Raw genomic sequence first — 72,089 nt, 5'->3', positions numbered from 1 at the left:
TGATATATTGCTCGTCCTACCACCAAGGTGATGTGAGTCTCCTGCCTGGTCCCTGTCCATAGGGGGCAATGTCATATATCTCCAGGCCCATCAATGACTTGATGTGACTCTGCTCTCTTACCTGATCATTGCCCAAAAAAGAAATTGGGACATATCCATGAATCCAGATCTTAGGTGATATGAATCTTCTCTCCTCCCTGGGCCATGCCTAAAAAAGAGAGAGTGATGTGTTGCTTAGTCCAGCACACAGGTTGTGTGATACTTCTTTCTGACCTCTGCCCAAACAAGTAACTGTGACATAACTCAGGTTTTGTTACCTAAACGATGTGACTCTTCTTTTTCCTGGGACCTGTCCACAGTGAAGATTGTGGCAAATTGCTTGGCCCAGCACCTATGTGATGTGACTCTACTCTCATGCTTGGGACCTGTCCACTGGGTGATTGCAACATACAGCGAGGCCCAGCTTCTAGATTATGTGACTCTCTTCTTTTTCCTGAGTTCTACCCACAGGGGTATTGTGAGATATCTCTGGGCCCCTCACCTAAGTGACATGGCTCTCTTGCCTGTACCCTCCCCTCAGCAGGTATTGTGACACCTTGCTGGACCCAGCACCGAAGTGATGTGACTCTCCTCTACTACTTGGGCTTTGCCCAAAAAATGATTGTATAGCTGGGCTCAACAAATAAGTGAAGTTACTATCATCTCTTGCCTCAGCCCTGAGAGGCTTACAGTATACATTGTATATTGTGACATATTTCTGGGTCCAACACCTAGGTGATGTGACTCTCCTGCATGGATCATGTCCACAAAACTATTATGACATGTATTTTTATTCATTACCTTGGTGATGTAAATTTTCTTTCTGCCTGGGCCCTGCCAAAATAGAAAATTGTGATATATCATTGGATCCAGTACCTAGGTGATGTGACTTTCTTTTTTTGCCTGGGCCCTGCATAATTTGGGTATTGTAACATATCACTGGACCCAAACCCTAGTGGATGGAAGGCTTCAGTCTCGACCCTGTCCACAGGAGACCTTGTGACATATCTCTGCATCCATCACATAGGAGATATGACTCTCCTCTTCTGCCTGCATCATGCCCCCAGGAAAGATTTTAACATATCACTAGATTAAGCAATGTAGTGATGTGTTTTTACTGCTTGATTCTCTCATACAGGGGGCATTGTGACATGTCTCTGGTAACACCTACTATCTGATGTTACTCTTCCCTTTTACCTTGGTTTTGCTTATGTAAAAGATTGTGACATATCTCTTGGCCCAGAACCTAGGTAATGTGACTCTGCGCTTCTGCCTGGGCCATGTCCACAGAAATGAGAGTAATGGCTTATCACTAGGTGCAACACACAAATGATGTAATTCTTCTGCCTGATCTCTGCCTAAAGAGGTTATTGTGAGATGTCTCTGGGTCTATCAGCATGGGGATTATGACATATCACTGCCCAGTACTTATGTGATGTGACAGTCTTCTCTTTAATGGACCTGCCTACTAGGGTGATTGTGTCATAGAGCTGAGCCCAGCTTCTAGGTTATGGGACGTTCTTTTTTTGTGAATACCCAAAAACGGAATTGTCCCATATCTCTGATATTCTCACCAAAGTGACTCTCTTTCCTGGGCCCTCTTCTCGGGGGTATTTTGACATATTGTTATACCCAGAACTTATGTGATGTGACTCTTTTTTACTGCTTGAGCTTTGCCAAAGAAGTGATTGAGATGTATTGCTGGGCCTAGCACCTAAGTGATGTGACTCTCCTCTCCTTCCAAAGCTCTGCAGACATTGTGATATATTGCTGAGTCCTATACCTACAAGGTGAAATTTTCTGCACAAGCACTGCCCACAGAGGAATAATGACATACCTTTTTATTCATCACCTAGATGATATGACTCTTCTCTTCTGCCTGGGCCCTGCCAAAAAAAAAAAAAGAAGAAGAAGAAGAAAGAAAAGAAAAAAATAAGGTTATTGTAACATATCACTGGATTGAGCACCTAGGTAATGTAACTCTTCTGTTTTGCCTGGGCCCTGCATATGTTGAATATTGTGACTTAATACTGATCCCAACTTATACTGGATGAGAGACTCCTGCCTGAGCTATGCCCACCAGAGGCTTTGTGACATATTGCACTCACCACCTAAGAGATTTGACTCTCCTCCTCTGCTTTCATGTTGTTTGTAGGAAAGATTGCTACATATTGTGGAACCCAGAAACCAGGTGTTGTGTCTTTCACACCTGGGTATTACCCAAAGGTCACAGTGTGACATAACACTGAGCCCTGAATCCAAGTGATGTGTTGCTGTTGTCTGTGCCCTGCTTTCAGTGGGGAATTGTAACATATTCCTGGCTGAGAACGCAGGTGATACATCTCTTTTGCCTGGCCCCTTCTTTCAGAAAAGATTGGCACATATCCCTGGCTCAGCACATAGGTGATGTGACTCTTCTGTTTGCTCCCTACACACAGGTAGTATTTTGACATATATATTGGCCAGTGCACAGGTGTGATAATGACTCTAATATTTTGAACCAGCCAAGGGGACAAATACTGTCTGTCATAGCTAGGTGTAGAAAAATGGGTAAGATCCTGGGTTTCCTTTCTGTACAAAGGTTATAAAAGGTTACCACTCTCTCACATATTGTATAAAGTCCTTGGGTGGTAGAGAGAGTGTCATCACAAGGTCCAGCATGCAGATGAGATTGTGTTTCTTGTGTGCTCACCCTGACAACCATTATGATTGTCACCCTCACACATGGACAAAGCCCACTGGTGAGGCACTTAATCTCACACATGGATGCAGCCTGCAGTTAAAATTGTGACATTTATTTGTGAATTTCTGTTCGGAGTTGTGATGGTGACTCATTTCTAAACCCAGCTCTGGCAGGTGAAAACTCTCCTATCTGGACACAACCAATTAGAAAGATGTTGACTGTCACACCTGGACTTAAAGCTACAGACACTGTCATGGGTCCATACCAGCACAAAGGATTTAGAGGAAATTGTGACTCCCATGCATACCATATAAAGCCCTTGGGTGATACAGAACATGTCTTAACATGGCCCTAAACAAATGTAAGATTGTGACACTCTTACACACACACAGCAAACAGTAAAGATGATCATCCTGTCACAGCCCACTGTTGAAGTTCTGAATCTCATGCCTGGAGACAGTCAAAAGTTGGAAAATTGACTCTCATAAGTGGATCTTGTCCACAGATTGATTGGTTTCTCTCAGACAAAAATCTAGCATACCTCTGAGACTGTGATTCTAATAAGGGAACACAGTACACAGAAAAAATTGAGGCTCTCATAAGTGGATTCAGTCCATTGTAGAGATTGTGGCTCATGTATATAGAAGCAACATACAGGAGGCATTGACTCTCATACCTAGAATTTGGACATGTGTGGAATTTTTAATCTCATTCTTGGACCTTCTTGCAGGTGTGAAATGTGCCTCTTCCCAGCACCCAAGTGATTTGACTCTCTTTGTTTGGGCCCAGCCCACAGAAGGGATTGTGACATATCACTGAACCCAGAAGCAAGGTGATGTGACTCTCCTGCATGGGTCCTGCCCACAGAGTTATTGGGATGTGACTTTTTGTTCATCCCCTAGGTGTTTCAGATTTCCTCTTCTGCTTGGGTCATCCCAATAAAAAGAATTGTGACACATCACTGGAGCCAGCAGTAGGTAATGTGCATTTGCTGATTGGACCTAGACACAGAAGACATTGTGACATATCGTTAGGCCCAGCAACCAGGTGAAGGGACTCTGCTGCCTTAGTCCTGCTTTCAGGAGGGGATGATAACATATTGCTGGCTAAAAACACAGGTACTGTGCCTCTCTTGCCTAGTCCTTACTCTCAGAACAAATTATGACATAATTCCAGCCCAGCAACAACATGATGTGACTGTCTTGCCTGGCCACTGCCCTCAGAGAAGGTTGTAAATATCTCTGGCACAGCACCCAGGTGATGTGATTCTCCTGTTCATTCCCTCCTTACCCAATTGTGGGATTGTCACATATGTCTTCATTCAGTTTACAGGTGTCATAATGACTCTCATAACTTGAGCCAGCCAATATGAAAGATACTGTCTCTCTTAGCTAGGCTTAGGAAAATTGGTCAAACCCTAGGTCTCATTTTTGTATGAAGGTCATAGAGAATTACCACTGTCTCACATTTAATAGAAAGCCCCTGGGTGGTACAGAGAGTGTCAACACAGAGCCCAAGACAAAGGTGAGGTTGTATTTCTCATTATTTTCTCAATTGAACAAAGCTCATTATTGAGATCCTGAATCTTACAGGTGGACACAGTCTACATTTGAGATTGCGGCTATCATATGTAAACATGTAAGCACAGTTGGGATGGTGTCTCATTTTAAGCTCAGCTCATAGGAAGGTGAAGATTCTTCATTCTGGACTCAGCTAATTGGAGAGATGTTGATTCTCATACTTGGGCTTAAGGCCACAGGAATGATCATGATTCATACCAGCACAAATGTCTCAGAGCAGATTGAGAATCTCATGCATCAAGTATAAAGCCCTAGGGCAATACACAGGCAAGATTGTGACACTCACCAAGTCGACAGAAAAAGATTGTCATCTTCCCACATGAACACAGCCCATTTTTAAGGCTCTGGATTTCACCACCAAAAGCAGTCAAACGTTGGAAAATTGATTCTCATAGGTGAATCTGGTCCACAGGTAGGTTGATGACTCTAAGACCAATATTTGGCACACCTGTGAGGCTGTAACTCACTCAGATAAAACAGTGCACTGGAAGGATTGTGCCTCTTATGCACTGATCCAGTTTATTGTTGAGATGAACTCATGTACTAAGACCCAACATACATGAGGTGTTAACTCACGTACTCAGAAACAGGATATGTGCCGGATTGTAGATATCATTCTCTGACCTTCCAACAGGTGTAAATGTGATATATCCCTCTGGCCAGCAACTGAGTGATTTGACTTGATAGCCGGGGCCCAGCCCAAACACAGGATTGTGAGTTATCCCTGGACCCAGCACCTAGGTGATGTGGCTTTATTATCCTGCCTTGGCGCTGCCCACAGGGGACATTTTTGGGACTCACTTCGGCCTGGTTCCTGCTTACAGGGGTGATTGTGGCCTGTGACTAACCCAGCACCTAGCTGATGTGACTCCTTTTCTGTTCATCTTCTTCTCTGAGGGCAACAGATTGTGACACATCACTGCACCCAGAAACCAGGTGATGTGTCTCTCTTTCATGTTCCTGAACCAAAAGCTGAGTCCAGAGAATGCTGTGATTTACTGCTGGGCTCAGCATCCAGGTGAGGCGACTTTGCTGCCCATTTCCTGCTTTCAGGAGGAGATTGTAATGTATCTCTGGCCCAGGTGAGATTGTGACACTCTTATGCACACAAAGCTCATAGTAAAGATTTTCATTATCGCACATGAATTCAGCTTACTGCTTAGATTCTGAATGTCACATTAGGAGGAAGTTAAAAGTCGGATAATTACTTCGAAGTAATTCACAGGTGGGTTGGTGAATATCAGACTAAGATTCAACTCACCTGTAAAGCTATTATTCCACAAATAAGACACAGTGCACAGAAGGGACGGAAGTTCTCATGCACAGATTCAGTCCATTGTTGATACTGTGAATTTTGTACTCAGACCCAACATACAGCAGGTGTTTGCTCTCATACCCAGAAGAAGGATATGTGTGGGAGTTTTAATCTTATCCTTGAACTTACCTGCAGCTCTGATTGTGACATACACTTCTTCCAAGCACCTGAGTGAGGATGTCACAATAAAGACATATACCCTAGGTGTTAGGTCCAGGAATGTCACATGAAATTGTGACATATTTCTGCACCTAACACCTAGGGTATGTGTTTTTTATTCTTCTGCCTTGGCATTGCCCACATTGCATCTAGTTACATATTTCTAGGACTAAAACCCAGGTGATGTGTATCTCCTGCCCAGATTCTAACAAGCGGAATTGTGACATATTTCTGGACCCATCATCTATTTGATGTTACTCCCCTCTCTTACTTCATATTTGCCAACAGGTGACATTGTGACATACCTCTGGCCCCAACACCTAGGTAATGTGAGTCTCCTTTTCTCCCTGGGCTCAGATCACAGAAGGGAGAGTAAATTATCCCAGGACACAGCCCAGAGGAGATGTGATTCTTCTGCCTGATTCCTGTCCATAAGGACAAGAGATAAATACATTGTGATGTATCTCTGTGACCATCAGCCAGATTATGTGACTCTCCTTTATTGCAGAGACCTGTCCACAGTATGAGTTGTGGCATATCACTTGGCACATCATCTACGTTATGTGACCCTCCTTTCATGCCTGGGCCCTGCTCACTGAGGTTGTTGTAACATATGGCTGGCCCCAGCCCCTAGGTTATTTTTCTCTTCTTTTCTTCCTGAGCCTTACCCACAGGAGGCATTTTGACATATTTCTGAAACCCTCCCCAGGTGATGTGACACTGCTGCCTGGGCCCTTTTTTCAGGGTGTATTGTGCCATATTTTTGGGTCCAGCAGCAAGGATTACCTCTACTGCTTGGGCTGTGTCCAAGAAGAGATTGTAATGTATTGCTGGGCACAGCACCTAGGTGATGTGACTGTCCTCTCCTTTCTGGGCTCTGCATACATTCTGTATTGCAAAATATGCAGCACCTTTGTGGTGTGACTCTCCTCTCATGTTTGAGCTCTTCCCACTAGAGTGATTGTGACATATATATCAGCACATCTGTTACTTTATGTAACTTCCCTCTTCGTTCTGATCTTTACCCACACAGAGAATTGTGATGTATTTCTAGGCCTCTCACCTAAATAAAGTTACCCTTTTACCTGGGCCCTCCTCTCAGGGGTTATTGCAAGGTATTGCTGGACTTAAAGCCTAGGCTATGTGACTCTTCTAGACTGCTTAGCTTTTGCTCAATAAAAAATTGTAATGTTTCAATGGATTCAAGATCTAAATGGTGTGACTATCATCTCTTGCCTGAGCCCTGAATACATCGTGTATTGTGACATATGGCTGGGTCCAACACCTAGGTGATGTGACTCTCTTGCATGGGCCCTGCCAACAGAAGGCATTATAACAAATCTCTGTTTGCATCAATTATTTGATGTGACTGTTATTTTACCTGGACTTTGCCCATAGAAGAGATAGTGACATATCTCTGGGCCAAATAGCTAGGTGTTGTGACTCTCTGCTTTTGCCTGTGCCAGGCCCCCAGAAGGAATAATGAATTATCACTAGGCCCAGCACACATGCAATGTCATTCTTCTGGCTGATTATTGCCCACAAAGGCCACTGCGACATATCTCTGGGCCCATGACCTAGGTGATGTGATACTCATTTTCTTTCTGGGACCTGCCCACAGTGAAAATTGTGAAATATTGCTTGCTGTAGCACCTACATTATATTACTCTCTACTCTTGCCTGAGCCCTGCCCACTGGTGTGATTGTGACAGATAAGTGGGCACTGGCCCTATGTTATGTGATGCTTATCTTTTTTTCTAGCTCTACTTACCAGGGACATTGTTACATATTTCTTGTTCCCTCACCAAAGTGTTGTGACACCTCTGCCTAGGCCTTTCTCTCAGGAAGTATTGTGGCAAATTGTTGTACCTGGCACCTAAGTAATGTGACTCTTGTCTACTTCTTGGGCTCTGCTCAAGGAGGCATTGTGATGTATCCCTGGGCACAGGACCTAGGGGATGTTACTTTCCTCTCCTGCCTGGGCCCGGCCTACATTGCATATTGTAATATATGGCTGCACCCAACAAGTAGGTGATGCGACTCTTCCCCATGAGCCGTGAAGACAGGGGTATTATAAGATACTGTTTGTTTATCACCTAGGAGATATGACACACATTTTTATTGCCTGAGACCTGCCAAATAAGAAGATTGTGACATATCACTTGACCCATCATCTAGGTGATGTGAGTCTCTTTTTTTTTTTTTTTTTTGTCTGGTCCCCACATGTTTTGGGTATTGTGACATATTGCTGGGCCCAATACCTAGAAAATGGAAGGCTCCTGGCTGGGGCCTGTCCACAGAAGACCTGGTGACATATTTCTGCATTCATCACCTAAGCGACATGGCTCTCTTCTTCTGCCTGCACCCTGCCTACAGGGAAAATTGTGACATATTGCTGGCCTCAGCAAACAGATGATGAGTCTCTCCTAATTGGGCCTTGCCCACAGAAAGCATTTTGACACATCGCTGAGCCCAATTACCAAGGTGATGTGGTTCTGCAGCCTGCATCCTGCATCCAGCTTTCAGGAGGGGATTGTGATTGTAACATATTCCTGGCTAAGTACCCAGGTGATATTATTCTTCTGCCTGGTCACTTCTGTCAGGGAAGATTGTGACATATTCCTGGCCCAAAACATAGGTGATGTGACTCTCCTGTTTGCTCCCTACCCACAGGTAGGGACATATATCTTGGTCGAGCTAACAGTTGCAATGATGACTCTATTACCACACACCAGCCAACAGAAAAGATACTATCTGTTTTAGCTGGGGTTAGAGAAACGGGTAAGATCCCATGTCTCCTCTTTGTATGAAGGTTATAGAAAATCACTACTTTCTTACACATTGTATAAAGCCCTAGCAAGGAACAAAATGCTACCACAGAGCCCAGCATTCAAATGAGATTGTGTTTCTTATATTCTCACCCTACCATCCATTAGGATTTTCACTCTTACACATGGACAGAGCCCACAGGTGAGGTCCTGAATCACACAGGTTGATACAGTCCACAGCTGGAATTGTTTCTCTCATATGCTACAGTTGGGATGGTGACTCATTTCTAAACCTAGTTCATAGGTAGGTGAGGACACTTCTATTTGGACTGAGCCAACTGAAGAGAAGGTGAATCTGAGACAAGAGATTAGGGTAAAAATTATAACCATGGGTCCATACCAGAACTTTGAGACCAGCAGGGAGGTCTCAGAGCATATTGAGACTCTCATGCATAAAGCCCTCAGGGACTACAAAGTGTTTCCTGACAAGGCACAGCACAGGTGATATTTTGACACTTGTATGCACATCCAGTTGACAATAAAGATTGTCATACTGCCACATGAACATGGCCAACTTTTGAGATTCTGAATGTCACATTTAGATGCAGTTGAAACTTGAAAAAGTGACTCTTATATGTGGATCCAGTCCACAGGTGGGCTGGTGACTCTCAGACTCTCCAGCACACCTGTGAGGCTGTGACTCTACTAAGGAGGCATAGTGCACAGAAGAAAGTGAGGTTCCCACCCACAGACCTAGTCCACCATTAAGACTCATGACTTAGGCCCAACATAAAGGAGATATTGATTCCCATACTTAGAATTAGGTCATATGCAAGAATTTTAACTTTGTACCTGTATCTTTCTGCATGTGAGATTGTGTGACATATGCCTCTGTCCAGCAACTAAGTGATTTGACACTTCTGCCTTGGCCCAACCCACAGATGGAATTTTGACATATTGCTAAACCCAGCACCTTCACGATGGGACTCTAGTCCACTGCCTTGGCACTTCCTACAGACAGCATTGTGACATATCACTGTCACTAGGCCTTATATTCAGTTAATGTGAGTCTACTCTTCTGTTTTGTCACTGTGCACAGAAGGCATTGTGACATTGGGCTCCACACCCAAGTTATGTGATTCTCCTGCCTGTACTCTTCCCACAAGGCCCATTGTCATATATTGCTGGGTCCAGAACCCAGGTGATGTAACTCTCTTGACTTGGCCCTGCCTACAGGAGGCATTGTGACATCTCTGCACCAATTAGCCAGGTGATGTGACTCACTTCTGCCTGATCTCTGCCCACAGGTAATATTGTGACCTATCACTGGGCCCAGCATTGAGTTGTTGTGACTTTTCTATTCTTTTTAGGTTCTGCCTGCAGGAAAGGTTGTGATGTGTCTCTGGACCCAATAGTAAGGTGATGTTACATTTTTGCCTTGCTCCTGACCTCAGAAAGCTTTGTGACATATTGCTGGGCTCAGCACCTAGATGATGTGAGTCTCTTGCCTGGACCCTGCCCACAGGGGGCATTGTGACATATCTCTAAGTTCATGAACTATTTGATGTGATTCTTCTCGCTTACTTGGACTTTGCCATTAGAAGAGATTGTGACGTGTCTCTGATTCTAGCACCTAGGTGTTGTGACTCTCCTCGTTTGCCAGTGCTATGCCCACAGAAGGTAGAGTGAATTATCCCTAGGCCCATCACACAGGTGATGTGATTCTACTGCCTGGTCATTGCGCACAGGGGTCACTGCAATGTATCTCTGGGCCCATTACCTAGATGGTGTAATTCTCCTTATTTCTCTGCTTCTGTCCCCAGTTGGGATTGTGACATATTCCTTCACCCAACATTTAAGTGTTGTGATTCTCCTCTCATGTCTGGACTCTGACCACTGTTGTAATTTTGACATAGGGCTGGGCTCATCTGTCTAGGTTATGTGACAGGTTATGTGACTCTCTTCTTTCTTCCTAAGCCCTACCTACAGGGAGCATGGGTACATAGCTCTGGGCCCCTCACCGAAATGATGCAATCCTCATTCTTGGGCCCTTCACTCAGTGAGTACTGTGACATATTGATGGACTCAGTACCTAGGTGAGGTAACTCTCTTCTACTTCTTGGGCTCTGACCAAGGAGGTATTGTGATGTATCGCCGAGCCCAGCACATAGGTAATGTTACTCTTTTCTCCTGCCTGAGCTCAGCATAAATTGTGTATTGCGACATATGGCCTATCTTAACAACCATGTGATGCAACTCTTCTGCATGAGCCCTGCCCATAGGGGTATTATGCCATACCTTTTTGTTTATCACCTGGGTGATGTGACACATTTATTTTTCTGCCTGGGCTCTGCTAAAGAGGGTTATTATAACATATCATTTGGCCCAGCACCTATGTGATGTGACTCTCCTTTCTCCCAGGCCCCAAATATTTGGTGTATTGTGAAATAACACTGGGTCCAACACCTAGAAAATAAGAGGCTCCTGCCTGGGCCCTGCCCTCAGGGGGCCTTGTAACATATATCTGCATACACTACCTAGGAAACGTGACTCTTCTTTTCTGCCTGCACCCTCCTAACAGAAAAGATTATGACACATCACTGGACCCTGCGACAAGGTGGTGAGGCTCTTTTGACTGAGTCTTGAATATGTAGATCATTGTGACATATTGCTGCGCCCTCACAGAAGATTGTGACATACATCTGGCCCCAAAGCCAGGTAATGTTACTCTCCTGCTTACTCCCAATCCAGAAGAGTGATTGTGACATATATCTTGGCCCAGCTCACAGATGTGATGATGCCTCTCATACCTTGAACTAGCCAATGAGAGAGATACTGTCTCTTATAGCAAGGCTCAGGGAAAAAGGTAAGATCCTGGGTGTCCTCTTTGTACAAAGGTCACAGAGGTTCACCACTCTCTTGCATGTTGTATAAAGCCCTCAAGTGGTACAGAGAGTGTCATCACAGGTCCACGGACACAAGAGATACTATGTTTCTGGTATGCACACCCTGCCAATCCTTAAAATAGTCATCCTCACACACAGACACAACCCACTGGTGAGATCCTGAATCTCACACATAGACACAGTCTACAGATGGAATTGTGTCAGTCATATGTGAACATCTGGACACATATGTGATAGTGACCCATTTCTAAACCCAGCTCATAGGCAAATGAGTACTCTTCTATTTACACACCGCCAACTGGGGAGGTGTTGACTCTCATATCTGAGCTTAGAGTGACACGTACAATCATGGGCTCATATCAGCATGAAGGTCTTAATGCAGATTGCAATTCTCATGCATATCATATTGTATTAGTTCATTTTCACACTGCTATAAAGAACTGCCCAAGACCAGGTAATTTAGGTAGAAAAGGGATTTAATTGACTCACAGTTCCACATAGCTGGGGAGACCTCAGGAAATTTATAATCATGGCAGAAGGAGAATCAGGAACCTTCTTCACAAGGTGGCAGGAGGGAGAAAGTGAATAAAGAAGGAACTTCCAACACTTATAAAACCATCAGATCTCTGAGAACTCACTCACTATCACAAAAACAGTATGGGGGAAACTGTCCCATGATCCAATGACCTTCCTGCCTTGACACATGGAGATTACAATTGTAGATGAGATTTGGGTAAGGACATAGAGCCAAACCATGTATCTCATAAATTCTTTGGGTGGTACAGAGAGTGTACTAACAGAGCCCAGCTCAAAGGTGAGATTGTAACACTAGTAAGCAGACACAGTCAAGGGTAAAGATTGTTGTTCTCTCACATGAGCATTGCCCACTGTTGAGGATTTGAATCTTATATCTAGAGGCAGTCAAAAGTCGCAATGTTGACTCTCATACATGGATTTTTGTTATGCATGGATTTGTTGACCCTCAAACCATAATTTAGCACACGTGTCAGGCTGTGACTTATCTAAGGGGACACAATGCCCAGAAAACTTTGAGAAGCTGCTGCACAGATCCAGTTCACAGTTGAGATTCTGACTCATGTACTTCACACAACATACAAGACATGTTGACTCTCATACCTAGAACCAGAACATGTGAGGGATTGATAATCTCATCCGTGGATTTTTTGAAGGTGTGATTGTGACATACGCCTCTGCCAAACACCTGATTTGACTCTCCTGCCTTGGCTTGGTTCACAAATAGAATGGTGATATATTGCTGGACCCAGCACCTAGGTGAGATGAGTCTATTCTCAAGCCTTGGTACCTCTTACAGGAGGCATTGTGACATAACGCTGGGACTTGCACTCAGGTGATATAAGTTTTCACTCCTACCTTGGTGCTGCACAGAAGGGACATTGTGACACATCGCTCATTCTAACACTTAGGCGATGTGACTCTTCGGCCTGGGCCCAGCCTAAAAAGGGGGTTGTGATATCTCCCTGCACTCCTCACCCAGGTAATGTACTCTCATCTCTTGCCTGGAGGGATGGTGACATATCCCTGGGCTCAGCACCTAGCTAATGTGACACTTCTCTTCTTCCTAGGTTCTGCCCACAGGGGAGATTGTTACATATATCCTGGGCCCAGCTCCAAGGTGTTACTCATTTGCCTTGGCCCTGTCTTCAGAAGGTATTTTGACCTATTGCTGGGCCCCGGACAAAGTTGATGTGACTTTCTTGCCTTGACTCTGTCAAAAAGGGGGCATCTGTGTGTCCATAAATATTTGATGTATCTTTATTTTCTTACCAGGGTCTTGCTTATAGAAGAGATTGTTGCATATCTCTGTTCCCAGCATCTAAGTGATGTAACTCTCCTCGCCTGCCTGGGCCATGTCCGCAGATGAAATAGTGACTTATCCCTGGGCCCAGAACACAGGCAATCTGATTTATTTCTCCTCATCTCTTTCTACAGGGGGCATTGTGAAGTATCTCTTAGCCCATCAACTATTTGATGTTTATCTCTTCTCTTACCTGGGCTTTGCCCATAGGGGATGTTGTAACATATCTCATGGCCCAGCATGTAGGAGATGACACTCTCTTCTGATTGTTACATATTGCTTTGCTCACCACCTACTTGATGTGACTCTCCTCTCATGCATCGTCCCTGCCCCTTGGGGGTGATTGTGACATATAGCTGGCTGTAGCCCCTAGGTTACGTAACTTTCCTCTTCTTCCTGAGCCCTACCCACAGAAGGCATTGTGCTGTATCTCTGGGGCTCTCACCTAGGTGATGTGGCGCTCCTGCTTTGGTCTTCCTCTCAGAAGGTATTGTGATGTATTGCTGGACCTAGAACCTAGGTGATGTGGCTCTCCTCTACTGTTTGGGCTCTGACCAAAAAGAGATTGTGATGTTTCACTGGGCCCAGCACCTAAGTGTTGTGGCTCTCTGCTCTCTCCTAGGCACTGCATACATTGTGTATGGTGACACATGGCTGGATCCAAAACCAAAATAATGCAACTGTTTTGCATTGGCAACGTCCACAGGTGTATTACCACATATCTTTTTTTTTTTTTTTTTTTTTAGCTCTGAAATTGAGCTCTGAAATAATCTGGATCTTTGATCTTTGTTCCCATCTCTCCTATTAAGTTTAAACTTTATTCCAAAAGCCATTACAATAGTCATAATTACTGAATGCCACAAAGTGATCATTTTTTTCTCCTCTCCCTCCTTTTCTCTTTCTTTTCCATCTCCTCCTTTCCTCTTCCTCCTCCCCCTCCTCTCCTCCTCCTCATCATTGTCTCCTCTTTCTCCCCTCCACTTCCTCCTCTCTTCCTCCTCCTTTTCTCCTCTCTTCTTCCTCCTCCTTTTCTCCTCTTTCTTCCTCCTCTCCTTTTCTTCCCTTCATCTTCCTTCTCTCCTCCTCCTTCTCCTCTCCTCCTGTCTCCTCCTCCTTTTTCCCCCTCCTCCTCTTCTTCTCCTGCTCCTTCTCCTCTGTCTCCTCTCTTCCTTCTCATTTCCCTCTGATCCTCCTTCTCCTCATCCTCCTCTCCTCCTCCTGTCCTCCTTTGTCTCTCCTGCTTCTCCTTCTCTCTCCCTCCTCCCTTTTTCTCCTCCTCTCCCTTTTTCCTCCTCCTCTCCTCATCCTTTTCTTTTCCTCCTCCTCTTCTCCTCCTCCTCCTCTCCTCCTCCCAACTTTCATTTTATCCTCATTGCTACTAGTCCCGTTGTCCTCCTCTCCTGCTTATTTTCTCCTCTTCCTCTATTCTTACTATCTTCTCATTTTCTCCTCCTCTCCTCTTCTTCTTGTTTCCTCCTCCCTTTTTCTGTCTACTTTTTCCTCTCTTCCTTCTCTTTTCCTCCTCCTCTTTCTCCACTCCTTCACTCCTACTTCTCCTCTTACTGAGCCACTGGCCATGTCAAGCAGCACCCAGCACGTGTAGTGGCTGTCTCTGCAGCGCTGTGCTAGAAAAACCTGATATGCATCTATATTAGGTTTTGGAGGGTAGGAATACGTCCCAACCCAGGCGTCTGAGTTTATTTATATATTTATTTATTCTATGAGAAAGGGTCTTGCTCCATCACCCAGGCTGGAGTGCAGTGGCACAAGCTTATGACTCACTATAGTGTCAAGAGATCCTCTCACCTCAGCCTCCTGAGTAGCTGGAATTGCAGCCGTGGCCCACACCTGACTAAATGTCTTTTTTAGTGGCGGAGGTCTCACCACGTTGCCCAGACTGGTCTGAAACTTCTGGACACGAGTGCTTCTCCTGCCTTGGCCTCCCGGAATACTGGGGTGAATTTATTTATTATAGCACCGCCGGGAGTTGGATGGTATAAGCCTCGTAAGCCAGAAACATCTTCCCGACGCTGCTCCCCACCTTCTGCCCTCTCTTTTCTGGCATCCTTCCCCTATGGAATGAGGAACTTTCCTTCTATGGCCTTTCCAGTCCCTCTCTGGCGGGGAAGCCTGGAAACTAGGGTTCCTGCTTTCCTCAGCAGCCGCAAAGCATCAGGGATGCTGGCCAGGAGGCGGCCTCCTGGGGTGCTCTAGCCGGGGTGTTTGGTGGAAGCGCCTGCCGCGCCCTGCTCTGCGGATTTGAAATTCCTGGGCAGAGGACACTGGAGTCAAGGGGGCAGCAGGAAGCCCTGAGCCCTGGCCCTTTCCTAGCTGGCGGTTTTGGTGTGGCCGACTACCACCTAAGGCGCCCAGGAAAGAAGGGGGCCGGGGCCTTGCCATGGGGGCGCCTATCTTTCCTGGTCCTTCCGATGGCGGGGCGTGTGTTTTACAGGGATCCGTCAGTGTGGAGTGCACCTTCCTCGCGCGAGTGGGGGGCTCGGTGCCGGGTGCCATCGTTGAGTCCAGGAAAAGGGCGGGGGAGCCTACTCCCGCTGGAAAAATCTGTGGCTATTTCCGGGGCTTCCTTTTTTCCTTCCACACCAGCCTGCAGCCTAGTGTCGCTTCCTCTGCCCCCAGCACTAGTCTCTGCCTGGACCCCCTCCCCCAATCCCAGTCGCGTCTCTTAGGAAACTGCGACCCTAATGTTTGCTAAGGAGCAGGGGAGGTCCTTCCTGTCGCCGACGCCCTCCATGGGAAGCGGCGCGTTTTCTGGGCCGAGGGCACATCGAGGATGTCACCCCCTCCGGGCCAAGGGTGAGGACGGGACGCGGCGGCCGATCCCACTACCTGGCGGGGCCGCTTCCTTTCCAGGCAGGGCGGAGACCTGCAGAGCTCGGGGACCCGGCCCGGCGCAGAAACGCGCTGGCCAGTGGGCCGCTTGGCAGGCGCCCTGGGCACCTGGCGACCCTCGTCAGCGCTGCATCCATGAGAGGTTATAAATGAAGAGGAAAGATTTTCTTTCTTTCTTTTTTCTTTTTTTTTCTTTTTTTCTTTTTTTTTTTTTTTTTTCCTGCTCAGTGGATTTGTCCTCCTTCTCTTCTTACTGGTTAGGAGATAGAACATGAGCCCAGATCCCGGGCAGCAGTTCACACTCCATTACAAAACTCTACACAGCTTCCCAGCTAGCAGCAGCGCACATTTGGGGAACATTGGAGGGACTGCCTTTTTCTTTTGTGGGTGGTGATGTTAGTGTTTGTGGAGAGAGAAAGAAGGGTGAATTAAAAATATAACGATTTGGTAGGTTGAAAAACATGTCTGGGATTTTCATTACTAGAAAATTGAACCCTCGTTCTTGTTTAAGAGTTTAGATTCACGCTTACCCCTTTCAAAGTCAGTGGAAACTGCCTGTTAGATGAGAATGCTGAAAATAGTGAGACACTTCTGTCTGGAGGAAACAAAATGATTTCCGCAAAGGCAAGATTGCCAGTGCATCCCTATATATTTGAGGGTTTTTTCCTTTTTTAGATATGTAGTGGTCTCTGTACCTGTGCACAATTATTCTGAAGTATATTTAATAGAAGTGGAAGGTGGGGGAAAGGGAATTGCAAAGAGAAGAATGTGATTTTGTTTTCATTTTTTCACACCCGTGAAAAGCATTCTCTAGTTTTGATGCTTTTTCAAGTAGGCAGGTAGAGTTTCTAAGCCATATTTTAATCAGAGAGTCTGTTAGAGGCCAAAGGCTCGGCTAAAACCTCTTTGGAAACACACACAAAAAACAGTTCTGTGCTACCTTCAAGAGTCCACAGAACTTTTGCAGAAATGGATATGAATTCCTTCAGAAGGGTCTTGTGCTCCATTTCAGGTGAATGAAGTTGCACTGTTTATCATTTTTAGAAATACTGCTAAACTGCTTGCATGTTAGCATATCTTGTTTTTAAAGGACTTGTTGGATGTTTGATAATTTTTAGAAATGCTACTAATGCTTATGGATATATGGAATATCACTCTCTGGGGTTGTCTAGATACCACTTTATTTCTCATCAGAAATTTAGACTCTAAGCCCTGAGCATGGCAGACACGTGTTTGTTATGTGATGTAAACATGCATCTCACTAAGCTGGCACAGGTAATTCATTCATACCTAACTTGTTACAACATCCAAGTGACTGCTTGATTTTCCTACAACTAAATGTTCCCATCTGGGGGAACATTTTTTATTTTAAGTCTCTTCAGGCTGACTCCTGAGGTCTTATTTGCATCTGAAACAGGCACAGCATGTTGAAGGAAAAAAAATACACCTTACCTTATTAGTCCTGCATTAGATCAATAGCTGTTTATTAAGTACCTGGTGTATGCCAGGCACTGCACAACATAGGTGTCCTGGTAATAAATGGCTGGTAATAAATGTGGTTGTCAGAAGAACACAGTGGCTCAGGTCTGTAATCCTGGCACTTTGGGAGGCTGAGGCGGGAGAATAAACTGAGATCATGAGTTTGAGACCAGCCTGACCAACATGGTGAAACCCCATCTCTACTAAAAATACAAAATTAACCAAACGTAGTGTCACATGCCTGTAATAGCACCTATTTTGGGAGACTGAGGCAGAAGAATTACTTGACCCCAGGAGGTGGAGGTTGCAGTGAGCTGAGATTGCGCCATTGCACTCACCCACTCACTCACTCAATCAATCAATGTAGTTGCCCCACATCAGGGGTCCTCAACACCAGGGCACAGACTGATACCAGTCTGTGGCCTATTACAAACCAGGCTGCACAGCAGGAGGTGAATGGTGGGTGAGTGAAGCTTCATCAGTATTCACAGCCACTCCCCATCACTTGCATTACAGATCAGCAGCAGCATTAGATTATCATAGGAGTGCAAACACTATTGTGAACTGAGCATGTGAGAGATGTAGATTGCAAACTATTTATGAGACTCTGATGCCTTAGGGTCTGTCACTGCCCCTCATCACTTCCAAATGGGAACATTTAGTTGCAGCAAAATAATCCCAGGGCTCTCACTGATTCTACATTATGGTGAGTTGTTTAATTATTTCATTATATATTACAATGCAATCATAATAGCAACGTGCACAGTAAGTGTAATGTGCTTGAATCATCCCAAAAGGAAACCATCCCGCCACATGTGTGGAAAAGTTGTCTTCTGCAAAACCAGACCCTGGTGCCAAAAAGATTGGAAACCACTGTCCTACATTATACAGTGCCTGGCATACACCAGGTAGCCAAAAAATTTCTTAGTGGGGTTAATTAGATAGAACTTTTAAAAGCTGTATTTGTCTTTTGATAGCTTGCTTTGTGTTTTTCTCTTTTTCCCTTTTCTCAGAGACAATGGGGTAGGATTATATATCGGATATTTCTGGTGGTTTAATAACTTTAAAATATTCCTTATTTATTTTGGTGTACCTTCCTGGACCAAGTTATTTTCACTCTGCTTTTTCAAAAGCATTCAGCAAAGATTTCACATTTCCACTCAGAGCAAAACTATTAGGGTTGGGTGGGTATATTGACTCCTGTTATAGCTGCTTTATGATCTACCCAAGGGCTGACAATAAATTAAGCTCAGAATCCACAATTCCTAACTACCGCTTAGCTCCATGGGACAGCTGCTTTATAGAGTCAGCTTGATCTCAAAACAATGAGGCTTTAAATGTATACTGCTTATTTACCTCCGTGTATGTGTGTTGTTATTTTTAATAAAGAAGGCCATATTTTTTTCAAAATAAATTCGGTTGATTTTGAAAGTATAAGGGAATTTAAAATGAAACTTTAGCCTTTGGTGGCACTGCCATTGATGAATATGACAGGCATCTTGTCAGTAGCTTTTCTACCTCATGGGATTGTCGAAAGGATAAAATAACTGTTTCAGAAACTCAAAATCTACATATGGAATAAAGTGGCATATTTTGAGATCAGGAAGCTTTGTGGGTGTCCACTGTGGATTTCCTTTACAGAATGATAAAATTTTTAGTGTCTTGCTTTGGGAAAGGGTGCTACTGGCATTTAGTGTACAGACACTAGAAATGCTGCTCCACATATTACAATGCATAGGACAGCCCCAAATGTCAGGAGAGCTGAAGTCAACAAAGCCTGCTTGAGAGGTATAGTAGTGGCCTTTATTGTATCCACAAGCATACTGAGTGCATTCCCTGTATTGCATGTGCTATATTTAGAAATCTGAAGTTCCAGAAAGTAGGTAAGCTTTTATCTGCCTCTAAGATGCCATGGTTGGCAGGGTCAAAGTTTTACAAGAAGCTTGGGATTGAGGAAAACATTAAGTGGTGTTCAGTGTATTTGAAAACTTTAGAGTAAATAAGAGTTCTAGAACTCATCTTCTTCTACAACAAATGAGATGCATTGGCTCTGTAAAGCTGTTTTGGTAGGTGGCTCAGTTTTCCCAGTCACCTCCTCAGTTATTTAGGAAATCTACTCTGATGCTGTCATCTGCCAGTCTTCCTCATGATTTAAGTTATGTGGACTACATCTTTTTAAAAAATTCTTTGAATTATCTCTTACTTGCTTGACAGTTAATGTTTTTGCATTCATAGTCTCCCTTATTTTAACTTCTCAAGTTTTTGCAAAATTCTTACATAACTATCTGCCCTTTTCATAGAGCAGTGTTGCTGAGCCAGGTCTTCTGTCCATACATGTCCTCTTGAGAGGGTGGATGTCAGCCAGCTGCCCTGGCTAAGAGGGATAGGGATAATACAGGGATGCAATAAAGGAGACAGTGATAATTTTTATGTTCTGAGAACCCAGGCCTCAGACCAGAACTGTCTAGTAGAATGAAAGGAGTGATCTTTTAGCTAACCAGTGCCAGTGGTCTGAACTTTGTCCTGCCCTCCACTTTCCACCCTATTACACAAGCAGGAGATATGCAAGGGAGAAGGCAGGAAGATGAGGAGACTGAATTCCAGTTAAGAAAGGGCTGCCTGCAGAAAGGAGACAGTTGCCCCCAAAGTGGTGTGGGCCCCCACTTACCTCAGAGACATGGGCAACACTTGAGAATAGTTGTTTTAAAATTTTTTTTTTTTTTTTTTTTTTGAGACAGAGTCCCACTCTGTCGCCCAGGCTGGAGTGCAGTGGTGTGATCTCGGCTCACTGCAAACTCCGCCTCCTGGGTTCACGCCATTCTCCTGCCTCAGCCTACCAAGGAGCTGGGACTACTGGCACCTGCCACATGCCCGGCTAATTTTTTCTATTTTTAGTAGAGACGGGGTTTCACCATGTTAGCCAGGATGGTCTCAATCTCCAGACCTTGTGATCCTCCCGCCTCAGCCTCCCAAAGTGCTGGGATTACAGGCATAAGCCATCGTGCCCAGCCTAAAATTCTTAAATCAGCGGACAGACTGTAAGCATCCCATTGGTATCAGTGGCCAGGTACCCAATGCCTGTTCTCTGCAGCAACCTTTGCAGTCCCATACATGGGAGTGAGTTCTGTTCCTGCTGAATGCCCTGTGCATTCTGGTGCTTTTCTGACCTCCCCTCTAACCTATAAACTGGCAACTCCAGCTCTATATTTTCACCTACGACTTATCTGAAGCTGTAATCTTTTGTCATCCTGATCACAGTACAATTCCCTCATCCTGCAAGTACTTGTAAAAATGAAAGTAATCTCCATCCTTTCTGGAAGGTGATTACCATGCACACAACCTACTAGGCCAGGAACATTACTGCTGGCTGTCCTGATGCATGTCTCTCTCACCCTCATGTCCATCAGTCACCAGGCTCTCCTCAAAACCATGCTTCAATCACTGACATGGGCTGTTTAATCACTCCTGACCTGAGTACTTCATTGAGTCATAAACACCTCTTAATTTTCTGCCACCGGTTTCTCCCTACTGCTGTTAACCTTCCACCTTGCTGCCAGAGGCATTATCCTCAAAACCTAAAGCTGCTCTCATTGCTTGCCTGCCTAATGACATCTCTTGGCACCATGTTGTCTACAAAAAGGAAAATCCAAACCCCTTAACTTGTTTTACAAAGACTCTCATCTGCTTCCACACCAAACTGCTAGTCTTGGCTCTTGTCTCTATCTTCCACATCACTGCCACACTGAATAATTATTTACTGCCTCTGCTGTTGCATGGGTTCTTTTCGTTGTGTCTCCATCTTCTTCCCCCAGCAAAGAACATTTACTTTTCTGCTGAGACCCATCTCAAATACTACCTTTTCTAGAAATAATTAGGCCTTCTGTTTCTAATGACTTTTACTCCCATGTGTCAAGTCTGTCTTCTGTAATTTATCTGTTAACATGTTTCTCCCACCTCAGGAATATTTTTTCCATCTCTTGTACCTAGCACAATTGCATAGTTGGTGCTCACTGACTACTGCATGTTGATTTCTTTTTCTTTCTTTCTTTCTTTCTTTCTTTTTTTTAAGATGGAGTTTTGCTCTGTCACCCAGGCTGGAGTGCAGTGGTGCAATCTCGGCACACTGCAACCTCCGCTTCCCGGATTCAGGCAATTCTCCTACCTCAGCCTCCCGAGTAGCTGGGATTACAGACACCCACCACCACATCTGGCTACTTTTTGTATTTTTAGTAAAGACAGGGTTTCACTATGTTGGTCAGGCTGGTCTCGAACTTCTGACCTCAGGTGATTGGCCTGCCTTGGCCTCCCAAAGTCCTGGGATTACAGGTGTAAGCCACCATGCCTGAACTTGCCTGTTGATTTCTAATATAAACATGAGATTTTTTAAGATTTTGGAGATGAGCCACATGTAAATTGAAAACTAAGGACTTTCACTCCACATTCAGTAAAGGAAGTGGACATAAACTAACAACTTTGTCACATCTGTCATGTAGTCGTTTGCAGCTACATGAAAAAGATTTAGGTGCTTTGGTGGGAAAGAATGTTGAATTATATTTTATTTTATTCTAAAATAAAAGTTGGCTCAGCTTAAAGAGAAAAGCATGCTTCTTAATGCCTGGTTGCACTAAAAGCTGTCACACTGTGGCCTTTAATAATTCTAAACATTATTAATGGATTTTGGTTTGAACTTTAAATTCAATGGGAAAAATAAATGCACAGATAAAAGACCCAGAACATTTCAGAGCTCCAGTGTGTGAATTCATTTTCTCTACTTATTTAGAGTTTTGTTTCACTTGTGGTATGAGTTAATAGAAGTGTTGGTTTATATATAATTTAACTTTCCTTTATTCCATTATTTCTTGGTTTTAAAATTGAATGTAAAACCAGAAACCTGCAGGGTATAAATCTTGCTTGATATGTGTATGTGCAATGTACCTACTTGATAATAATTGATTATGTATCATACTCATAAAAAGAACCATTTTTACTGTTTTACGGGAAGTTATTTTACCCTGGTACTTTATTGTTAAAAACAACAACAAAGCACTTCTATAAATACACACAATCAAAATTTTAACTTTCCTTTAATAGAGGTACATACATTTTTAGAAATAAAAGAGATACCCAGAAGATAAGGTGGGTGTCCTGAAACACAAGGTGAACCCTTTGAATGGGTTTTCTTTTCAAAGAGTAATTTTTTTTTTTTTTAATTGATCATTCTTGGCTGTTTCTCGCAGAGGGGGATTTGGCAGGGTCATAGGACAATAGTGGAGGGAAGGTCAGCAGATAAACAAGTGAACAAAGGTCTCTGGTTTTCCTAGGCAGAGGACCCTGCGGCCTTCCACATTGTTTGTGTCCCTGGGTACTTGAGATTAGGGAGTGGTGATGACTCTTAACGAGCATGCTGCCTTCAAGCATCTGTTTAACAAAGCACATCTTGCACCGCCCTTAATCCATTTAACCCTGAGTGGACACAGCACATGTTTCAGAGAGCACAGGGTTGGGGGCAAGGTCATAGATCAACAGCATCCCAAGGCAGAAGAATCTTTCTTAGTGCAGAACAAAATGGAGTCTCCTATGTCTACTTCTTTCTACACAGACACAGCAACAATCTGATTTCTCTATCTTTTCCCCACATTTCCCCCTTTTCTATTCCACAAAACCGCCATCGTCATCATGGCCCCTTCTCAATGAACTGTTGGGTACACCTCCCAGACGGGGTGGCGGCCGGGCAAAGGGGCTCCTCATTTCCCAGAAGGGGTGGCCAGGCAGAGGCGCCCCCCACCTCCCAGATGGGGTGGCGGCCGGGCGGAGGAGCCCCCCACCTCCCTCACGGACGGGGTGGCTGGCCGGGTGGGGGCTGGCCCCACCTCCCTCCGGGACGGGGCGGCTGGCCGGGCAGGGGCTGCCCCCCACCTCCCTCCCGGATGGGGCGGCTGGCCGGGCGGGGGCTGCCCCCACCTCCCTCCCGGATGGGGCGGCTGCCGGGCGGAGATGCTCCTCACTTCCCAGACGGGGTGGCTGCTGGGCGGAGGGGCTCCTCACTTCTCAGACGGGGCAGCTGCCGGGCGGAGGGGCTCCTCACTTCTCAGACGGGGCGGCTGCCGGGCGGAGGGGCTCTTCACTTCTCAGACGGGGTGGCTGCCGGGCGGAGGGTCTCCTCACTTCTCAGAGGGGGCGGCTGCCAGGCGGAGGGGCTCCTCACTTCTCAGACAGGGCGGCCGGGCAGAGAAGCTCCTCACCTCCCAGAAGGGGTCGCGGCTGGGCAGAGGCGCTCCTCACATCCCAGACAGGGCGGCGGGGCAGAGGCGCTCCCCACATCTCAGACGATGGGCGGCTGGGAAGAGACACTCCTCACTTCCTAGACGGGATGGCGGCTGGGAAGAGGCGCTCCTCACTTCCCAGACTGGGCAGCCAGGCAGATGGGCTCCTCACATCCCAGACGATGGGCGGCCAAGCAGAGATGCTCCTCACTTCCCAGATGGGGTGGTGGCCGGGCAGAGGCTGCAATCTCGGCACTTTGGGAGGCCAAGGCAGGCAGCTGGGAGGTGGAGGTTGTAGCTAGCTGAGATCACGTCACTGCACTCCAGCCTGGGCAACATTGAGCACTGAGTGAACGAGACTCCGTCTGCAATCCCGACACCTCGGGAGGCCGAGGCTGGCAGATCACTCGCGGTTAGGAGCTGGAGGCCAGCCCGGCCAACACAGCGAAACCCCGTCTCCACCAAAAAAATATGAACACCAGTCAGGCGTGGCGGTGCGCGCCTGCAATCGCAGGCACTCGGCAGTCTGAGGCAGGAGAACGAGGCAGGGAGGTTGCAGTGAGCCGAGATGGCAGCAGTACAGTCCAGCTTCGGCTCGGCATCAGAGGGAGACCGTGGAAAGAGAGGGAGAGGGAGAGGGAGACCGAGAGGGAGAGGGAGAGGGAGAGGGCTCAAAGAGTAAATTTTTAACAAAGAAAAAGCATTGTGGGTGACTTAGTGTCTTTTATACAACATGAAATCCTAATTGATTAAGGATACATTACTAACTGTAAATGTCAATTAATAAGTGCTGCATGCTAACTAGAATTTAGATTCATACCTGACAGATACATTTAGACATAATATTCTAACTTAGTTTTATTTCTGAGGAGGCTTCTATATTTTCCTTTATGATACAGAAAATAGATTTTTTAGGCCATTTTATCTTTTACTTTAGAGCCTTTAATTGTTGGTTCAGCGGATTGTTTTACAATGGTTTAACATCTCAAACAGGTTTTCTGTGATTTGGTCAGTTAAATCTGTATGTATTTGGTTAAAACACTCAAAAGTTTTAAACCAAAAGTAACTTCAAGGAGGCTTAACTTGTGTTTCTCTGAATTTGATTTGTATTTAAATTATAAAAATAAGTTTTATAAGAGCCATTTTGTGTTAAAAGCTTATTAAAGTTTTACAATTTAATTTTTCTAAGTACAGTTCTGTATTAGATTTAGCCTCTTTTTTTTTTTTTTTTTTTGAGACAGAGTCTCCCTCTGTCACCCAGGGTGGAGTGCAGTGGCACAATCTCGGCTCACGGCAGGCTCTGCCTCCCGGGTTCACACCATTCTCCTACCTCAGCCTCCCGAGTATCTGGGACTACAGGTGCCCGTCACCATGCCCAGCTAATTTTTTGTATTTTCAGTAGAGACGGAGTTTCACCATGTTAGCCAGGATGGTCTCAATCTCCTGACCTTGTGATCCCACCCGTCTCGGCCTCCCAAAGTGCTGGGATTACAGGCGTGAGCCACCACGCCTGGCCTAGCCTCTTTTTAAGAGACAGTTTTTCACTATCAAATTTACCATTCCCATGACTTTTTTTTTACATTTACAGATTTTATTTATTCCATAAATATCTGATTATCTGCTTGTGAAGGTTCTGTCTTTACCACCAAACTTACTTGCATTGCAAAGATAGACAGTTGCTAATATCATAGAGGACATATCACAGTGAAAGAGACTCATCCAGCCAGGAAAAGCTCACTTATATCAGTGTTAACTGCTCAAAGTATGACAAGAACTTATGAAGTAAAGTTTGGCCTTTGTGTATGGAAGAGGAATGGAGGATGTCGGGATGCAGGTCAAGGAAGGCATCCTGTGGAAGTGACATTTGAGCTAATATCTGAAGAATGGGTGACAGGAAGAAAAAGAATGCTTCAGAGAACAGCAGGTACAGAAGCTGAGGTTGAAAAGGTGGATGTGTCCAGGGAAGTGGGAGAAGTACAGTGTGTTTGGAAGAAGAAAAGACACTGAATGAGGGGAATGACAGGAATGATGAAGTAGGCAGGGGTTAGAGTAGGCTTGTAGGAGCTCTGGAAAGCTGTAAAAAGTGTTGGCCCCAAAAGTAGTGTGGTGAGATTTGAATGTTACGGACTATTTTTACCCATAGTAGTAAATAGACCTGGTAGAAGGAAATAATTATTGGCCTTCTGTTTGGAATAATATCAGTTAGAAGGCTAGTTTATGAAAAATTTGAAAAGCATTGGTGGCCTGAAGCATAGTGACAGTAGAGATGGGAGCTCAGATGGATTTGATAGAGGTTTAAGAGGTAGGAGAGGCTTGATGATGGGATGGTGTGGGGAAGGGATAGATAACTTCCTGATCTTGGATTTTATAGCTGGGTGGATAGTGGTGTCTTACTAAGATTGGAATGCTAGATTAGGCAATGTATATGAACTGGGCATGTTCTCTACCCTTTAAAGAGTTAATATGTTTTCTATGTTTTTAGCTATTTCTCCACTGTAATGTGTTATAGTTGGTTAAAAATTAAGTACCTGGCATGGATGAAGCATGAAAATACTATGTAACTGATAAACCAATGTTATGTTCTTACCTACAAAAATAATTAAATGGCTTTATCTTATTATTTTCCTGCTTTCCTTTTAATTTACTGATACTAAACTGCAAAGAACAGATTTCTTGTAGATGACCTGACCTTTTGAATGATTTTCAGATGAGATGTACACCTAAATGTTAAGAGTGTTGAAGTTTGTGTTTGATGTAGTGATGCCTTATCTGTTTGACTTGGAAGCATAGGATTCATGAGAAGAGACTTTGAGTAGGAAGCAAGCTAGGACTTTCACAATGGTTTAAGCCCATCAGAGCAGTCCTGATGCTAATTAGGAGCATCAGAACTCCTTTCATGGACTTATTTTTCATGTAATTTCTTAATTGAAACCCCATAAAGAACATAAGTGGTCTTGTGATACCTTAATGTCTTAGAGATATATCAATATTTTGCTTCACCTGTAATCTGTGAAAATAAAGTTTATTTAGTAAACAGAAGTTGTTGTTTATCTATTGTATGCTAAGATCTTCACTAGATCTGAGAGTGCCCAAGACAAAGATTTATTTTACCCCTTTCACAAAGAGTGAAACTTATTTCCACAGAGTATTTGTCTGGCCAGCATTTAAATACTTCTGGTGATGACAGACCTGCTACCTACCCCTAGGCAGTCCTTGGGCTTTTACTATATTAATTCACTTTTTTATGGCAAACAAAGTATTTTTGAAACAAAATAGACAGGGATGTGTTTTCTGCTGAGTTGGTACATGCTAGAAGCTGGAGTGCAGGCAAGTTGTTCTGTGCTTTATGCAACTCAGGGAGACAGTGTGCAATCTGACCCCCAGAGAGTTCCATCAGGGCATGCTTCGACTACTTAGTGAGTGGCCATCTCCTACATTAAGATTTCTGCTCCTGAGAAAAAAATATCAGTCTCACTTGGATGCACAGCCATCCTCTTCTGTGTGAGTTGGGCCACCATATTCTAAGACAATCTTATGTGAAAGTCTTATAGGGACTCTAATTTTGGGTAATGCTTGTCTCTGATGTCATCCACATGACTCATCAAAATCTCAGGTGAGCCCCACTGTGCTCGAGAGATGATCCTCTCTTATGGTATCAATCCTGACAGATGTAACCTGAACATCTCTTTGGGCCCCAGGTAACACTGGTTTCCCCATTTTGGGGAGAACATGATTTTTCATCTCTTGCTTGGGAGCATAGATATTTTTGCATCACCACAAATAAATATCATTAGGACAGACACCACACTTTATTCCATTTCCGTATAGGATAAGATAAACTGAATAGAAAGGAATAAAACTTTAAAAAGCCCTCCCCACTCCTCAGTTATTAAAATTAAAATTGTTGCTGGGTGCGGTGGCTCACGCCTGTAATCCCAGCACTTTGGGAGGCAGAAGCAGGTGGGTCACCTGAAGTCAGGAGTTCCTGACCAGCCTGGCCAACTTGGTGAAACTCCATCTCTACTAAAAATACAAAAAAATTAGCTGGGCATGGTGGTGCATGCCGGTAATCCCAGCTACTCGGGAGGTTGAGGCAGGAGAATCGCTTGAACCCAGGAGGCGGAGGTTGTAGTGATTTGAGATTGTGCCATTGTACTTCAGCCTGGTCTATAAGAGCGAAACTCCGTCTCAAAAATAAATAAATAAATAAATAAACAAATAAATAAATAAGATTGATACAGTTTGGTGAAGAGATGCTAGGAAGAATACTTCTAAAACTAAGCTTAAGGATGTGTTTTGAAAGTGTAAATCTTAAGGTACTCTACAAATAACTCAAGAGTTTTTGTCTCACTGTGACCCAAGGCATATGCGTGCATTCAGAAGTCTAATTACAAGTTAGCTATAAATATATCTTACCAGATAATTACTGTGTTGTTAATATCAAAAATTGGAATCTAAATTATGTTCAGAACCAATTTGTGGTGACAATTATATACAAGCCAACTTTTAGCTAAGCCATTAACAGCTACATATTTTGGAGAATGCTGGATAGTGGTGACCACAGATGCTGTCTGTTGGGTGACGTATTTTTCCTTAAATATTTGTGTATTTGCACTGTTATAGTGTTGCTCCCTCAAGTCCCTGGTGTGTTAAGCTTTCTATGCTTCGGAGTATGGGCATGTCTTACAGATGGCTGTCTTCTGGATATGTTACACCATCTATTGTGGTAAGATTAAGTGAATGAAAATTGAATGTATTTTCTGTTAAGTCCCTGAGGAAATTAATGAAATACGTTAATAAAGAAATACATGTTTGAAATTTGAGTTTACTTCAGAGAAATTAAAAATTGTATCAGGTAAGCCAGGCCAGGCGATGTGTCTTAAGGGTGTCTGTAATATGCCCAAAGCCAGTGTCATCATGTAAAGAGTGAGAGATCAGGATATATGCCGTAAAGTTACTTTTTTTTTTTTTTTTCCAAAAAAGTGAATGCTCTGCCTTAAAATGAGAGTGTGTGTGCATGTTTGGTCTTCTTGTGACAATAGGTGCTGAAAACAGGGTAGTCACTAATGTCAGCTTCTCATTGATTTTGCTTCTCTTCTTAATCAGCTCTAAATGTAGATGTGGTGAACATGGTGGTCTGTGTGTTCTGAAGCTTGCTTTGTGCCTTTGTTACTCTGATCTGCACTGGAGGGTGGATAGTGTGTGGTCATGTGTTTGTTTTGTGTTATGCTAAGAAAAAAGGAGAAGTATCAGTGTATTGGGGAAGCAAAGTGGTTAACGCTGGTCAAATTCTTATGTTTAGAGATTATTATTTATTATATTTAAAGTAAATGGAATTTTGTAGGGCTCATTTGCCCAATTTGTCTCTAGGAAGTCTGATAGTAGCTAGGGCTGTCTCTTGTGTCTCTTCAGAAAACTAAATAAACAGAAATCAATCCTAAACACCAGAAACTACAACATGCTTATATTACAAGTGAATCTGTCCAGAGTACTTTTAAATAAGTTTAACCTACAGCATTCAAGTTGCAGACAAACTTTGGTGAAAAGCATTTCTTAGCCAGGTTTGCCTGTATTTGCATTAAATCAGATAAACCAGAAGTATTTCTTTCTCTCTTCTACCTGTGCTAGACCTATTAATCCATACAAATCCAGTTTGACAAGTCAACAATCAAAAGTTTTACTTCACTTTCACCCTTTCTTGGTTGTTACTGTACATGTGCTTTACAAAGAAAAGGGAAGATGGAGCCACCATTTTGAACAGGCATAGTCCCCAGGCAGCCCCTTTTCCTACTGGCATAGCGTGGGGGTTGTAAGACAATACATTCAAGCTTATGTACAAGGCATTTGAGGTTGAGGCATGGAAAAATACTGAGGCACTGTGTGTATGTTGTTTGTGCATAAGACTGTAATTCCTTAACCCTGAAAACAGGACAAGGAACAGAATGTGTGATAAAGAGTGCTGAACACAGCCTCCTAAGAAAGTGGTTTGAGTGCTTTTAGATGTTATAAACAAGGCCATATGTGCCTCATGACCCGAATCCAAATAGCCACCTGGTGGATGTTTCTTGTTTGTCTAAATTGTAGTTCAACAAGCCTTCTCAATAAATACTTGGCGGATGAATCTTAAAGCAACACTCCATTGGAGGAGCTGCTCCCTTCCCCGTTCAGCTGTAATTGTCTGAATATTTATTTCTCGGCATTCACTGCAGAACAAGCTGCAAGTGGTGACTCGGACGTGATCAAGAGGTGACTCGGACGTGATCAAGAGGTGACTCCGACGTGATTGCCTTGAAGTTATGCATGAAGTAGGATGACTCACCAATCTTCGGGGAATACCGGTAAGGGACAGTCCCGACCCATTTTCAGGAGGACAGGACCGACGTCTATAATACCAGGGGTCGGGTTACCACGGATCAGGAGTTGTCCAAAGAGCAGAAAGTATTTTTTAAAACGGTGCAACATTTACTTAAGGTTATTCAGTGCACCATAGAGTCTGAAGCTTTGCATAAGCTTATGTTTTTAATTCGGCAGGAATGCCCTTGGTTCCCTGATCAAGGAACATTAGACTTAGAGTTATGGGAGCAGGCAGATTGCTGCCTGAAAAGAGGATTTCAGCAGGACCATTTTACTAATGTTACCGTTTTGATCACCTGGAGTCTGGCATGTTCTGTGTTGTACCCTCTTTATATGCCAGATCGTGGTGAGTCAGATTGCCCATTTTCTTCACCTGAAGGGAATTCGGAAAATTTAAAGGAAAAGGGAACACAGAAAGCAGAACAACAGGGAGGAGTTCCTCCCCCAACTTCACTCCCTTCAGTAGGGCATAAAGAAGACACTTTTCTAGTGATGATGAGGATGGACTGGAGCCTTTTCCTCTCCCAATAGAAAAGCCATTGCCCTCTTCTCCTCCACCCTTCACACGACCTGCATCTGTTGGCCCCATTCAGGCAATAGCACCTCCCATCCCCTTTGAGTAGATTGGAGGCCGTCCAAGGGACTATTCTTGGATAAGACCTCCAGGCAGTGAACATTTATATGACTGGATGGCCGTGTCCCCTCAAAAAACTTCCCTACTAGAAGGATGCCTCCAGGAGGGACTGAGGAAGGAAGATCCTGAGGCGCTTTTTAGTGCATTCCCTGTCATTGTTCAAAATAATAGGAGACGGCATGAGCGCTTGCCTTTTATTGTCTTTAAGGAGTTAAAAAGAAGTATCTGCAAAAATGGTGTACATTCACCCTTTACGCAGGGGATGGTTGAGGCTCTGGGAAATGGTTATGAGATGGCTGTGCATGACTGGAAAACTCTGGGAAAAGTTTTGGCTTCAGCTGCTGAATATACTGTGTGGTGGAGAGAGTACAGTGATCTAGCCATGCAGCAATCCTTGCAAAATTTGGATAATATCCTGATACAGCTTGATATGTATGCTATTGGAGACAGGGCCTTTTGCTTCAGCTCAGGCTTAGGCTCAGGTGGACAGCCATCTATTTCCTCAATGCTCACAGCTAGCGATACAGGCATGGAAGAGGATACTCATGGGACAATTCCAGGGTTCCTTTGTGATGGTTAAACAGGGTGCCACAGAAACATATGTTGAATTTATCAACCGATTGCAGGCTGCAATTGAAAGACAGGTACCTCATCCTGAAGTCGCCAAACTTCTTATGTTGCAATTGGCTTTTGAAAATGCAATAAGGACTGTCAGGCAGCAATAACCCCAGTCTGAGCCACTGCCACTGAAATCGGTGTGTTTATTAAAACGTGCCAGAATGTAGGCACTACAACTTACCTGGCTCAGACTTTTGCTGCAATGATGACTGGGGCCACATGTTATAATTGTGGCCAAACTGGGCATATGGCCAAAGAATGCCAACAGAAGGGAGTCCCAAAGAAATCAAAGACCCCTAAAATACCCTCTCAAGAATGCCTGTGATTCAGCAAAGGTAAGCACTGAGCTAATCAGTGAAAATCAAAATTTGATAAGGATGAAACCCATTATCGGGAAACGGGAAGAGGGGCAAGACCTCCAGTGCCCAGAAAAATCCATGGAGGAACACCAATTCCCAGACTTGGGGAATGACTTTCCCCTCTGAGTCAGGACCAGAAATAGCATCCATAACCTCTCTTCAGCCACCTCTGGCAGCGCAGGGCTGGACCTCACAGTCATATCAGATATGGTGCTTAAAGAGCAAGATGGGGTCCAGCTGATTTCTACTGGAATCTATGGCCCATTACCAAGAGGAACATTTGGATTGACTATCAGAAGTACACTTCAAGGAATTCAAATTTTCCCTGGAGTCATAGATTCAGACTATTTAGCAGAAATTAAAGTTATGGCACAGGTGTCAGGGGTCCACACCATCTCTAAAGGGACTTGCCTTGCTCAGATTATTCTTACTCCTTACCTTCAAGGTAATGTTCAACAGACCTGTGGGGCCTCAGGATTCGGCCACTCAGGCATGAAGGTTTTTTGGAGTAGTCCAGTGTCGTGTCATAGACCATACTTAGAAGTAACAATTAATGGAGTTATGTTTATGAGAATTATTGACATGGGGGCTGATCAAACTATAATAGCTAAAAGACAGTGGCCTTCAGATTGGGCCTCTCCTGCCTGATGTTCTGTCATGGGTGTTGGAGGGTATCAACAGCCATTAAAAAGTAGGCATATTCTTCCACTTTTGGGCCCAGAAGGCAAGGTCACCCATGTTCAGCCCTTTATCTTAAGAGATTCTATTTTCTCTGTGGGAATGAGATGGCCTAGAACAGTGGGGCTTAAACCTCTCTGTCCTGCCCCCTTTTTGGTAGGGGCCACTGCTCCTTTGAAAATTATCAAAACCAAGTGGAAAACTACTAGCCTGCTATGGGTGGAGAAGTGGCCCATTAAGAAGGAAAAATTGCAACACATCCAATGTCTCGTACAAGAACAACTAGACACTGGCCACATTGAGCCTACTACTAGTCCCTGGAACACTCCTATTTTACCATTCTAAAAAGGTCAGGAAAGTGGAGGTTATTGCATCACCTCTGTACTATTAATGCTGTAATGTTTCCTATGGGGCCTTTGCAACCAGGATTACCTTCTCCGGTTATGATCCCCAAAGACTGGCCTCTTATTTTAATTGACCTAAAGGATTTTTTTTTTTAACCATACCCTTGCATCCCGAAGATAGAGAAAATTTTGCTTTTATTGTTTCCACTTACAATACTCTGCAACCAGTTTAATGTTACCAATGGACACATCAATCCTTCCCCTAGGCAAAAATTTTCCACTATATGGATGATATTTTGGTAGCTGCTCAGCATCAGTCATTACTGCATCAACTTCATGCAATGGTAGTACAGCATATGTCACAATATGGTCTCATTATTGCACAAGAAAAAGTCCAGCTGATGGCTCTGTGGCTCTATATACTCTGTGGCTCTTATCTACTACCCTCAGGCCACAACTTACAGAATTAATTCTTCCACAGCACTTAACCCTTAATACATGATATTGAGTCCTAGGAAAGATTAGTTGGATATGATCCCATTTAGGCATTCCTACAAATTAATCTTTTTGACACCCTGAAAGGTGACTCTGCTTTAAATTCACTGCAAGACCTCTCTTGGCTAGCACAGGCTAAGCTTAATGCTGTGGAGCAAGCCTTGACCCAAAGGTGTATATTGGGTTTAGATCCTGACAGACCTATAGATCTTTTGATCTTTAATACCCCCCAAAGTCCTACAGGAATGCTTGGGCAAGTTGGAACAAATGTTTCTCCTTTGGGGCGGCTTTACCTGTCTTGTAACCCCCTCCCTAAACACATACAAAAGACCACAGATTTAATAGCTTCTCACAAAGGGATGCCGACATTGCATCTAATTGTCATGATATGACCCTGCTACTCTTTTCTTACCTTTAAGCAAGGAACAAGTTCATACTCTCTTAGCCTGTGATCTTGATTGGCAAGTTGCAATGATCAACTTTATTGGTAATATTAGTTTCCATTTACCAGCCTCTAAGCTCCTGAACTTTTTACAAACTGTGCCTGTTAAATTTGCATGTATTGTTGTCTCTGAGCCCTTGCTTCACGCCACTACTGTCTTACAGATGGTTCAAGGAAAATGGGAAAGTCAGCTAGTGTGGCAAGATGCCATGCAAAATTGGCAGCACAAAATCCAGGAACATTTCAAAACTACTCAATAGGCTGAGTTAGGTGCCCTAATATTGGTGTTACAAACTTTTCCTCACCAAGACATGAATATAATTAGTGATTCCACTTATGCGGTGTATAGTATTACTCATTTAGATCTCACACATCTAAAAGGCATTACTAATGAACCCCTAATAACGCTGTTTCTCACAACACAGGAGCTCCTTTGTCCCCATCATCACCCTTTTTATATCACACATATTCGCTCTCATTCTGGGCTACCTGGTCCCTTGTCAGCAGGGAACACTCGAGCTGATGCTCTGGTACAAACACAGATGAGGTTTGCAGACTTTCCTGCATTTTTGTGAGCTCAAGCTGATCATTCCTTTTTTCATCAGAATGCTCGCAGTCTTTTGTTTTTGTTTTTGTTTTGAGATGTTTGAGATGTTTGAGATGTTTTGAGATGTTGGAGTCTTGTTGCCCAGGCTGGAGTGCAATGATGCGATCTCGGCTCACTGCAACCTCCACCTCCCAGGTTCAAGCGATTCCCGTCTCAGCCTCCTGAGTAGCTGCGATTACAGGCTCATGCCATCATGCCCAGCTAATTTTTGTATTTTTAATAGAGACAGGGTTTCATTATATTGGTCAGGCTGGTCTCGAACTCCTGACCTCAGGTGATCCACCCACTTCAGCTTCCCAAAGTGTTGGGATTATAGGTGTGAGCCACTGTGCCCAGCCTGCCTACAGTCTTAAACAAGTTTCATTTAACGCTTGATCAAGCTTGCATGATTATTAAAACTTGTCCTGACTGCCAACAGCATTCTCTCTCCCTTTTTTCATTGGGACTTGGTGCCAACCCATAAGGTCTGGCACCTAATGCTACCTGGCAAACTGGTATTACTCAGCATCCACCTTTTGGATGCTTTAAATTTCTCCATGTTACTGTGGACACTTATATGGGCCTCATATATGTGACTCCATGGACTGGAGAAGAAACTAAAGATGCAATTGCTTATCTTTTTGAATCTATTATGACCTTAGGCCCTCCACAGACTATTAAAACTGATAATGGTCCTTGCTATCTTAGCACTAGCTTTTTATATGCATTGCAACTTTGGCACATACAACACAAAACTGATACTGATAGTTCTTATAACTCAACCTGTCAGCCCATTGTTGAACAAGCTCATCAAACCCTTAAAGTGTATCTTAATAAATGAAAAGGGGGGAATATGGGAGCTCTCTCCTCAAGAATGAGCAAAAATCTTATTTACTCTTAATTTTTTGAATATTGGACAAGATGGCCAGATGGCTATTGGTCATAGGATGAAGCTGTTTGAGGTCACAAAATGAAAGGTGTTAATTCGAGACATTTGTACAGGGAATTGGGAGGGACTTTATGAGGCACTGCAATGGGGTCGAGGTGCGGTTTGTATTTCATGAACTACAGGACTAGAGTGGATCCCCATAAAATGAGTGAAGCCATATTATGAGTTAGAGACTACTGAAAAAGCCTCTCCTGATGATGAAGGACCTGTCATTGGAGAATCGACCAAAACTGACAGTGATAACTTGGAAGGCACCTGACATTACCTGGGGACAGCTAAAGAAACTGGACCAACAGGGAACTATCTGGGAGCCCCTGCAACTGCAGAGAACCAGTTTCTTATGTATCTGATGGTAATTGGGGGAGCTTCTGAGAAGGTAAGACAGACATGGATGTTGGGGTGGCTGGTAATTCTTGTTCTTTGCCAACTGGGCTTAGCTCAATAACATGTTTATTGGAGTCATGTTCTGAATCCCTCAATTTTCAATGTTATTATGTGGTGGGATGCTGACCCGCCTTTGTCATCTAATAATACTTCTTGGATGGGAGGTCGATGGATGCCCCTGTCTTACTCCCTAACTGAAAATTTGGGATGGATTAAACTTAATGACTCCTTGACTTTATTGTCTAGCAATCCTCCTCTCTGTTTCTCTACATTGGCACATAAGTGTATTACTCTCATTCCTCAGGAGTATCTTTACTATCAGCCCAAAAGGGATGCTAAGCCTGCAAACTTGACTTTTATTTCTGCTGTTACCAGTAATCTTACTGAGGTTTCTAATGAAATTATACAAATGCCTGATCTTCCTATATGCCATCTGAGAAAAGACTGGCAACATAAGTTTGAGGCTGTCCAGTGGTCCCCATGCAGACAACCTGTGCCACATCAAGGACCTCTGTTTGATAATGGCACCTTACTTGATTGGGGACCCCATGGATATCTCATGTCTGCAAATCAGACTATTGGATTTGGGAGTCCATCCAATAGTTCCATCACCTGGTCAGAGTATGGGATTTCAGGATGAATATTACAATCAAAAGGGGAACAAGTTTTAAGCCCTGCTCATACCCAAATTTGGAAACTAGGTCTTCCCTTTTTTGAATGGGTTCTTTCCTAATAAAAGTGATTACATTTATAGCAGTCACAACTACACCCTCTCCTTGCACAATAATGTTACTGATACAGTCCTGGTTTGTGCTACACACCCTTATATACTTTTGTTTGGGCAGGATATTCCTAACATAGAACAGAATCAATCCTTTTATAGTATTACTGTCTCTTCCAGTAGTTGATATGCTACATGCTTGTCTCATCAAAACATTACACAATTATAAACTATGTCATGATTTTTTTTTTTTTTTTTGAGACAGAGTCTCACTCTGCCACATGGGCTGGAGTGCAGTGGTGCGATCTCAGCTTATTGCAACCTCTGCCTCCCAGGTTCAAGCGATTCTCCTGCCTCAGCTTCCCAAGTAGCTGGGATTACAGGCATGTGCCACCACGCCCAACTAGTTTTTGTATTTCTAGTAGAGACAGGGTTTCACCATGTTGGTCATTCTGGTCTCAAACTCCTTACCTTGTGATCTGCCCGCCTCAGCCTCCCAAAGTGCTGGGATTACAGGTGTGAGCCACCACACCCGGCCCTATGTCATTATTTTAAAATGGCAGTCAGGATTGTGGCTCCCTGTATATCCAACCCGGAACTGGAAAGGGGATTCTATCTTGCAGTTATTTAGAAAAGCATTGTCTCATACTTGAAAAAAAAAAAATTCTGGCCACTCTAATTGCCTTTTTAGTTTCAGCTATTATTATACTAACAACTGCTACTACTGCAGCTGTCTCTTTGACGGCATCTATTCATACAGCCTCAGTGGTGAACCACATGGTACACAGTGTAACCCATGAATTTCAAGAACAAGTAAATACTGATAAAAATATTTTATCTCACCTATAAGCAAGATAGCAAACTCTAAACAGTGGATGTTTTTAATTTATTTATACAAATGTGTTGGGTACAAGTGTAATTTAGTTCCATGCATAGATTGCATAGTGGTAAAGTCAGGGCTTTTAGCGTATCCATCACTCAATGTACATTATAACTATTAAGTAATTTGTCATCATACACCCCCATACTACCTTCTCACCCTTTTACGTCAGGAGTGCTAGCCCTCAATGACCAACACAACATAAATTATTTTCTGAGACTTAGAATTAAAAATCAACCTAAGAGAAAAGATGACTCCTAAGCCAGTAAAACATTGGTTTTATATATATATTTATACTGAAGAAACTTACACAGAGTGTTTCCTATGCACAAACCCAAAAGTAAAGCCAAATGGCTCTATGCAATAAACATCATGGTAATAACGTAAAAAAAAAAGCTTTCTCAAATGAATGTAAATTCAAAAATAAAATGAAAGAACTGTTTCTTTAGATGTACAGAAATCAACATAAAGACACACAAAGACACAGGAAACACAGAAAAGCAAGGTTTATGACACTTTCAAAGGAACACAATAATCCTCCAGTATTCTAAGAAAAAAAATTCATTGAAATTACTTTAAAAGACCTTAAAAAGGCTTCAAAATATATATTTAAAAGAAGCTCAAAGAGATGTGAGAGAAACCCAAAAACCAAATCAAAAATAAATAAATAAATTTACAGTATAAGTGGGAAATGTGCCAAGGAGATGGATATCTTTTAAAAGAAACCAAAACAAAAATTGTGAAACTGAAAGATTGAAGGAAAAAGAAAATACATTCAAAGATTCAACAATACAATAGACTGAAACAGGCATAAAAGGAATTTCAGCCTTTTTTTTTTTTTTTTTTTTGAGACGGAGTTTCACTCTGTTGCTCAGGCTGGAGTGTAACGGTGTAATCTCTGCTCACTGCTACCTCTGCCTCCTGGGTTCAAGCAATCCTCCTGCCTCAGCCTCCTGAGTAGCCAGGATTACAGGCACCTGCCACCATGCCCAGCTAATTTTTGTATTTTTAATAGCGACGGGGTTTCAACATGCTGGCCAGAGTGGTCTTGAACTCCTGACCTCAGCTGATCCACCCACCTTGGCCTCCCAAAGTGCTGGGATTACAGGTGTGAGCCACCGTGCATGGCCCGAATTTTCAGACCTTTAAAGAGGATTTTTTTTTTTTTGGCAGTTGCAAGATTTAATAAAGTGAAAGCAGAGCTCCCATAAAATGGGAGGGGACCCAAAGGGGGTTGCCATTGCCAGCTCGAATGCCTGGGTTTATATCCCGATCACTGTCCCTCCTGCTGTGCTCTCAGGCAATAGATGATTGGCTATTTCTTTACCTCCAGTTTTTGCCTAATTAGCATTTTAGTGAGCTCTCTTTACTACCTGATTGGTCGGGTGTGAGCTAAGTTGCAAGCCCTGTGTTTAAAGGTGGATGCGGTCACCTTCCCAGCTAGGCTTAGGGATTATTACTTGGCCTGGGAAATCCAGCTAGTCCTGTCTTTCAGTCCCCCTTCTCAACAGGAAAACCCAAGTGCTGTTGGGGAGGTGGGCCAATGACCGTTCTAACTGCTTCCTGCTGAATTGGGGCATAGTAGGGGTTGTGCAGTTGAGATTTCCTTGGGAGGGGTGCCTTCGATGTCATTAACATCAGAGCATGGGCTAGCAGGCCAGTCCAGGGGTCCGTGGTAGATCTTAGTCATGGACTGCACCTGGGGCTCCATTTGAAGAATGTAGCTTTACAGCTTTGATTCTGGAAGAGACAAACTTAACAAGGAGGTTAAAGATACAGGGATTGAAATGTATGGCCTGCAGTGCAGGGGATTATTTCTTCGGCACACTTCACAGGCCCTGACTATCTGCTTGGTAGTTTTGGAAAGGCCTGGTCCAGTAAATAATAATTTGGCCATCTGATGGGTGCTATCAATGCCTAAGTGAAAGGTTTGGTGAAGGGTTTTAAGTAATTTCCATTGGTTAGCTGCAGGCGAAAGTATTTTTCCTTCTTCGGTGGCTAGCCATCTTGAGGGGAGGAAGCTATGTCCTCATGAGGTTCCTCATTCTATTTCTTCTGCTGAGTACTGGGGCTTGGTTTCCCAGAGAGGATTAGCCCATACTAGGGGGTCCTTCTATAAGCATTTCTAATGGAGGGTCCTGCCTTGTAGCTCTTTTTGCTTCAATATCCACTTGGCGGTTCCCTTCTATTTCCCTTTCCTTTCCTTTCTGATGACCCTGGCAGTGTAAGACTGCCATCAAAGAGGTTTTTATAAAAAATCTACTCAGACAAAAATAAGGAGAAAAGAATAAACAAAGACTGTGAGATGTTTGTGACTATATAAAGTGAATAAACTTAAAAATTATCAGTGTTTCTGAGAAATAAAACACATCAAAAAGTTTAGAACAACTATGTAAGAAAATAATTAATGAAAACTTCCAAACTTTACCAATAGAATTAGACATACATATACAGGAAGCTCAGCAATCACCAGCAAAATACACTGCAAAACAGACTTCATCATGGCACATGATGAATATCTAAAGTGAAAGTGAAAGAAGTAATTATAAAATAAAGAAAACCCCATCAGACTAAAAGCACACTTCTCAGCAGAAACTTTACTGGTTAGAAGAGAATGAGATGGCACATTTAGAGTGTTGAAAGAAAAGTGCCAGCCAAATATTTTACATCAAGCTAGATTAACCTTCACAGATGAAAAAGATATAAAATCTTACCCTGACTAATTACCACTAGACTGGGCCTACAAAAGATGTTCAAGGGATTTCTAATATTAAAAAAAAAGTTTGATATTCACCATCATTAAAACATATAAAAGTATAAAACAGGTCTTATAAAACAAAAGAGAAAAAGAAATAAACCAAATTACAACATGACAGAACTTTATTAAACCACAAAGATAGATAAAAAGAAAAAAATTAACATTATGACAGTAACAAAATCTTACATATTAATATTAACCTTGAATATAAATCAATGAAATCCTTCATTGAAATGTATAGATTTATGAAATGAATAAGAAAAAATGATCCAACTGTATGTTGCCTACAAGAATCTCACCTTACTTGTAAGACACATGTAGATTAAAAGTAAAAGGTGGAAGACAGTAACACAAACAGAAACCAAAAGCAAACTGGAGTATCTATACTTACATCAAATAAAACAGACTTCAAATAAAAAGCAGTAACAAAAAGGATAAAGGTCATCACCCAATAATAAAGAAATCATTTCAGCGAAAGGATATAACAATTCTAAATATCTATGCACCCAACATCAAAGCACCCAGATTTTAAAAAGAAATATTATTAAACCTATAGAAAGAGACAGATAGTAATACAATAATAGTGGAAAAATGTAACATTCTACTCACAGCATTAGAGAGACCATTGAGATAGAAGAGTTGGCAAATCAAAAAAGTACCCCCAAAACAAAATTATATTAACTACCTTGACCACAGAATAAAACTACAAATCAATAGCAATAAAAATTTCAGAAACTACAAATTTACAAAGAATTTAAACAACATACTCATGAACAGTCACTGTGTAAATGAAATAATTAACATGGATGGCCAGGGGTGGTAACTCACACTTGTAATCCCAGCACTTTGGGAGGCTGAGGCAGGTGGATCACCTGAGGTCAGGAGTTTGAGACTAGCCTGGGCAAGATGGCAAAACACTATCTCTACCAAAAATACAAAAAAATAGCTAGATGTGGTGGTGCGCACCTATGTTCCTAGCTACTCAGGAGGCTGAGATAAAAAGATCGCTTGAGCCTGGAAGGTGGAGGTTGCAGTGAGCCAAGACTGTGCCACTACATTCCAGCTTGGGTGACAGAGTAAAACCCATCTCAAAAAGAAAATTAAGATAAAACTTAAAACTTTGTGGGAAAAAAGATGGAAATAGAAACACAGTATAATAAAATCTGTGAGATACAGTAAATATAGTACTAAGAGGGCAGTTTATAGCCTAAATGCCTGCATCAAAAAAGTAGAAAGCTTACATATTAAGGACCTGGCATCACACTTCGAGGAACTAGAATATTAATAGAAAAACAAATTCCAAGTTAGAAGAAAAACATAACAAAAATCAGAACAGAACCAAATGAAATAAAGACCAAAACAATAAAAATTATCAACAAAATAAAGAGTTGGTTTTTCAAAAAGACAAAATTGATAAATTGCTAGCTAGATTCATCACAAACAGAAGAGAGATCTAAATAAACAAAATCAGAAATGAAAGAATAGACATTACAATGGATACAACAGTAATACAAAAGATCATTAGAAATGATTATAAACAACTAGACACTCACAAACCTGAAAACTTAGAGTAAATAAATTTATGGAAACATACAACCTCCCAAGATAGAGCCAGAAAGAAATAGAGTACCTGAAAAAACCAATAATGAGTAGCATGATTGAGTCAGTAATTAAAAATGTCTTGACAAAGAAAAGCTTAGGACTAGAAAAATGCACAGCCAAATTCTACCAAATGTATTTGAATAACAATCCTCTTGAAACTCTTCCCAAAAATGAAATTCTTCCTAAGTCACTCTGAGGTCAGTTTCACCCTGATACCAACATTAGGCAAGGACACAATAAAGAAAACTATTATTGTATTATTATTTATTATATTATTATTAAAAATAGACAAACGGGACTAAAAAGCTTTGGCACAGCAAAAAAAATAATCAACAGGGTAAATAGGCAACCTACAGAATAAATGAACATATTTGCAAACTATGTGCCAAAATGAAACTAACATTCAGAATTTACAAGTAACTCAAACAACTCAAAAATATCATAATAATAAAGAATACCATTGAAAAATGGGCAAATAACATTAGTAAACATTTTTCAATAAAGACATGCAAATAGCCAACACACATATGACAAAAATGCTCAGTCTCAACTATAAATAGAACTACCATTTGATTTAAAAGTCTCATCATTGGGTATCTACTCAAAGAAAAATAGTTTATTATAAGAAAATGATACCTATACTTGAATGTTTATTGCATGCTCACAATAGCAAACCATATATACAAGAAAAGCTTAATATTCAAAATATACAGGAAATTCAAAGCAAAGGCAAGTATAACAATAAAAACCCAACAGAAAAATGGTCAAAAGATTCAAAAAATATTTTGCCAGCAAATATATACACATGACCAATAGGTATATACAAAAAGTGGTCAATATCACCTACCAACAGGCAACCGCAAATGAAAACAATAATGAGCTATCACTTGAGTTAGGATTGCTAATATTAAAAACAGAAAATAGAGAAATAAGTAACCTCTGTCATTGATGTTCCTGAGATTTCTGAAACAAATCTTAATATCACCACTGCTCTCATACATTTCAGACATGATGGGAAAACTTAAGAAATAATCTAACATGCAGTTCCTCAAAAATACTTGGAGATATTTTTATATTCGAAGCAATGGAAGAGCAGGTATATCATGCAGTACCTTATAAGCCACAAAGAGGAGTTTAGTTCTCATGGTACCCTCAAAGGAAAATAACTAAATAGGAAGTAGAGTCCTTAGAAATAATTTAAGGGTATGGGACAAAAATGCTCCTACTTGGGAGCTAGAGAAAAAAAAAAAAGGCTTTTTAGGAAATCTTTCCACTGAAGCAGAGCATCCCATATCACATTTTAAGGTCTGGCATTCTTTTTGACCTTTGACCCTGTCATCTGTGTTATCGGCTTCATTCATGCTTACCTACCTGAGTATTTGACTACTGTCTCATGTCTCTTCACATTCCAGGGCTCTTTTATTTGCTCAAGGCAGGAGATCAGATCAGGGTTAGAGACAGCAAGGCCTGTTTTGTTAGAAAAAAGTAATATGACTTGCTGGGATTCTCCAGTTAGCAACCTAGTACCATGTTCAGTAGAGAAAATATTATGAAAGCTTCTACATATTTAATTTCAAAATACTGTTTTCTGATAGAACCTTTAGAATATTTAGAACATATTTTACATTTCTGGGTCCGTAGCTCTGCTATCCAATACCACTGAATTTAAAATTGGTCCTGGATATTGGATTTTAATATGTGGGCAACAATATTTATTGCCATTGAATTTCTAGACATGGGGGTGAAACCCCATCTCTACTAAATATACAAAAATTAGCTGGGCGTGGTGGTGCACATTTGTAGTCCTAGCTACTCAGAAGGCTGCGGCAGGAGAATCGCTTGAACCTGGGAGGTGGAGGTTGCAGTGAGCCAAGATCGAGCCACTGCACTCCACCTTGGGAGACAGAGCATGACTCCATTCCCCTCACTTTCCCCCTCAAAAAAAACACCAAAGTATGCAGACAACAAAGAGCATGATGAATGTAATTGTACATCACATTTCAATACTAACACTGAATGGAAATGGCCTAAATGCTCCACTTAAAAGACACAGAACTGCAGAATGGATAAGAACTCACCAACTATCTGCTGTCTTCAGGAGACTCACTTAACATAAGGACTCAAAAGTGTAGAGATGGAAAAAGGCATTTCATGCAAATGGACACCAAAAGAAAACAGGGGTAGCTATTCTTATATCAGACAAAACAAATTTTAAAGAAACATGGTTAAAAGAGACAAAGATGGACACTATATAATCGTAAGTGGCCTGATCCAACAGGGAAACATCACAATCCTAAACATATATGCACCTAACACTGGAGATCCAAAATTTATAAAACAATTATTAATAGACCTAAGAAATGAGATAGACATCAATACCATAAGAGGAAGGGACTTCAATACTCCACTGACAGCACTAGACAGATCATTAAGACAGAAAGTAAACAAAGAAACAATGGATTTAACTATACCCTGGAACACATGAACTTAACAGGTATATACAAAACATTTAATCCTACAACCGCAGAACACAAATTCTATTCAACAGCGAATGGAACTTTTTCCAAGATAGATCATATGATAGGCCATAAAACGAGCCTCAATAAATTTAAGAAAATTGAAATTACATCAAGCACTCTCTCAGAGCACAGTGGAATAAAACTGGAAATCAACTCTCAAAGGAACTTTCAAAACCATGCAAATACATGGAAATTAAATAACGTGCTCCTGAATGAGCACTGGGTCAAAAACAAAACCAATATGGAACAATAAAAATTCTTCAAACTGAATGACAATAATGACACAACCAATCAAAACCTCTCAGATACAGGGAAGATGGTAAGAGGAAAGTTCATATCCCTAAATGCCTACATCAAAAAGTCTGAAAGAGCACAAACAGACAATCTAAGGTCCACCTCAAGGAACCAGAGAAACAAGAACAAACCAAACCCAAACCCAGCAGAAAAAAGGAAATAACCATGATCAGAACATAACTAATTGAAATTAAAAGAAAAAAATAAAAAAGGTAAATGAAACAAAGAGCTACTCCTTAGAAAAGATAAATAAAATTGATAGGCCATTAGCAAGATTAACCAAGAAAAGAAGAGAGAAAATCCAAATAACCTCACTGAGAAATGAAACAGGAGATATTATAACTGACACCACTGAAACGCAAAAAATTATTCAAGGCTACTATGAACACCTTTACACACATAAACCAGAAAACCTAGAAGAGATGGATAAATTCCTGGAAAAATACAACCCTCCTAGCTTAAATCAGGAAGAATTAGATACGCTGAACAGACCAATAAAAAAGAGTGAAATTAAAATGGTAATTTAAAAATCACCAAGAAAAAAAGTCCAGGACCAGACAGATTCACAGAATTCTACCAGATATTCAAAGAATTGGTACCAATCCTTTTGACATTGTTCCACAAGATAGGGAAAGAAGGAACCCTCCCTAATTCATTCTGTGAAGCCAGCATCACCCTACTACCAAAACCAGGAAAAGACAAAACCAGAAAAGAAAACTACAGATTAATATCCTTGATAAACATCGATGCTAAAATTCTTAACAAAATACTAGCTAACCAAATCCAACAACATGTCAAAAAGATAATCCACCATAATCAAGTGGGTTGCATACCAGGGATGCAGGGATGGTTTAACACACACACGTCAACAAATGTGATATACCACATAAATAGAATTCAAAACAAAAATCACATGATTATTTCAATAGATGCAGAAAAACCATTTGACAAAATCCAGCATCACTTTATGATTAAAACTCTCAGCAAAGTTGGCATACAGCGGTCACAACTTCATGCAATAAAAGCTATCTATGACAAACCCACAGCCAACATAATAGAGAATGGGGAAAAGTTGAAAGCATTCCCTCTGAGAACAGAAAAAAGAAAGGATGCCCATTCTCAACACTCCACCTCAACATAGTTCTGGAGTCCTACCTAGAGCAATAAGACAAGAAATAAAGGGCATCCAAATCAGTAAACAGGAAGTCAAACTGTACCTGTTTGCTGATGATATGATAATTTACCTTGAAAATCCTGAGGACTCCTCCAGAAAGCTCCTAGAACTGATAAAAGAATTCAGCAGTTTCTGGATACAAGATTAACGTACACAGATCAGTAGTTCTTTTATTTACCAACAGCAACCAAATGGAGAAATAATCAGGAACTCAACTCCTTTTACAATAGCTGAATAAAAATAAAAGACTTAGGAACATATCTAATGAAGGAGTCAAAAGAACTCTACAAGGAAAACTACAAAACACTGCTGAAAGATATCATAGATGACACAAACAAATAGAAACACATCCCATGCTCATGGATGGGTAGAATCAAATTTGTGGAAATGACCATACTGCCTAAAGCCTCCCCGTCCGGGAGGGAGGTGGGGGGGTTAGCCCCCCGCCTGGCCAGCCGCCCCATCCGGGAGGTGAGGGGCGCCTCTGCCCGGCCGCCCCTTCTGGGAAGTGAGGAGCCCCTCTGCCCGGCCAGCCGCTCTGTCTGGGAGGGAGGTGGGGGGGGTCAGCCCCCGGCCCGGCCAGCCGCCCCATCCGGGAGGGAGGTGGGGGGGTTAGCCCCCCACCTGGCCAGCCACCCCATCCGGGAGGTGAGGGGCGCCTCTGCCCGGCCGCCCCTTCTGGGAAGTGAGGAGCCCCTCTGCCCGGCCAGCCGCCCCGTCCGGGAGGGAGGTGGGGGGGTCAGCCCCCCACGCGGCCAGCCGCCCCATCCGGGAGGGAGGTGGGGGGCTCAGCCCTCCGCCCGGCCAGCCGCCCCGTCCGGGAGGTGAGGGGCGCTTCTGCCCGGCCGCCCCTACTGGGAAGTGAGGAGCTCCTCTGCCTGGCCACCACCCCATCTGGGAGGTGTACTCAACAGCTCATTGAGAACGGGCCATGAAGACAATGGCGGTTTTGTGGAATAGAAAGGGGGGAAAGGTGGGGAAAAGATTGAGAAATCGGATGGTTGCTGTGTCTGTGTAGAAAGAGGTAGACATGGGAGACTTTTCATTTTGTTCTGTACTAAGAAAAATTCTTCTGCCTTGGGATCCTGTTGATCTGTGACCTTACCCCCAACCCTGTGCTCTCTGAAACATGTGCTGTATCCACTCAGGGTTGAATGGATTAAGGGCGGTGCAAGATGTGCTTTGTTAAACAGATGCTTGAAGGCAGCATGTTCGTTAAGAGTCATCACCACTCCTTAATCTCAAGTACCCAGGGACACAAACACTGCGGAAGGCCGCAGGGTCCTCTGCCTATGAAAACCAGAGAACTTTGTTCACTTGTTTATCTGCTGACCTTCCCTCCACTATTGTCCTGTGACCCTGCCAAATCCCCCTCTGCGAGAAACACCCAAGAATGATCAATAAAAAAGAAAAAAAAAAAAAAACAAATAGAAACACATCCCATGCTCATGGATGGGTAGAATCAAATTTGTGGAAATGACCATACTGCCTAAAGCAATCTACAAATTCAACAGAATCCCCTTCAAAATACCACCATCATTCTTCACAGAGTTAGAAAAAACGATTCTAAAATTCATATATTACAGCCAACTGATCTTCAACAAAGCAAACAAAAACATAATGTGGGGAAAGGACACCCTTTTCAACAAATGGTGCTGGGATAATTGGCTAGCCACATGTAGGAGAATGAAACTGGATCCTCATTTCTCACCTTATATGAAAATCAACTCAAGATGAACTAAGGACTTAAACCTAAGACCTGAAACTATAAAAATTTTGCAAGATAACCTTGGAAAAACCCTTCTAGGGATTGGCTAGGCAAAAATTTCATGACCAAAAGCAAATGCAGTAAAAACAAAGATAAATAGCTGGGACCTAATTAAACTAAAGAGGTTTTGCATGGCAAATGAAACAGTCGGCAGAGTAAACAGAGAACTCACAGAGTGGGAGAAAATCTTCACAATCTATACATCTGCCAAAGGACTAATATCCAGAATCTACAGTGAACTCAAACGAATCAGTCAGAAAAAAAAAAAATCCCATCAAAAAGTGGGCCAAAGACATGAATAGACAATTCTCAAAAGATATAAAAATGGCTAACAAACATTTAAAAAGTTCAACATCACTAATGATAAGGGAAATACAAATCAAAACCACAATGCCATACCACCTTATTCCTGCAAGAATGGCCATAATCAAAATATCGAAAAACTGTAGATGTTGGCGTGGATGCAGTGATCAGGCAACACTTCTACACTTCTAGTGGAAATCTAAACTAGTACAGCCGCTATGGAAAAAAGTGGGGAGATTCATTAATGAACTAAAAGTAGAACTACCATTTGATCCAGCAATCTCACCACTGGGTATCTACCCACAGGAAAAGAAGTCATTATTTGAAATATAGACCAATGGAACAGAGAACCCAGAAATAAACCCAAATACTGATTATTTGAAAAAGAAACTTGAACATCCATATTTCTAGCAGCATAATTCACAATTTCGAACTTGTGGAACCAACCAAAATGCCCATCAATCAACAAACAGATAAAGAAACTATGACATATACATATATGTTGGAATACTACTCAGCCACAAAAAGAAATTAACAGCATTTGCAATGACCTGGATGATATTGGAGATTATTATTCTAAGTGAAGTAACTGAGGAATGGAAAACCAAACATCGTATGTTCTTGCTGATATGTGGGAGGTAAGACATGAGGATGCAAAGGCATAAGAATGATAAAATAGACTTTGGAGACTTGGGGGGGAAGAGTGGGAAGGGGAAGGGATAAAAGACAACATATATGGTGCAGTATATACTGCTCAGGTGATGGGCCCATCAGGGTCTCACAAATCACCACTAAAGAACTTACTTATCTAACCAAACACCACCTGTACCCCAATAAATGGAACAATGAAATTTAAAAAAAAAAAATCATTCTTATACTTACAGACCAGCTCACATAATGAATATTTCATAAACTATTACACACAGGCCAGGCACGGTGGCTCACACCTGTAATCCCAGCATTTTGGGAGGCTGATGTGAGTGGATCACCTTAGGTCAGAAGTTTGAGACCAGCCTGACCAACATAGCGAAACCCTGTCTCTACTAAAAATACAAAAATTAGCTGGGCTAGTGGCGGGCATCTGTAATCCCAGCTACTTGGGAGGCTGAGGCAGGGGAACTGCTTGAACCTGAAAGGCAGAGATTGCAATGAGCCAACATCACACCATTGCACTCCAGTCTGGGCAACAGAGCAAGACTCCAGCTCAAAAAAAAAAAAAGGAAAAAAAAAAGAAAAAAAAAACTATTAAACAAACGAACAAAAAAATTATGGTTCTAACATGAGTAACAGTCAAGTTAAAACAGAGAATTTGCATGGGGAGATTCTGAAGCATAAGCCAAAAGGTTATACAGTAATAAATTTAATACAAAGTAGAGAGGATAGATTTACTTTCAGTATTTTTGAGAATTTTTGTTTTTTTCTAGTAAATTAGACACCTTCTTAAAATGATTTATTTTGTTCCAATATTACTTTTTTTTGGCTAAAAATAGTTTCAAACTTACACTAACACAAACACACTCCATAATTTATTTACATCTAAGATTTATCTTTAGACTAATAGATCTGTATATTTAATTCCATGTAAATCAATACTAAGAGTCCATATGTGCTTGCAGCCAGAGGCCACATGTTCAAAGAAAAATATATTAAAATTTTAAAAAATATTTATTCAGGATTCAGAAATGTATGGATTTTACTTATGTTTGTATATAATTTTCATTATGACCATAAAAATGACCCTGTAGTCAATAACAATTTAATTGTACATTTAAAAATAACTAAAACTGAAGAACTGAATTGCTTGTAATATAAAGAATAAATGCTAGAGGTAATGGATATCTCATTTCCTCTAATGTGATTATTATATATCACATGCCTGTATCAAAATATGCCATATATGGCATAAGCATATACACATATTACATATCCACAAAAATTAAGAAAAATAAATTTAAATGTAAAAATAAGAATAAAATTTAACCTATAGGAACAACATTCTTTAACTTATTGGCAATTTAAAGCCACTGGCAAAAAGATTACTAGAGATGTCAGTCCATTATCTTACCAAATAGTGTATTGTTACCATCTTTTACCTACACCATTGAGTAAGGTGGAATAGGTTAAAGTTAGTGGCATAACGCTTCAATGAATTCATGATAGTACTTAACATGTTAAAAATGCTGAATTGAAAAGTTAAGTTCACACAGAATTTAAAAATATACTGTGAATTTTATTAATTTTATTAATTAAATAAAAATAATTTAAAAATTATTCCATAAAAGTACAGTAACATAATACTAACTTAATGTTAACTAAAGAATGTTTTTCTTTCATGATAATGCATAAAAATATTACTCTGAACACCTACCTCATGCATCACTCAACATTATAAGTTAACCCAAAGAGCCTCTCTACTTAAATTTTCATCATGTATCTTACATTTTAATGTCCTTACCTTTCCATAGAAAAAGTCATAAAGGCCTACCTAATAAAAAATAATCTCTCATATCTTTAATGCAGCTACAATTAGTCACATGTTTTCACATGTGAATACACCAGGAATGATGAAACAGCATGAAGTAATTTAAGAGTTTAACTCCATTATTCGCTTTTTTAAAATTCTGTATTTTCAAAAAAAGTTATACTTTGATTGTAATTATAACTCTCCAAAAAATATTCTTCTTTTAAAGTTATATACAAATAATGTTTACACAAACTTTAGTTTGTATTAATTCCTATACTCAGCACTGATTTAGTGTAATGTCTAAAGTTTGAGTGCCCTAGATATTTCTACTGTGAACTATTCCCTGATATTTACATAGACTTAATTTTGGATTGAACATCTTTCATATTTAATGCATCTGAAAAAATATATTTTAGTATGAACCCTTTGGTGTTTCATAATTTGTAGTTTTTGAAAAAATGTTTTTCCAAATTCATTACATTTGCAGGGTTTTCTTCAATATAAACTTCCTGATGTTGAACAAAATTTTAATAACTGCCTCAGGGTTTTCCTCTAGTACAAAATGTGTACAATAAGATCTGTGAGACAAGTAAATGTATTACAACTCTCTTCATATTTGTAATGCTTTTTCAAAATAAATACGCTTCTGCACTTTAAAGGCATATTTTCTGATCTTTTGATGGTAATTAGATTTTTAATGCTTTTATTCAGTATGAACTCTGATATTGAGTAAGATGTGAGCAGGTATTAATGGCTTTTTTACTTTGTCTATATTTATACATTTGTTCTCAAATATAAATGCTTACCGGTGCAATAAGCTGTGAGCATTGGTTAGAAGCTTGGCCATATTGTCCACATTGGTAGTTTTTTCCAGTATAAATGATCTTACATACAATGAAGTGTAACAATCATTTAAAGGCTTTGTCACATTCTTCACATTTCTAGGATTTGTCAGCAGCATGATTTTGTTTAGAAAAGTTTGAGATGCTGTCAAAGGCACTGGGCACATCTTTCAGATTTGTAGAGTTTCTCTTCAGTATGAATAATCTTATATCTGTTAAGAATTGAGGACTTTTTTAGGCTTTCCATATTATTCACACTTGTAAGATTTCTCTCCAATATTAGTTATCTTATCTGTAGTAAGATGTGAGGACTGGTTAAAGGCTTTGCCAATTTTTTCCCGTTTGTAGGGTTGCTGTCCAGCATGAATTTTCTTATGTCTAGTTAGGGCTGAGGACCAGAAAAACACTTTGCCACATTCTTCACATTTGTAGTTTTACTCCAGTATGAATTACCTTATGTTTCATAGAAGTTGAAGACAGGTTAAAAGATTTCCCACATTCCATGGGAAACCTGCCCCTGTGATTCAGTTACCTCCCACTGGGTCTCTCCCCACAACATGTGGGGATTCAAGATGAGATTTGGGTGGGGTTACAGCCAAACTGTATCACCAGCCTTGCCCCTGGGCAGAAGCAGTGCAGTCTGCCTGGCTGGATTCAAATGATTCTAAGACTTCTATAGTCTATGCCTCCAGATCTCTCCCTCACCCATGCTATGGTGTCTGAAATTCCACCATTAGAGAGTCATTTCTTGGGCGCTGTTAAAGGGACCAGGCTCTTTTTAAAGCAAATGCCCCTAAGCAGCTGGCTCTGGCTTTGATTTATCAGGTATCTTCTCTTCCCTGCCAGAAGGAAGGAAGCTAAGGTGCATCTGGGCGTACTGTGTGCCCAGGCACTGTGCCAGATGCTTTGGATACTTGGAGTCATTGAATTCTGGTAGTAACTCTGTGAGAGAGTCTTTTCCCCACATTGCAGAAGAAGGAAAAAGGGCTCAGAGAGATCAAGAAATATCCCTGAGATCACATGGCTCCTATCCAAATCCGGTGTGTCTGATTCCTTAGCCTTTGGGGGTCCGGAGGCTGCTAAACAAGAAAGGAGGTGGAGGAGAGAAAGCCGCAGGAATACCACTGTACACCCTTCTTGATTCTAGAAAGACTGTATGAAAATTCTGAACAGTGAACAGAATAAACAATAAAGGTGCAATGGAAGAAAAAAAAAAAGATTTCCCACATTCTTCAGACTTGCAGGGTTTCTTACCAGTTTGAATTCTCTTATGGTTACTCAGGATTGAAGACTGCTTAAAGGCTTTGCCACATTTTTCACATTTGTAGGGTTTCTCTTCAGTACGAATTATTTTATGTTTAGTAACAGTTGAGGAACATTTAAAGGCTTTGCCACATTCCTCACATTTGTAAGGTTTCTCTCCAGCGTGCATCCTCTTATGTCTACTTAGGGGTGTGGACCATATGCTTTGCCACATTTTTCACATTTGTAGGGTTTATTTCCAGTATGAATTATCTTATGTGTAGTAAGATTTGAGAATGATTAAAAGCTTTCCCACATTCTTCACACTTGTAAGGTTTCTCTCCAGTGTGAATTATCTAATGTTTAGTAAGATTTGAGGATTAAAAGCTTTTTCACATTCTTCACATTTATAGGGTTTCTCTCCAGTTTGCATCCTCTTATGTTTAGCGTTGAGGACCATATAAATGCTTTGCCACGTTCTTTACCCTTTTTAAGGTTTCTCTCAAGTATGAATCCTCTTATGCTTAAAAAGGGTTGAGGACCAGATAAATGATTTGCCACACTCGTCACACTTGTAAGGTTTCTCTCCAGTATGAATTATCTTATGCGTACTAAGATTTGAGGATCGATTAAATGCTTTTCCACATTCTTCACACTTGAAAGGTTTCTCTCCAGTATGAATTATCTTATGTGTACTAAGATTTGAGGATTGATTAAAAGCTTTGCCACATTCTTCACATTTGTAGGGTTTCTCTCCAGTGTGAATCCTCTTATGTTTAGATAGGGTCGAGGACAATATAAATGCTTTGCCACATTCTTCACATTTGTAGGGTTTCTCTCCAGTATGAATTATCTTATGTGCAGTAAGGGTTGAGGACTGGCTAAAAGCTTTGCCACATTCTTCACATTTGTAGGGTTTCTCTCCAGTGTGCATCCTCTTATGTATAGTTAGGGCTGAGGATCGGCTAAATGCTTTACCACATTCTTCACATTTGTAGGGTTTCTCTCTAGTATGAATTTTCTTATGTTCAGTAAGGTTTGAGGACCATATAAATGCTTTGCCGCATTCTTCACACTTGTAAGGTTTCTCTCCAGTATGAATTATCTTATGTTTAGTAAGATTTGAGGATCGAAGAAAAGCTTTGCCACATTCTTCACATTTGTAGGGTTTCTCTCCAGTGTGAATCCTCTTATGTTTAGTTAGGGTTGAGGGCCATATAAATGCTTTGCCACATTCTTCACATTTGTAGGGTTTCTCTCCAGTATGAATTATCCTATGTGTAGTAAGGTGTCCGAATTGGCTAAAAGCTTTGGCACATTCTTCACATTTGTAGGGTTTCTCTCCAGTGTGCAGCCTCTTATGTCTAGTTAGGGTTGAGGACCATACAAATGCTTTGCCACATTCTTCACATTTGTAGGGTTTCTCTCCAATGTGCATCCTTTTATGTATGGTTAGTGCTGAGGGTTGGCTAAATGCTTTGCCACATTCTTCACATTTGCAGGGTTTCTCTCCAGTGTGTATCCTCTTATGTATGGTTAGCGTTGAGGATTGGCTAAATGCTTTGCCACATTCTTCACACTTGTAAGGCTTCTCTCCAGTATGAGTTACTTTATGTGTAGTATAATTTGAGGATTGATTAAAAGCTTTGCCATATTCTTCACATTTGTAGGGCTTTTCTTCAGTATGAGTTTTCTTATGATTAGTAAGGGTTGAGGACCAATTAAAGGTTTTTCCACATTCTTTACATTTGTAGGACTTCTCTGTAGTATATATGCTTTTATGCTGGGTTTTGTGTGAAAACATGCAAAATGATTTGACACAATTTTTACATTTGAAAGGTTTCTTTCTATTATGTCTTATCTTATATCTGTTTAAATTTATAAATTTATAAAAGACTTTCAAATATTTACCACATTGAGATGCTTTGCCCTGGGTAGTTGTGAAATACTGGTTAAGTCCATTATAACCTTCTTTGTGTACCTTACACTCATCCACACTTTTACAACCTTTTCTTAACTGTAAATTCTCATGTCCACATTTTTCAAATCTTCTTAGTATTACTTTTTGAAAAGAATCTTCCACGCCCTGCTCTGGCCAAATGTCTTGAGAAAAATGAGGACATATACCTAAAAAAAAATTAAAATAATTTACTCCACTTACTATCCTGACATAAATATAGTTTAAAAATCTTACCTATAAAATTATACAACCCACATAAACAAGATGGTTTTGCAAAATACCACAGACCCTAATTCTTTCATAGACATTTAAATGTAACAAAAACTTACAAACCAAAATACATCTGTGGGAAATTTATAAATCAGTTAACTGTGTGCAGTGTTCCAGAAGAGCACAATGCAAAAAACCACATAGAAGAAAAAGAAAAGTCTAAATTTACCCAACACAGATTTTCCTGCTTCCCACTATAACACAGTGCCTTTAGAAGTAAATTGCAAACTCTTGATTTCTGTTTTAAAAGAAAGGTAAAATACTGGCACATTCATTATCATTTCTGGCTTTTAGGGGCTTTTTTCTGACACTGTTTTCTGTCTCTCATGACATAAAGTGCTGACAGAAATGGTGGTATACTTTGGAATGAGAGTTTGAGTCTGCTGAGACCAAAGAGAAATGTTCCAGCAGCCACCAGACTGCAGTACCACAGAAAAGGAACAGGTGTAGCAAGTGATTACTGACTCCTACGAAGTAATATGAATAAACTCTCTTAACTAAAAACTGAACACAAAATTTCAGACAATACAGGTCCTAAGAATATGTTTGAAAAACTGCCATAATGATGAGCCAAGACAATTGTTTTCAGACTATGCCAGGACAAAGCCACATTATAAAAATTTTGACAGGTAGATTTTTTTAATGTAAAAAACTGAAAGCTTATAATATATACAAAATATGGCAGTATCATCCCACCAAAAATATCATAAAATTTTATGAAAGAAAACATAAAAAATAAGATTTATACATTAATTTTAAGAATTGGTAATAAATTGAATAATACTGATTAAAACAGGAACAGAGACAAGTATGGAAAATCACAAAAATGAGGACGAGAACAAAAATATTTAACATTTCATAAAAACAGAAACTGTGGAGGTAAAAAATACAAAAGGAAACTAACAGATCCTAAAAGTTAGAAAAAATGATGTAAAAATAAAGAAGCTCAGTTTTGGCTGGGGGGCGGTGGCTCATGCCTGTAATCCCGGCACTTTGGGAGGCTGAGGCAGGTGGATCATGAGGTCAGGAGATCAAGACCATCCTGGCTAACAGGGTGAAACCCCATCTCTACTAAAACAATACAAAAAATTAGCTGGGCATGGTGGCAGGTGCCTGCAGCCCCAGCTACTCAGAAGGCTGAAGCACTAAAATTGCTTGAACCTGGAAGGTGGAGGTTGCAGTGAGCTGAGATCACGCCACTGCACTCCAGTGAGGGTGACAGAATAAGACTCCATCTCAATAAAGAAAAAAAGAAGGAAAAATTGGTAGCTGTTTAATATGTGTTAAGATTTAGCTTTGCAAGATAGAAACATTTTAGCAATATGTTGCATTACAATGTCAAGATAATTAATATGACTAAACTGAATATTTAAAAATATTTTGTGGTAAATTTTGTCGTGTTTTTTGGACAAGCAAAAATAAACAATAATACCTAAAAGAGATAAATAATTATGATTGTTTTAAATTATATTCAAATCCAAAAATGTTTCTACCACATAAAAATTACATAGACTCACAAATAAATAGGATGTTGAAATTACAAGAATTTTATGACTTCACATCTACACAGGATTAGAAAACCATTCACAACAAACTTACACAACAAATATACACGTTATTAAAAAAATACAAGGATAACATTTATACAGGCAAACAAACATACAGATAATTCTATCAGAAAAAGACATATGGATAATTCATATATGATTTTGCTCCACAATGTCTTAAATTATATAAAGTTAAAATACTGGCATGCACAATTATAATATATACTAAAAAATCAAAACACAATTAATGGATGTGTGGTAGCATACCCTAAAATATATAACATAAAAATATAAACTTCCAAAACAAAATTAAAACATGGAATGTAAAAGTGATTGGATACCATCAACTAGATCAATATATTCATTAAGAAAATCTCTGAAGAAGAATATGGGAAAAAAATAACATAGAGATTACTTGAAGATAAAAATTCCCAAATTTTGATGTAATAAAAGGAAAAAATATTTCTAACCAATAATATTTGATTTAAATGTATTTCTCTTTAAAAAGATGAAAATTTAAAAATCCAAAATAAAAGGTAAGGGTGTTCATCACCAGTAGCACAGTTCTACCAAAAAAAATGGTACATGGTGGCCAGGCACCGTGGCTCATGCCTCTAATTTTACAGTTTTAGGAAGCCAAGGCTATCAGAACACTAGAGGCCAGGAGTTTCAGGTCAGCCTGAGTAATACAGTGAGACTCTACATATTATAAGAACTGCTATAATGAGTCCATTTTGTTTAAAAATACTACTGGACAGCATCATAAAACCATATATAAAATAAAGCTCTCTATTAAATGTAAATATACAAATATAGAAATTTTTACTATTATAATGATGATGCATATAACTCTTAAAGCTATTCTGTAGAATATTTAAAACAGAATAAAAACCTGCATAAATATGTTAATACACAATATAAAATAATTTTAACATTAATAAACTGAAAAATATAGAGGTATAATCTTTATATTCAACTGAAGTTGTCATGAGATATAAATATATTGTTTTAATTTTAAGATGTCTCATGTAAACTCCATTTTTTAAGATGATATGGTTCGGCCATGTCCCAACCCAAGACTCATCTTTAATTCCCACATGTTGTGGGAGGGACGTGGTGGAAGGTAATTGAATCATGGGGGCAGGTCTTTTCTGTGCTGGTCTCATGATAGTGAATAAGTCTCATGAAATCTGAAGGCTTTATAAGGCAGAGTTTTCCTGCACAAGCTCCCCCTCTTGTCTGCCACCATGTGAGACATGCCTTTCACCTTCCACCATGATTGTGAGGTCTCTCCAGTCACACACAACTGTAAGTCCAATAAACCTCTTTCTTTTCTAAATTGCCCAGTCTCAGGTATGTCTTCATTAGCAGCATAAAAACAGACTGATACACAAGATGATTATGAAGATAATATTTATAGAAACTATGCAAAACAAGATATAAAAAATAATTGAAGCACATCACTACACAATTAAAATGAAATTTAAGGCAATAAACTAACATATAAAAAATACCACTGAGGAACACATAAAACAATCACAATAAAAGTAGTAACTTCATTTTTAATAAATAATTTTAAATATAAATTAAACTACTTAATAGAAAAAAATATAATCTCAGGACTTTGAGAGGTTAAGATGGGCTGATCACTGGATCTCAGAAGTTTGAGACCAGCCTTGGCAATGCGGCAAAACTCTGTCTCAACCATAAATACAAAAAAAACTAGCTAGGTGTGATGCTACACACTTGTAACCCAGCTACCTGAGAGGCTGAAATGACAGAATCTTCTGAGTTTGAGAAACTGAGGCTGCTGTGAGCCATGATCACAACACTGCAAACCAGCCTGGTTGACAGAGTGAGACCTATCTCAAAAATAAATGAATAAACAAGTAAATAAATGAAATTATAAAAAGAAAAAATAAAATGCTTTAGTGGCTTAAGAAAAAGCAAACCATATGCTACCTACAAGGGACTCATTTTAGCATTGAGTCAAATAGGCTGAAAATTACATAGTGCAAAAACCTGTATTTTATGAAAATAGTAACTACACTTGGGTTTTAGACATAATATATTTTAAGTCAAGTGCTAACGTGAGACAAACATTGGTAGTATATATTGGTAAAATGGGTTGATATTACCACAAATTTATAACTACTATATCTATCTATCTATCTATCTATCTATCTATCTATCTATCTGTATGTGTATGTACAACATCGGGGCTCCAAAATATATAAAGCAAATATTGACAAAAGTAAAGCAAGAAATACATAGCAACATAATAATTGTAGACATCAAGACCCCATTTTCCGTAATAGAAAATTCACATTAAACAAAAAGTAAGAAAACAGAAAACCTAGACAACATTATAGACTGTATCAATTATTTTGCATATAGGTGAATACTGGAGAGTGGATAACTTATAAAGAAATAATATTTATTTGGCTCACAATTTAGCAGACTGTAGAAAGTGTGTCAGCATCTGCTTCTGGTGAGAGTGTCACCAAGCTTACAGTCATGGTTGAAGGCGAAGAGTAAATGCACATATTACATGATGAGAGACAGAGCAAGTATGAGGCGAAGAGTAACTGCACATATTACATGATGAGAGACAGAGCAAGTATGAGGCGAAGGAGCCAGGTTCTTCTAATAAACCTGCTTTCATTTGAATTAATGGAATGTAAACATTTTTATTACTGAGAGGATGGTGCCAAGCTATCTATGAGGACTTTGCCCCCATGACCCAAACACCTCCCACCAGGTCTCACATCCAACATTAAAAATTGCATTTAATCATAAGGTTTGGAGGACATGAACATCAAAACCATATTATAGACCAACTAGGTTTAACAGATGAGTACAGAACTTTCCAGTCAAAAGCAAGAAAATACACAATATTCTTATTTGCAGCTGGTGTATTCTGTTAGGACACATACTAAGTTTTATCAAATTTAAGAATGCCAGCTGGGTGGTGTAGCTCATGCCTATAATCCCAACACTTAGAGAGACCAAGGTGGGAGGATCACTTGGAGTTAAAAGTTTGAGGCCGACCTGGGCAACTCTATCCCTACAAATAATCAAAGAATTATTCAGACATGGTACTTTATGTTTGTAGTCCCAACTACTGGAGACACTGAGGTGGAAAGATCACTTGAGCCCAGTAGGTTGAGGCTGCAGTGAGCCAAAATCATGCCAGTACACTCCAGCCTGCGTGACAGAGTAAGATCCTGTATCCAAACAAAAACCACAACAAACACAACAATAACAAATAAATTTAAGAAGACCAAAATTACACACTTTGTGTTGTCTGACCAAAACTGAATTAAACTAGAAATTAAAAGTAAAACTGAACAATATAAAAATATATAAAAATAAAACACACTTTTCAACATATTTTTGCTCAGGAATAAAAAAACATTAATTTTTCAAAATGTCAATACAACCTACAGTGGTAGACATATTTAATATAATTTTTATGGCCGGGTGAGGTGGCTCACACCTGTGATCCTAGCACTTTGGGAGGCTGAGGCGGGTGGATTCCCTGAACTCAGGAATTCTAAACCAGCCTGGGCAACACAGTGAAACCCCGTCTCTACTAAAAATACAAAAAAATTTAGCTGGGCATGTAATCCCAGCTACTCTGGAAGTTGAGACAGGAGAATTGCTTGAACCTGGGAGGCAGAGGTTGCAGTGAGCTGAGATAGTGCCACTGCACTCCAGCCTGGGCGACAGAGCAAGACTCCATCTCAAAAAATAATAATTTTTATATAAATCCAAATAGGGGTTTTTTACGGAAACATTGTTTAAAATGTTAAAATTTTATTATGAACTATAGACAAACACCCATGAAAAACAACAGAGTCATTATATTTTCTGATTTTGAAACACATTAAAAGCAACAATAACGAAAACAATTTGGTACTGACACAAAGACAGATAAAGAGATGAAAGAACAGAATAGAGAGCCCAGAAATGAACCCTTCTGTGTAAGGCCAAATAATCTCCCACAAAATTAACATGAGCACACAGTAGAAAAAAGATAATCTTTTCAAAAAATTATGTTGAAAGCTGAACATCCATAACGATAAAATGAAGTTCGATTATTTCTCTATACCATATGTGAAAAATCTTTTCATTAGACATAGGAAGATAACTTTTTTTTTTTTTTTTTTTTTTTGGAGACAGAGTCTTGCTCTGTTGCCCAGGCTGAAGTGCACCCCAGGTGGAGTGCAGTGGCATGGTGTCGGCTCACTACAACCTCCGCCTCCTGGGTTCAAGTGACTCTCCCACCTCAACCTCCTGAGTTGCTGGGATTAACATGCACGCCATCACGCTCAGCTAATTTTTTTGTATTTTTAGTAGAGACGGGGTTTCACCATGTTGGCCAGGATTGTCTTGAACTCCTGTCCTTATGATCCGCCCACCTCAGCCTCTCAAAGCGCTGGGATTACAGGCATGAGCCACCGCACCCGACCGGATAACTTCTTAATCTCTTTAAAATATATAGGGAAAACACATCAGTCTTGGGGCCATTTTCTTAGATATAAAATTAAATGCATGAGCACCAAAGAAAAAAACAAAAAATTTAACTACACTACACTTCAACATTTCTGCACATATAAGTATTTAAAAGATGGATAATGCATTCTAGAAAATGGGTGAAAATATTTACAAATTACATGTGATAGGAGTCAATATTCAAAAACTATAAACTTTTTAAACCAAACAATAGCCGGGTGTGGTGGCTCACACCTGTAATTGCAGCACACTGAAAGGCAGAGGCAGGTGGATCACGAGGACAGGTGTTCCAGACCATCCTGACCAACATGGTGAAACTCTGTCTCTACTAAAAATACAAAAATGAGCCAGGCATGGTGGCACACGCCTGTTATTTCAGCTACTCACAAGGCTGAGGCGGGAGAATCGCTTGAACCCAGGAGGCGGAGGTTGCAGGGAGCCAAGATCTCACCATTGCACTTCAGCCTGGGCAACAGAGCAAGACTTCATCTCCCAAAAAGAAAAAAAAAAAGAAAAGAAAAACTGAACAATAAAATTGAATAACTTTATTTAGAAATAGACAAATTGAAATAAATTTTCATCAAAAATTTGAAAGGACACTCAAAACTAATTTGTAGAGAAATGCCTAAAAGTCATAATAAAAAACAAAATCCCCTCACACTCATTTAAATGGCCACTATAAATTTTTTGAAAACACCAAATCTGTTGATGATGCAATAAAAATAAAACCCTTGGCCAGTCGTGGTGGCTCAAGCCTGTAATCCCAGCACTTTGGGAGGCAGAGGTGGGTGAATCCCAACGTCAGGAGTTTGAGACCAGCCTGACCAACATGGTGAAATCCCGTCTCTACTAAAAATACAAAAGTTAGTTGGGTTGATTGTCGGTGGAAAATAAAGATGTACCAATTATTTTATAATGTTATAAATGTACTTCAAATAATATAAATTATTAAATAAAGTGATTCCATTTATGAATCTATATCTAAAATATATAACATAGGAACTTGAAGACATATTTGATACAATGGAATATTATTCAGCCTTGAAAAAAAATCGTCACGTTTGAAGATACACTTTGAGAATATTATGCCAACTGAAATAAACCAGTAAAGAAATGATCGATGTTACGATTTCACTTATATGAGATATATAAGACAATTACACTTGTAAAAACAGAAAGTGGAAAAGTGCTTCTCAAGGGCTAAAGAGAGCATAAAATGGGTAAATGTTATTTAATGGATATTGAGTTTTAGTTTTACAAGATGTAAAATTTCAAGAAGTCTTTTGCATAACAATGTGAATATACATGATATGCCTGAAATATACACCTTTTTTTTTTTTTTAAGACAAGGTCTCAATCTGTCACCCAAGTTTGAGTACAATGGGACAATTATGGCTCATTGCAGCCTCACACTCCCAGTGTCAAGTAATCCTGACCCTCAAACTCTCAAGTAGCCGGGACCACAGGTGCACACCACCATGCCTTGCTATTTCTTAGAAAAAAAAATATTTGTAGAGAGGGTGTCTCCATATTTTACCCAGGTTGGTCTCAATCTTTTGGGCTCAAGCAATCCTCCTGTCCTGGCCTCTCAAAATCCTGGTTTTACAGAAGGGATCCACCACATTGCCTCGCCCTGACATGTATATTTAAATGGATTTAAGAAGGTAAATTATATGTTTTTTTAAAACAATTATTTTTTTAAAAACTGGAGACAATACAGGATTATGAATCTTTTTTAAAAATTACCTTCAAATCACAAAAGAATTATCTCACAGAAAGAAAATATATATTCATCATTAAATACATGGTGAAAATAAGACTATTTCCAAGGCTACTAACTTAGACAAGATAAAACCAACATTGAAAATGAGCTAAGAGGCCAGGCAAGGCAGCTCACGCCTATAATCCCAGCACTTTCAGAGGCCAAGGTGGGCATTTCAACTAAGGTCAGGAGTTTGAGACCAGCCTGACCAACATGGAGAAATACCATTTCTACTAAAAAAAAAAAAAAAAAAAAATACAAAATTAGCCAGGTGTGGTGGCACGTGCCTGTAATCCCAGCTACTCAGGAGGCTGAGGCAGGAGAATTACTTGAACCCGGGAGACAGGGGTTGCAGTGAGTCAAGATCGTGCATTACACTTCAGTCTCGGCAACAAGAGTAAAACTTCCTCTCAAAGAAAAAAAAAAAAGAGCTAAGAAAGAATATATACAAGGTATAACCAAAATTGGGGTCATATTTGTAGATATAAACACACACACACACATATATAATTTGATTGTGATAGACATGGCTCATTTATCTTTTAATTAAACTCCACATTAACTTAAAGTATACAAAACATAATATAAAAAACCAATAGGCACAATAAACTGATGTTAGGAAACTTACACTACAAAAAAACACTAATATAAAACTGCAACACAATAACAGAAATGTTTACTCATTACAACTAGTTGGCAACATTTATGTACATTAACAAATAATTTGTCTAGATAACTGTAATGTTTGACTGTAACTGTGCATTCATGGAAGGCAGGCATTTTAAATTACTGGCATCTGTAATCCCAGCACTTTGGGAGGCCGAGGCGGGCAGATCACGAGATCAGGAGATCGAGAGCACGGTGAAACCCTGTTTCTACTAAAAATACAAAAAATTAGCCAAGCACGGTGTCGGCACCTATAGACCCAGCTACTCAGGAGGCTGAAGCAGGAGAATGGCGTGAACCTGGGAGGCGGAGGTTGCAGTGAGCCAAGATCACGCCACTGCACTCCAGCCTGGGTGACAGAGCGAGACTCCATCTCAAAAAAAAAAAAAAAAAAAAAAATTACTGGCATCTATTGTATGGCAATAAAATTTCAGAGAAAATGCAGTACAATCATAAATAGGAGATGCTAATAAGAAACTTTTAATAGATAAGCATTTAAAAGAAATTCATGCCAATTTTTATGTTTTAAATATATGCTATTTTTACACAAAATAAAACTACTGTAATCCAAGTTTAGAAGCAAATAGCCTTACATTGCTAAATTATATATATATTTAGCAGAATATGGTTTGAGCCTCATATATGAAACAAATATTTGGGGAATAAATTATGTTATTTAGTTATAGGCTGACAAAAGTGGTTGAAAATTCTGTAAATCCTTCTTGCCTGCCTGCGTATTATCTAATTTAATTCAGGAACAACATGTAAATTCTAGTATATTGTCCTAAATGTCTGAATCTAAAATTACAGACAAATTTGAAGTAGAAAATAGAAAGTAAAAATTTATATGGAGAGCGGCATTAATAAGATAAAAAAAAAAAAGGTGACCTATTTGCTTATCCCCTGACAGCAAGAAAATTTGTCATCCATTCCTGACAAAAATGCTTTTATGAGAGAACCAGGCATCATGGTTCGCACCTGTAATGAAAACTACATGGTGCATTACAGTTGAAGAATTGCTTGAGGTCAAAATATTAAGACTTGCCTAGATTATGTAGCAAGACCTCATCTCAAAAATAAATGCCTTTAAGAGAGCTCTGAGATCCAGGAAAGGAGTTGTGAAATTCTGCTAAAGCCCAAGATTCAAGGTAATTCTGTTCAGAAGGCAGGCCTCCGTTCAGGTTGCAAACTACATGACCACTGTTTTTGGTTACAGACAAGAAAGTGCTCCACCTAACTTGGTTCCACTGAGAATTTTAAACTTACTCTGTAACCATCCCAAACTCTTCACAGCCACAGTCTTGGGAGCCAGCGGGCAGCGGGGGTCCTGCCCTTCCAGAGGCCTGGAGGAAGACCTCCATTTATAGCCATGCAGCAGGCCTCAGACCTTGGCCTTTCCTGTGGTCCCTGAAGCAGTTCCATGACTCAGTTCCAGCTCCCTGAGCCACAGTTCATGGCCAGTTCTGCCTATGTAGAAATCCAAAGTGACCTGGGAAAATCCTCTCTTGTACTGGGTGAAAGCCATGCTCATCCACATCCTGATATAAAGAACACCATATACAGACCTGACTGCAGAAACCTGCCCTTGGGTCTGCCCTTCAGAGCAAAGTCCTGAAGGATATTCACTCTGTCTAAAATTTAAATGAGAATTACAAATATCCAAGCCCTGTTTAACAAGACAACTAAAAGTGGACCCTTGTGCAAACCCAGCAGACTTAAGACCAAGCTACAACCCCTCTTCACTACAAACCCAGAGGATATTCTATCACCCTGGGGGTACAACGACAATAGATTTTTAGTTTCTGAAACCAGTTTATAAAATCCTGAAGAGGTGTTTGCTCCTTCAAATTTACAGACACCAACGCAATACTATTGTCTCTTATTGTCAATGCTTCTATTTTAACATAGCACTGAAAGTATGTGAAAGAAGAAGTAGTCAAAACAAAAATTTAAAGTCACTGAAATTGAAGACCAATAAGTAAAACATCACTGTTTGTAGATTATGTCATCTTATATATAAAAAAGTACATTAAAACCTCTTTAAACTAATGAATACACTCAGTTGATTAGCAAAATATGAAATTAACATACAATTATAAGTTATCATTCCATACACTTAAAACCATCTCTCTGATAAAATAGAGGAAAAAACATTCTTATTTACAATAGCAATAAAATAATCAATTTTAGAACAAATTTAACCAAGCAGCTCATAAATCTTTTAAGTGAAAGATATAGCAATAAAAAAATTAGAGGACACAAATAAATTTAAAAATATTTTATTTCTATTGAAAGAATAAGTATTGTGAAACTGCCATATTATCTAAGGTGATCTCTAGACTCAATAAACTCCCTGTCAAAATTCCAGTTTTTCACAGTAATGAAAATTACAATCCTAAAATGTACACGAAACCACAATAAATTTTGAATAGCCAAAGCAATCTTGAGGAAAAAGAACAAAGCAGAAGGACATTATACTTTATAATTTCAAACTATATATATATATATATATAGAGAGAGAGAGAGAGAGAGAGAGAGAGTCTTGCTCTGCCGCCCAGGCTAAAGTACAGTGGCATGATCTCAGCTCATTGCAACCTCTGGCTCCCGGGTTCAAGCAATTCTCCTGCCTCAGCCACCTGAGTAGCTGGGATTACAGGTGCCCACCACCGAGCCCAGCTAATTTTTTTATTTTTAGTATAGATGGGGTTTCACCATGTTGGCCAGGCTGGTCTGAAATTCGTGACCTCGTGATTCACCCACCTTGGCCTCCCAAAATGCTGGGATTACAGGCGTGAGCGACCACGCATGGCCCAAACTATATTTCAAGGCTATAGTAATGAAAACAGGATGCCCGTTCCAGCCAATGGAAACTGGACACAGCAGCAGAGTGGACACATCAGGTTATAAATGACCCTGTCTCCTTTGCTCAGTGTACTCTCATGGCAAAACTGCTGGCGAGTGTACCCTTTCTGCAGGAAGTAAAAACGGCCATATTAAATAAACAAAAAAAAAAAAGAAAGCAAGAAAAAAAAACAGGATGAAATGAGCAGAAAAACAAACAAACAAACAAAAACCCCTAATGAAACAGAAACCACTACTCTCGTGCAAAAAGACAGGCCAGGCATGGTGGCTCACACCTGTAATCCCAGCACTTTGGGAGGCTGAGGTGGGTGGATCACCTGAGGTCGGGAGACCAGCCTGGCCAACATGATGAAACTCTGTCTCTACTAGAAATACAAAAAATTAGCCAGTTGTGGTGGTGTGCACCTGTAACCCCAGCTACTCAGGAGCCTGAGGCAGGAGAATCACTTCAACCCGGGAGGCAGAGGTTGCAGTGAGCCGAGATCGCGCCATTGCACTCCAGCATGGGCCACAAAAGCGAAACTCCTTCTAAAACAAAAAAAAAATTTTAACATAGAGTGTCTCAAAATTATGCAGATATCTATCTGTCCACAAAAACAAGAAAAAAAAGTCAGATTGTACGCTCTTTTATATGCCATGAACAGTACTTTGGCTGTCACTGTAAATGTTAAGGAAGATCATTGAAGGGACAGTAGAATTCTTAGATATTTTATAAGCATAAGCAGAAGATGCCCCTATGTGAGAGTTTATTTTTTAAAAAATTTCAGGCTTTCCAGAAACAGTTTCCTTTGGAACGCAGCTTTCCAAATCACTTTAAAGACTGGCTTTCTTCTTGACGTTGGACCTCTCATCCAGGTCGTCTGTTGTATTCACTCTCACCTACCTGGGGGTTCATCCACCATCTCATCTCGCTTCATATTCCAGGGCTCTTTTTCTTTCTCCAGACAGATGATGAGGTCTGGCTTAGAGACAGCAATACCTGTTTTATTAAAAATAATTAACATGAATCTTGCTCATATTCTCCAACTACCAACTCAGTAATGTGCAAAGTAAAAGGGATATAATAGAATATTCTAATAAATTTATCCCATATACTAATTTATAACAGAAATTTTTAAATATTTACAGAATATTTTAATTTTGTAGGTTCTTAATTTCACTGCCTGGTACTACTGAAGCAAAAATTGGTAATGGCACTTGGATTTTAAGGTGTGAATAACAATATTTTATGCCACTAAGGTTCTGAAATTACCACTAATCTGAAGCGAAAGACACAGATCAGCTCAGGAATGTGGAAATTTCAGGTCAGGATGAAACATCTTGAAGAAATTTTTTCTAAACAGACAAATCCCCAGGATTTTCTTGAAAACAGAAATAGGAAAGCATAAATTACCAGAAAACATACTACAAAAGAAAAATAAAAGCTTTAGTTTACATTAAAAATTTTGTATTAAAGTTATCCTCACCCAGGAAGGCCAGGTTTCTGTAGTTCTCTAACATCACATTCCTATATAAATTCTTCTGTGCAGTGTCCAGGCACTGCCACTCCTCCAGAGAGAATTCTATGGCCACATCCCTAAATGTCAACAGTCCCTGGAAAATACACACAAACACACATATTTACAAAGTGGCTATGGGCAGAATTTTTCATTTGACTCAAGGTAAAATCAGAAAGTGAATAGAATTGATTCTAACTTATAAGAGGGACTGAAATTATCCAATAAAATAATTGTCAAAACACAAACATTTTCTAATGTATTCTCTAACTCTGAGAAAAGAGACTGGCATAATATCGAGAACATCAGTGTATATATGATACTTTTCTGAATGATAAAGTGTAAAAATGTACTAACATGTACATTTTTGAGTGCAGTATTTACATAATACTGAATGAGTTGTGTATATTTTTCAGATGAAAAAGACAGCTGTTTATATTTTTCAGACAAAATAAACATGTTGAGTTAGAAGGTACCACTCAAATTTAAATGTGTACAATAAACTGGACATCTCGTTAATGCAGAGTATTTTTTCAGAAGATCTGAAATAAAGTCTGAGTTACTGAATCTCTATCAAGCTCATTAGTAATGCAAATGTTTTGGCCCCAAAAGACTATTTTGTCAAACATCCAGTAAGTGGAAGAGTCTGTGTTTTTTTTTCCGTTTTTCTGGCCTGTAAACAAAGATGGAGCTTTCATTTACCAACAAAAGATAAATGCAAAGAATACCTAAAAAAAAAAACAGGCAGCTGCCATTTAAGTGTGATGGTTTATGCACATCAGCTGCATGAAGATACTTAATGAGGAAGAGAAAAATAACTCCATACAAAAAAATTCTGTAAGAGAGCTTATGGAATTAACATCAACTGCACTAGGACAAGTCTTTATAGTGTGCTGATGCACGCAGGACACAGCATCACTACTGAGATATTACCCCCACTAAAGCAAATTACAGTCTGAATTTAGCCATAAGAAAACATCATTTTTATGGAAACTCCAAGATACAGATATCTTCCATGTTCTACAATTTTTAATAGTGATTTTAAGTAGTCTTTTTTTAGCACCCTAATAAGCAGGTATCTCCCGATAGTTTTTTCAGAACTTTCTGGGTAATAAATGCCATCCTGTTTAAATGAGCCTTTTCTTAATCGTGTAATGCATAGATGTTGAATACTGTAAGAAATTATTCTTCAAAAGTTTAGCTTGCTTAAGTTTCTTTGCCCTTTTTTCCCTTGCTTTCAAGGCCAGACTTCCTTACTCTCTGTGTTCCCCCTTCCCTGGTAAACAACTTTCTCGCCAGTTCTTATCTATGGAGCCACATCCCACACCTGCTACCCACTCTGTGAATTACCCCTCCGGTCGCAAGGGCTACTTCCACTGAAACTGATCTTCCTGCCTTGCCACGGGTATAACCGCATTCCTGCACTTTTCACTTAGCCAACCGGGTTTAGCCAAATGGATTGTGCCGTCCAACTCCAGCCAATGGAGACAGGACACAGTAAGAAGGACAAGCTACTTAGAGGTAATAAAACCCCCCTACTTTCCTTTGTTCCTGCTTACTCTCATGGCAACCTACAAGGGGCACCCTCCTGCAGCTTAAGCAGCAAATGAACAAATCCTTTCAAGGTACAGATATGTTTTACTCATGTGTCAAGTCAGGCCATTCAATTAGTTGATTGTCCCACCCCATCCTGCTCACTTAAGTGCTCAATAACCCCTCTCAGGAGACTCTGAACTATGACCCAGTGAGTGCCTCAGGCGCATTTTACTCTGCAAGTTCTTACACCACCACAGTGGAGTCAGTTTTTTGGTTTTTGGTGGTTTTTTGGTCTTTTGGAATACTAATTTTTTTAATAGAAATTTTTTACTATTTTTCTTGCACTATTTTTCTGCCCCCTAAAGGAATCCAGGATGCAGAAATTATTTTTCTCCTCAATGCTTGTAGCTATTGGCTGACCAGCAATGTGTTTCCAAGAAATGAAAGCTGGGTTGGGTGAAGACAATATTAATGTCTCAAGGAATTAAGTTTTTTTAAAAAAACAAAAGTGCACCAGGAAATGCCTCTTAGCCTCAGGGCAACCACCTGCACACTTGAGAAGCTACACTCAATAACTCAGGTTGTCCTATGGGAGAAAATGACCCAGCAGCTGATATTCACTAGACACTCTAGCAGACATAGCCACAGTGGGTATCGTGGTTTATCCCCCATACAGTACTGAAACCCAGGTCCAAGCTAAAACTGAAGGGTGACTGAAGACACGTCACCCTATATAGTTTCAAAAAAAAAAAAAAAATCTTGACCCAAAAACATTCTAAGATATCTGTGACTAGGTAAAATAAAAGAAAAAAACAGATATTTTACAATAGTGTCAGATTATTCTTTGCTTTATTCTCATAGGAAATATTTAGAAAAAAAATCTTTTTAAATGTGCCATCAAATGCTTTGTCAAAAAATAATTAATTCACCAGGCACGGTAGCTCACATGTGTAATCCGAGCTCTTTGGGAGGCCGAGGCAGGCGGATGACTTGAAACCAGAAGTTCAAGACCAGCCTGGCCAACATAGTGAAACCCCGTCTCTACTAAAAATACAAAAATTAGCCAGGCGTGGTGCCAGGCATCTGTAATTCCAGCTAGTTGGGAGACAGAAATGAGAACCGTTTGAGCACAGGAAGCGGAGGCTGCAGTGAGCCTAAGTCATGCCACTGCACTCCAGCCACTGCACTGCAACAGAGCAAGGCTCTGTCTCAAATACTTTAAAAAAAAAAAAAAAGATTCATTAAAATAGGTATCAATATGTACACTCAAGGACAAATAGTTGATAAAGTCAATTAGGGAGGAGAAACTGGCATTTGGCAACGTCAGACAAAACTGGAAATTTAGTATTTTACTGCAAGCCAGTCAGGCTGGAGGAATAGGGGATGAGGGGCAGACTTGAGGCCCTGCTTGGGACACTTGTGAAAAATTCAGGAAAAAAATCAGTCCCCTGTGGAGCATGAAAACCATTAAGTGGCAGGAAATTAGATTGAGGTGGCTCTAGTCCCTGGATTTCTACTTCTAAAAAAAAAAGTCTAAACTCAAGAGCATTTTTTTGTAAATTACTACATTGGCAGAAACAAAATTCAGGCTTAACGCTTAACCAACTATAAACTGCCAATTAAGCTCTGATTACATAACCATGATATTTCCACCTTGATTGTAAAAATTAAGAACTAGGACGGGCACAGTGGCTCACGCCTGTAATCCCAGAACTTTGGAAGGCCGAGGTGGGTGGATCACCTGAGGTCAGGAGTTCGAGACCTGCCTGACCAACACGGTGAAACCCCCGTCTATGCTAAAAATTAAAAAAATTGCCAAATGTGGTGGCAGGCGCCTGTAGTCCCAACTAACTAGGGAGGCTGAGGCAGAAAAATCGCTTGAACCCGGGAGGTGGAGGTTGCAGTGAGCCGAGATCACGATACTGCACTTCAGCCTGGGCAACAGAGACTCTGTCTCAAAAAAAAAGAAAATGAAAACAAAACAACAACAAAATAACAACAAAATCTACATAACCGTACCTAGCCAATTACGGAATTTGGTTTTATCATGAAACTTATAAAAACTTTTCCTTCCATGGAATACAAATTACAAACCACAGCAAGGTGCTCTAAAATTTTTGAATCACACTTTAAATTATTTAATGTTTTTGCAGTGAGGCCCATAAATTTTTAATAGGAAAAAATGGCCTGAAAACCCCACGGACCAAAGCTCTTCCCATTCATGAACCCGCACCCGGAGTCAGGATTCTGCCCTGACGTTCCTCCCATGGTCCCTGCACAATCTGGGAGAGACGCGGGGCTACTGGTGCAGAGCCGCCCAAAGAGGGCTCCAAGCCAGGGCACAGTCACTGCGCAGGGAAGAGACAGAACGCCCGGGAGCCCGGCTGTCCGCGCAGCCGCCATCTTACGGCTGAAGGGACTGAGGCCGAGCTGGGCAACAACTCGGGCGCAGATTGTAAAACTGACTGCGAGGAGGCCTGAGTCCCGCCACAGCCGCTTCCCACCGGTTCCAGCCAGCCCCGTTCCCTCTCTCGGGATGTCAGACCCGGCACTCTCACCATTTCTAGGCTTCCAGGGGGCAGGTCATAGGGCCACAGAGGCTGCGCCCCTAAAAGCAGAAGACACAGAGTAGTGAGGACGAGACCTGGAGCTCCGGCCGCAGATAGAGACAAAGGCCCCGCCAAATCCCGGAAGCCGCCCTATTCGCTGCAGCTGCGTGCCTGATTGGACAGTTCCCAGGACAGCGTCTCTGATTGGATAACGTTTAAGACCCCGCTTTCTAAGGCCCTGAGTGACAGAAGATGTCATCAGACGTTGGGCTGAATGAAGAAAGATTGACAGCCTAAGCCTCAGCCTTTTCAGGCGGGGCTTCCTCCCTGAGCTGAACGAGGCCCATCCCAGAACACGGAAAAATTTTCTCTCTTCTTTGCTGTCTTTTTTTCAAGGTATTAAATATGTGAATAATTTTTTTTTTAGCCAAAGTTTCGCTCTTGTTGTCCAGGCTGGAGTGCAATGGCGCGATCTCGGCTCACTGCAACCTTCGCCTTCCGGGATCAAGCGATTCTCCTGCCTCAGCCTCCATAGTAGCTGGGACTACAGGTGCACACAGCCACAACGGGCTAATTTTTGTTTTTTGGGTTTTTTTAGTAGAGATGGGGTTTCGCCACGTTAGCCAGGCTGGTT

The 72,089-nt window shown here is 40.7% G+C and overlaps 1 protein-coding gene across 1 annotated transcript; it reads right to left on the bottom strand.

The window, feature by feature from the left end:
- Nucleotides 1-50,042: 50,042 nt before the first annotated feature.
- Nucleotides 50,043-71,599, bottom strand: LOC100995955 (zinc finger protein 726). Its single transcript, XM_034946620.3, is given in 7 exon segments — nucleotides 50,043-52,511; nucleotides 52,514-52,585; nucleotides 52,588-52,668; nucleotides 52,671-54,416; nucleotides 66,758-66,853; nucleotides 67,341-67,467; nucleotides 71,465-71,599. Coding segments are annotated over 7 exon segments (2,535 nt in total). The 5' UTR covers nucleotides 71,468-71,599; the 3' UTR covers nucleotides 50,043-52,101.
- Between the last annotated feature and the right edge of the window lie 490 nt (nucleotides 71,600-72,089).

The sequence above is a fragment of the Pan paniscus genome, chromosome 20 (genome assembly GCF_029289425.2).
Source record: "Pan paniscus chromosome 20, NHGRI_mPanPan1-v2.0_pri, whole genome shotgun sequence".
Taxonomy (NCBI): domain Eukaryota; kingdom Metazoa; phylum Chordata; class Mammalia; order Primates; family Hominidae; genus Pan; species Pan paniscus.
This window is presented reverse-complemented; position numbering and strand designations above follow the sequence as displayed.